Source organism: Dryobates pubescens, chromosome 2, assembly GCF_014839835.1.
Source record: "Dryobates pubescens isolate bDryPub1 chromosome 2, bDryPub1.pri, whole genome shotgun sequence".
Taxonomy (NCBI): domain Eukaryota; kingdom Metazoa; phylum Chordata; class Aves; order Piciformes; family Picidae; genus Dryobates; species Dryobates pubescens.
This window is the reverse complement of record NC_071613.1, coordinates 42,097,007-42,169,095: the sequence shown is the minus strand read 5'-3', so window position 1 is coordinate 42,169,095 and position 72,089 is coordinate 42,097,007. Positions and strand designations below refer to the sequence as shown.

Genomic DNA, 72,089 nt, shown 5'->3' with positions numbered 1-72,089 from the left:
GGCACTTGGACTTGTTAAATGCCACCATACTGGACTCTGCCCATCTGTCCAGCCTGTCAAGGTCCCTCTGGAGAGCCATTCTACCCTCTAACAGAACAACACTTGCTCCCAACTTGGTGTCATCTACAAACTTACTAATGGTGGACTCAATCCCCTCATCTAGATCATCAATTTGCTTTTATCCATTTACTTTTACATCAATTTACTTTTATCCAGAGGTTGGAATAATATTGCCACCAGTCTGTGAGTGGTGCAGTTGGCACATGGCTCAGAGGTGGATGTGTTCTCCCTCTGGGCAATGCTATCCATGGCAAGAAATCCCACCTCTCTGAAAGTTTTTGCTTCTTTTGTGACTACAGCTTCATTGCCTTTAAAATGGGGGCCATCCTTTGCATAAATAGTGCTCTTAAAGTAGGTTTAGGGTTTTCAAGGTGCTGGCTGTTCTCTTATTCTTAAAATACTTAGTGAGCTGCAGTCAGATGGGTAATCACTGATGCTTCATTTAAGGCATTGTTGCATGTAGCAATTCATTAAAAAGCCCCAGGGAATGAGAATGAGGTTTTTATTTTAACAGTTATAATCTCTAGGACACAAGCAATGTTCTCTCCCAACCCAGATTTGTCACAGCCTGCTGCTCTAAAGGCCATTCTCTGCTGTAAGCTGTCTTCAAAGCATTGTCATTGTAATTGACAACAGATTTTTATTTTTTCAAGTGACACTTGAAGAGGATTGGAGGATAACAGCACATGACTGAGTAAAATTATAGTTAGGGAAATGCAGGAAGAGATGACTCTTCCCAGAGCTTGTGGCTGTCAGGCAGGGTTTTCTTTTTTGTGCCTGAAATGGGATTAAGCCACAAGGCTCATGGATTTACTGCCATTTGTGCTCTAGTCCTTTAGGAGAGAGAGGAAAAAAAGTAAACCAGTGTCTATTTTGAATACACTGGATTAAGATCTGGCCTCATATTTTGCATGGTTTGGGCATTAGAGTGTGGCAGGACCTGGTGTGCATGGGTGGGTCTGGGAGGCTGGGGTGAGCTGCCCATGGCACTGCCCTGGGCTTTCCAGTGCAGTCATGAATGGGCCCCTTTGGCTTACTGGGATTTCGCTGACTTGCAGGATGCTGCATGATATGCACTGGGAGGTCTTCCAATTTTGGGCTTTGGGTTTTAAACAATCTGTCTGCCCTGCTCACATTTCAGACGACCACCATTAAGCTCTTTGTCTAGTTTACTGCCTCTCCTCTACCTATAAGGTCCCTCTACTGTTCCGACTGACCCAAACTCCTCTTAGTTCAGATGAAACCCCAGCTCTGGTGCCACTTTACAGGCATAGTCCAGAGCAGCATTTTAGATCTTATATTCAAAAAGGCTTCAGCAAAGAAAAAACATTAAATGCCAGGAAGTCTTAAACAGATGGAAAGTCAGTGGCAAAAACTACGACAGAGAATGCTCCCAAAAGGTGACACAATGAAGAAAGACTCCAGCTGTGGTGGATAATATAGAGGGAAGATGGAGAGGTAATGAAGGAGGAGTAAATGCAACAGCTAAGACAATGAAAGGCGATTAAGGAGAAGGAAAATAATAAAAGGAAAATTGATCTGTGCCATTTTTTTTGACATCTGGTTTACTCCTGTAAGCTGCAAAGTAGTCTGTTTGAAAGTACCATATGTCAGCAATGCAAGCCATTTTCTCTCTAATGCATGTGTTTAGTGAGCTCTCTGGATTATGGTTTAAGTCTTTCAAGCATAACTGAGTATATATTAAACTGCAATGGGTGTTTTTGTGGGTTGCAGGTCAGATGAACTATAGCCCCTCTGCAAACCAAGCCTCCTACTGTACCCTGCAGACATTATTTGTCCTAGGTCTTAGAGATTAAATACACCTCTGTTCAGTTTAGCATGACAAAAATGCAGAAAAGTTCTTGTTGATAGGCTACCTCTGTGTGTCACTATCATTTTCTGTTGGCTTGTATGCTAGCCACAGTAAAAAGGTGCTCCTTGACTGAGTAGGGCACTGTGCAAAGCAAACAGAAAGGTGAGTTGTGAAGCATGAGAACCAGCAAGGCTCAGAGTGGAGGTAAGTAAAAAAGAACCTATGTTTGTAAAAACTGCATACCTGCAAACTGACAAGTGATAGATTTACATGCATAAGCATCTTTCTGCCTTTTAGAAAGATGGAGACAGGAATGAATTACACAGCAGAACTGAACGTTTTAGGGAGAGGTCTTTTCTTAATTGAAATTGTCCAGTAAGAAGGATGGCTAGGAATTAAGGTATAATTGCAGAGCTGCATGCCTTTTGTATGACTAAAGAAGCTTGTCACAGCTTTTCTGTCAAAATGATTACTGAATTGAAAATTATTGGTGAAGCTGGATTTTTTGTGGAGTCTGTCTCCTTTCACAAAAGCACTCTCCAGTTCTGCTGCTAGAAGCCTAAACAGTGCAAAGTTGCAGCCACTGCCTCACCTCCCAGTGTCTAACTGAATAAAACTTGATTTATATTTTGGATTGCTTGATGAAAAGTCAACATTTTCTCTGATTTCACTCCATTGCTCTCCCCTGTCCACTGCCTAAGAAGGGAAAAACAGAGTAATAAAGCAGCTACAGAATACAGCCTCCCAGTACCTCTGAATGGACAATGTGCTTTAGCAGTGACTGAGGGCTCCTTTGAAACCAACAATAAAAGCATCTTTTCTGTGGAGGAGCACAAGGCTCACAGGGGCAAGAGACTTTAATGACACCATTGTCTTTTAGGCAATTAGGACTCGCTGGCACAATCCAGCATTGGTACAGACACCGTTTTGATTGCACTGCAATGGCTTAGAGAAATGTAGACTGCTGAGACTCAGGAGCACCATAAATTGCTTTTAATCTTAAACCACCATAGATAAAAACGTACTAACACAGGCATAATCAGAATTCACAGGCGTATTTTCTCTTTTAAAAACATATGCCCAGGAACAGAGGTCTCCCTTCCACCCCTCCTCTCCCTGTGTACACATGCTGTGTAACGCTTATTCTCCTGCTTCTCTCCTAACATGCTTGCAAAAACGGGTCTGAGCCTGCCAGCTGTGTGTATGTTTGTTGTACATTGTGGATTATATTTTAATGACATACCCTAAGCCTCTTACACTCAAACGAATGTGCATTTAACTGTCTATATGTGTTCGTGCTGGTTTATAAGGTAGAGGGGTCAGCCAGCTAATCCCCCAGCTTCTCGGCGAGGGCACTGTCCAAGAATTTTAACAGAGCTTTTGAAAGCCTCCCATTACACAAGGTGCCCTTAATGGAGACTTCTCCTGCCTCTGAAAGTTCCCTCTTGTTGCTAGACACAATGAAAGGCAAGCCATAATCTTTGTGGAGAGCGCCTGGATTTTTTCATGTCGCAGCACGTAGCTGGGATGCAGAGCACAGCTCCCTCCGCTCTCCTGCCACAACCAGGGGGATTAATTTCATTAGTTCGGAAAGCTATTTCAGAGGGAAGGGAGGTTATGTAGGTCACCGATTCATCCCTGCTGCCTTGCAAAAAAAAAAAGAATTCATTATGAAATTTCACTTTAATTAATGCAATGCACCAGCTTTTAATAGTATTTCATCAGGACAGCTGGTAAAAGCACATTAGCTACAGTTTAATGTTAAGACATAATTGAACAGAACTCCTATTGGAGCTTGGCTTTTGCAATATGTTTCACTTCTGCTTCTCTTGCAAGCTGGCAGTTAAAGGGATTGTGGGACTCCCTCATCAGAAGATGATGGAGGCTGATCCAAAGCCTGTTCAATTTAACAGAAAGGCTCCAGCTAGCATGGGTCTCTGAGGAACAAACCCAGCATCCATCCTGTATTTACATACAGGTATTAACCAGTACTGCTGCTGATCTATAAGCCTGAGTATAAAGTAACAACTCTGGTGTTTTGTTCCAGTTGCATCTGAAAAGCCATGGTCAAATGGTCTTTATAAACCATTGTCTTTTGGCTTAACTTAGAGCTTTCTCGAATTTTATCTCTGCATAATTGATTATCTGCCCAAATCAATGTCAGCGCAGCAGCTTTCCGAACAGCCGTATTAAATGTTCACATCCAAATGGTGTTTTTTCAGCCCTTTGTTTTACAGTGATCTCCTGGAGTATAAATGTGAACTCTCAAAAGATTTTAGTTAGTAAGTACTTGGTCATGATTACTGAAGTCTAATTAACAGGCTGAAGAGTCTTTGGAAGATTAATATATTTAGAAAAAGTTTGTGAACTGTTTGAAATCTGTTTGATTTGAGGCTGCCACCTCCACTTCTCTCTGTAATTTCTTTGGGTGAGTGTTTGAATAGTCAGTAACAGTATTAATAGAAAACATCCACTACTAATGCAAGTGCAGATTGCTTAGTTTCCTTTTCACTCTCCCCCATCAGCATTTTTTTCACCATGTTTTTGGGGCAGTTTTACTCCCAACCTTCACTTTGAAGGGACACAAACTACTAAGGTTTTAGATGTTTCAGGTGCTTAGTTATTTTCTGCACAAATAGGTAAGAAAAGGGAACAGGAGGGAAAAGAATAGTATGTCCTCACCAAAAACCCCACTGGGCTCCCAGTAGTGCCCAGCATCTGACAGTCCAGCTGGCAGTACCCAACCTTGCACACACAAGGAGGGGTCCTGAAGGTGTGTTAACCTCCCCAATCATATAAGATGCTGTACAGCTGGCTATGTCAGAAGGACTCTGTGACACCCACCCTCTCTGCATTTGCTGCTGGACATTGTCACAAAGGGCAGGTGGGGCTGATGGAGCCACTTGGGACAAGGCCAGTCTACATGGCAGGTAAGGCCATCTCTCCTCACAGATGCTCTCCTTGGGTCTAATCTCTTTAGAAACCAGCTAATCCTGATACCACATGGAAACACAGACAAATTATTCTTGTCCTCTGCTGGTCAGTGCAGGGGATTCATTTCTGGGAACCAGCAAAATTGCCCCAAAGAGATGCTAAGACCCCCTTAGTGATACAGCTTGACAATGAATTTGACCCTGTCCTTGAAGATGCTCTGTGCAGTAGACAAATCCAAGCACACATCATCAAATTCAAGGCACCGGTCTCTCTCCAGGGAGGAGCACCAATTCTGACCCACCTTTACAGAGCCTGTGATAAAAGGCTGTTGCAGAGAAGAGACAGCAGGGCAGTAAAAGATGCTGTGCTTTAGCCAAACTGACTCTCTAATGATTTTTCAATGCTGCAAGCTATATACTGGTCACAGTAAGAGGAAACCCAACTGAGACAATTGCTAGGGCTGAATAAGCCTGCAGTTTGATGTTAGTTGGCAATAAACATATAGGCAACCTTCCTTCATGTGGAATAGAATAGAATAGAATAGACCAGACCAGGTTGGAAGAGATCTTCAAGATCATTGCATCCAACCCATCATCCAACACCATCTAATCAACTCAACCATGGCACCAAGCACCCCATCAAATCTCCTCCTAAACACCTCCAGTGATGGCAACTCCACCACCTCCCCGGGCAGCACATTCCAATGGGCAATCACTCTCTCTATGAAGAATTTCTTCCTAACATCCAGTCTAAACCTCCCCTGGTGCAGCTTGAGACTCTGTCCTCTTGTTCTGGTGCTGGTTGCCTGGGAGAAGAGACCAGCCCCCAACTTGGCTACAACCTGCCTTCAGGTAGTTCTAGAGAGCAATAAGGTCTCCCCTGAGCCTCCTCCTCTCCAGGCTAAGCAACCCCAGCTCCCTCAGAGCACTGGTCAGGCTGATACTAACTGTGGCCTGGGAAGCAGAGGCAGTTTATTCAGCACAGGCATCAGTAACACAATTTTATATGACCAGTTCTGAAGCTCCTCTGGATGCTACAAGGAACAACTACATTGGTATTAGATAGCATTATTTCTTTGTTGCTGCCTTAAGGACAACATTTAAAATGACAAGTCCTTTGGCAAAATATGCATTAGCTTCTGCCTCTTGGAAACTTGAACAGCAACCTAGCTGTGGGCTCATAGAGCTTACACTTGGTGCTCACAGGTTTGTTCCTTCAGGGCAGCCCACTGCTGATGTACTCACCAGTATCGGGGACTCCATGGTACAAGCAGGATTCAAGCTTTTGTTCTGTACAGAAAACAAAAGTGGTTGTGTAAATAAGCCCAAAGTCATTTTACAAAGGGTAAGCATCTTCTTCCTAAATGAAGCAGAACTGGTGACCTTTTCATTTTTTATTTTCTCTCTATAATGTGATAAGCTGAATCCCAAATTAGGATGGATTGTTTAGGGAAAAAAAATCAATTGAAAATATGGGGAATTACGCCACTTCTGGAAGCAGCCTATATTAGTAGGTATTTACAGTTTTTATCAGAGACTGAACCTCTGAAGATAACTCTTCTTTCAGCATTTAATATTTATCTTCATTTAAGTCTATGCTAATTGTAGTTTCACAACTTGGAGCAAATTGAGCACGTCTCAGCAGTGCTAAGTGTTTGGGCATCTCACCAACTTCAGCTCTTCCTGCAGGCTTCAGATTCCTGTGCTATCATTTCTGCAGCCGACAGAACAAGATCTGCCACTTCTGAGTGTCCTGACTGTAAAGTGACTGGATTGATTCATGAATGCTTTAAGATCCTGAAATGAAAAGCCATTAGTGCTGCTTCTCTATTCTTATGGCAGCAAGTATCATGTAAGTTTTCCCAGAATAATTGTTATGTGCTAGAGTAAAGCCAACAAAAAGCTAGCAGAATGCCACCTCTGACTATTTTATACTGCTGGTGTGACTGCTTTACTTTCTTCATCTCCTCCTGTACCTACTCTTCTCCACAAGGCACCTTCTGCCAAGGGCTGCTCAAATACCCACCCCCATCAGTGAGCTAACCCTTCTGGCCAAAGAGTGCTGGAGGAGACAAAGAGAGTTCACCAAGCCTAGTGAAAAAACATGGGAATGAAACACTGTGACCAGCTCTGTGTGAAACTCAATGCCAGAAAATGGCTTAAGGTCTTGTGAAGGTTTGGAAACAGGAATGAGGGCAAGGCAAGGCAGGAAGCTCCCTGGGGGAGAGTGAGCAGCACCCTGTCCCTAGCTCACATGACTGTGGTTTGTTCAACCTTTACAATCGTGTGAGCAGAGCCCGGTGCATCAGACTTTGCTTTGAATTTCCTGCTTTTTATGGGCTCAGATCCCAGAGTCTGAAGCATTACTCTTACTTCAGAGCTTGTAAAAAAAGAAACCTCTGTGCCCAGGTCAGTCAAAAGATTCCCAGAACCAGGGCTCCTGCTTTAAGGGGATGTGGGCTATTGAGATGCAAAGAGGTATGCCAGATACATCACTGAGTCCTGAGCTGGTTAGGTCTGACTACTGTAGTGGAGAAGAGCTGCTGTCACAGAAGCCACATGATAACCACCTCTGCATGTGGCAGTTCAAGGACTAGCTTGTGACTTGTTCAGCTAGGCTGATTTCTCAGCAGAGATTGTCTTAATCATAGACTGTACAGTGTCTCTTACTCAGATTTGCAGAGGATTTGTCTTTATATAACAGGCTCCCAATTCACAAAGCTCCTTCCTCCTCCGCTTGCTCCTGCTCTCTTATTGAGCAAATCCAGGATTTTGTCTGAGTCCCTCCTCTTTGGCTTCTGGACCCAATCACATGCCCAGTCTGAGCTCTTAGACTATGTTGTACATGCCCTGGTCTGTAAGATAGAAGCCTGGGAGGAGGGATGGAAACCAAAGAAGCAGTAACAGCTGGGGCAAATCAGACTGTCAGGTTTGGCATGATCACAGTATCACAGTATCACAGTAACTAAGGTTGGAAGAGACCCCAAGGATCATCAAGTCCAACCTGTTCCAACAGACCTCACAACTAGATCATAGCACCAAGCGCCACGTCCAATCTCCCCTTGAACACCTCCAGGGACGGCGACTCCACCACCTCCCTGGGCAGCCCATTCCAATGACGAATGACTCGCTCAGTGAAGAACTTTTTCCTCACCTCGAGTCTAAACCTCCCCTGACACAACTTGAGACTGTGTCCCCTTGTTCTGGTGCTGGTTGCCTGGGAGAAGAGACCAACCCCCACCTGGCTACAACCACCCTTCAGGTAGTTGTAGAGGGCAATGAGGTCGCCTCTGATCCTTCTCTTCTCCAGGCTAAACAATCCCAGCTCCCTCAGCCTCTCCTCATAGGGCTTGTGCTCAAGGCCTCTCACCAGCCTTGTTGCCCTTCTCTGGACACGTTCAAGTGTCTCGATGTCCTTCCTAAACTGAGGGGCCCAGAACTGGACACAGTACTCAAGGTGTGGCCTAACCAATGCAGAGTACAGGGGCACAATGACCTCCCTGCTCCTGCTGGCCACACTATTCCTAATACAGGCCAGGATGCCATTGGCCTTCTTGGCCACCTGGGCACACTGCTGGCTCATGTTTAGGCGGGTGTCAATCAGCACCCCCAGGTCCCTCTCCGTTTGGCAGCTCTCCAGCCACTCTGACCCCAGCCTGTAGCTCTGCATGGGGTTGCCGTGGCCAAAGTGCAGCACCCGGCACTTAGACTTATTAAATGCCATCCCATTGGACTCTGCCCATCTGTCCAGTCGGTCAAGGTCCCTCTGCAGAGCCTTTCTACCCTCTAACTGACTAACATCTGTTCCCAACTTGGTGTCATCTGCAAACTTGCTGATGACTGACTCAACCCCCTCATCCAGATCATCAATGAAGATGTTAAAGAGGATGGGGCCCAGCACTGATCCCTGGGGGACGCCACTGGTGACTGGCCGCCAGCCGGATGTGGCACCATTCACCACCACTCTCTGGGCTCGGCCCTCCAGCCAGTTCCTAACCCAGCACAGAGTGTTGTGGTCCAAACCACGAGCTGACAGCTTAGCCAGCAGTTTACTGTGGGGGACGGTGTCAAAGGCCTTGCTGAAGTCCAGATAGACTACATCCACAGGCCTCCCCACATCCACCAGACGGGTCACCTGATCATAGAAGGAGATCAGGTTGGAGAGGCAGGACCTGCCCTTCCTAAATCCATGTTGGCTGGACCTGAGCCCTTGGCCATCCTTCAGGTGCGCAGTTATTGCCGCCAGGATAATCTGCTCCATCACTTTCCCTGGCACTGAGGTCAGGCTGACTGGTCTGTAGTTTCCAGGTTCCTCCATCCGTCCCTTCTTGTGGATGGGGACCACATTGGCCAGTTTCCAGTCACCTGGGATATTCCTGGTCTCCCAGGATTCCCCAGGACAAAGGAAACCCTCAGTTCAAAAGAAGTAAAAAAGCTTCCATAAGCTGTCGGGACTGTGGGCTTTTGCCCATCTCTGATCTACACTGAGCAGTGCTGGATATCACCATCACTGTCATGAGCACTAACCTCTGTGCTTACCGACCTGGCTGGTCTCACCTGCTGAGCATGAGACTTCCTCCCTTGCCCCTCCTCCCTCTGGACCTACACACAGCAGCAACTAGTGACCACACTTTTCTCCTGCCTCAGCAAGTCTTGGCCCGCCTGACCTGCTGGCCATTTACACATGACTTCTTGGAGCTGAAGAGAAGCAGCAGTGATTTTCCACAGCTGTGGAAAAAAACCCCAACAACCTAAACCAGAGCATACCTCTGTGCTGCTGCTCCTTCTCTCTCCCCGTCATGGGATCCAGCACAAGCAAAGTCATCCCCCTGCTGTGTTCTGCTGCAAGCAAGTCCCATGCCATCCCAGAAACTATGTCTGTGAGATCATCTATGAAATATTTATTCCCTTTGTATGCTAGAGGAAAAGAATAAAAACGCCTGCATAATATTGATGGAATCTGTGATAGCCAAATATTGAATTATTTACAGCCTAATTGTGCAAGGGATACTCATGAGATCACTTAGGCTGCAAGATGCAATTAATACATTTCACAAAATTGGTGACTTCTGCTTCAGACTTTGTTTTGATGCCTCAGTGAGGCCCTACAAACCAGGTGAGACCACTTTGCAGGAGAAGAGCTAGAATACCCACAGACACTTGAAATACCCACAGATTTTTCTCAGAGTGCTGCTGCGAAATAAGAAAGAGCTTTTGAACCACCTGCTGCTCAACTATCTGCTTAAACATACACATCTGGAGCCATTTCAGATGCTCAGGTGAATCTCACCTGGCTGTTATCTCTTGATCCAGAAGGGAACAGATCTCCCACACTTCTTGTGTTATGTCTGATGCTCCCATACAAATACCCTGTATACCTCAAGTCATCTGAAATGGCATTAAAATACATATAGAATTGAGCCTTTGTCACTGCTGGCCCCAGCAGACCTCCCAGAACAGGGAGCAGTGACCAAGAACAGCACCATTCCCTGTGATGCAGTTTCCTTTGTCTCGTTTTTACTGTAACATTTATTGTGTAGTTGTAATGTGGTGTTTCATATGTGCACCAAAGGTCCTCCTTTCTGCCCAACCTAGAGTAGACAGGCCACTGAACTCCAGCTCACAGAACTTTTCTTTCTAATCCCAGGTGCACAGGTGGAAGTGGCAGTTGTCACAGGGGTGTGGCTATTTCTTCAGTGCCAAACTTGTCTCACAGTCTCTCATTAACAAATATATATCTAAGGTAATCACAGAATCACCAAGGATGGAAGAGACCTCAAAGATCAAGTCCAGCCTGTTACCACAGACCTCATGACTAAACCATAGCACCAAGTGCCATGTCCAATCCCCTCTTGAACACCTCCAGGGATGGTGACTCCACCACCTCCCTGGGCAGCCCATTCCAATGGCAAATCACTTTTTCTGTGAAGAACTTTCTCCTCACCTCAAGCCTAAACTTCCCCTGGTGCAGCTTGAGACTGTGTCCTCTTGTTCTGGTGCTGGTTGCGTGGGAGAAGAGACCGACCCCCACCTGTCTACACCTCCTTTCAGGTAGTTGTAGAGAGCAATAAGGTCTCCCCTAAGTCTCCTCTTCTCCAGGCTAAACAATCCCAGCTCCCTCAGCCTCTCTTCGCAGGGCTTGTGCTCAAGGCCTCTCACCAGCCTAGCTGTCCTTCTCTGGACGCATTCAAGTTACGTCTCAAAACACTCTTATATTCTGCATTCTTCATTGTATTCTACTCTTAGCAAAGCTCCTCCCCAAGCACTTCAGCAGCATTTTGTAATTATCCCTTGAAACTACTGCAGCTAGGCTCTAGGCAGTCTATTTTGGCCTTAGAATGGCAGCACACAATGCTGTCTTCTCTGTGCCTAATAATGTTCACTTCCTCTTGAGACGAGGCACAGCACGTATGTCTAAAACCCTCAGCCTACCCCAATTTACAAATTCTAGTACAGCTGTAGGTTTAAAAAGACAGCCAAAACTCATGGCAGATTAAGGGGCAGAGAAACATACTGCAATGGCCTCTTGGTAAAATGAAACATGTGATCCAAACCAAGCAATTTCAGCCTCTCACTAAGCTCTTGCTTGTCTTGGTCACCATCTCTAGCATTTTTCTACTGAGCACTATCACCTAAACGTGGTTTACTCAGATGCACCCAGACTATCACTGAGCAGCTTTGCCAGCAATACCACTAGCCTTGGCTGAGACAGCCAAGAAAGCAGGTTTGTAGGTAGCCCATCACCTGCAGGCCTGCACAGGCTGGGTTTTTTAAAATGTATTTGTATTTTATGTTATTGGGGTTTGGGTCCATTTAGAGCTGGAAGGCAGAGAGGAACCATTAAAACCTCTGCTCACACCAGAGGAAAAATGTATTTATTTCAGTCGGGTACTTATCCTTCTTGTCCTTCGTACCCTGCCTTTTCCTTAAATGAGAGACAAAGGTAGACAGACAGATGACTTGGCTTGTACAATAAATGCCATACATCTCAAAAGCCACACAAAAAAAAAGCCAGTGTCTGCTTTACAGGCAGAAGGATGTGAGAGAGGAAGAAGTAATATGATTTACCTGAAGGCAGTGGTAAAAAAAGCAAGGTTAAGGCTATGGCCTACTGTACCTTCTAAATTGCTGTTTAGTAGAAGAGGAACTGGATTGTTCTGCGACAGGTTGCTCGGGGAGGTGGTTGAGGACCCCATCCCTGGCGATATTCAAGTTCAGGCTCAACAGGGCTTTTGGCAGCCTGACCTAGTTGAGGTTGTCCCTGCTTACTGCAGAAGGGGCTGGACTAGATGACCTTTCGAGGTCCCTTCCAACCCAAACCATTCTACGAGTCTATGATTCTAAGAGAATGCAGATACCCAAGGGGCTGAAGATCATGTTAGGTCACTCAGAACATCAGGAAAAGAAGTCCCAATACACCCTTACAGAATAGAATACATAGAATACATAGAATAAACAAGGTTGGAAGAGACCTTCAAGATCACCGCGTCCAACCCATCAACCAATCAAACACCGCCCAAACAACTAACCCACTGCACCAAGCACCCCATCAAGTCTCCTCCTGAAAACCTCCAGTGATGGCGACTCCACCACCTCCCCAGGCAGCCCATTCCAATGTGCAATCACTCTTTCTGTATAGAACTTTTTCCTAACATCTAGCCTGAACCTCCCCTGGCGCAGCCTGAGACTGTGTCCTTCTACAGACTGAATCCTTCTACAGACTGTCCCTGACCAAATCAAAAAACTCTCTATCCACTGCATGCTCCATAAAAACAACCAAGAAAAAAAACCTCAAACAAACAAACAAAGTCACCTACCTTCACGGTTGGTATTTTCTGCATCAACCTGTGTCTCACAACCCAGGTCTCTAAGTGCTGTGTATAGCAGGAAAGGCGCTGCCAGTTTCTTTAGAGCTCTGAATATGAAAGGGTGAGTTAGAATTAGTCTTTGTATAGCTCACTATTTTGAGTACCCTACACTTCTTAGAGATGTGATCCTTGAAACACTCTTTGCTATCAACAGGTTGATGAACATAGACAAAAATGGGCATGCTCTCCCCATTTTCCACTCTCCATATTCAGCTGCAATCTGCTCCTTTCCCCTCCTTCCTGTTATTCTGCAATAGCTGTTAGTTGCTAAAGAAGCTGAAAAACCAATTATGATGTTTCAGAAAAAGCAGATAACTTCTCACATGCAGTGCTGAGTACCCAGCAGATGTGACTCAAGATACACACATGCTGTTTTCAGCCAAATACTCCCAAGGGTTTAGATAAAAATAATAAAGATGAGGGGTTTCAGCAGAAATCAGGTTATTTTTAAGTAAAAGCACTCTAGAGGGTATTAACAGGGCTCCTTGAAAATGCCATCATGCTCTTGTGTGGGATCCCATAGCATTAGTTGTGTGTAATTAAAAAAATATTAAACCAGTAGTCAGAGTAGACAGATTCTGGCAGGAAAGTGGAAATGGGGTTTCTAGCGAATTGGGTTGGTTTCATGTCATATACCTTCTGATTTATTAGGAGTTTTGAAGGCAGAACGAATGAGATGCCTACAGGGAGCTCTTGACCCCCAGAAGACAGCAGCAAGTCTCAGGAGTCAGGATTTGACCCGAATGGTTTGGGTCAGCACAGTTCAGCCAGCAAGGAAATGATAGAGTGGGATAAATGCTGCAATACTCTGGAGCCAGATCTCAGTTGACACAGGGTGCTGCAACTTTGCTGAAGCCTATGGCCCTCATCCAATGTTAAAAGTCCATGAAGGGTACTTCTTTCCAGTATCCCTCTCCCCTTCTTGGCCACAACAACCCCATGCAGTGCTACAGGCTGGGGTCAGAGTGGCTGGAGAGTGGCCAGGCAGAAAGAGACCTGGGGGGTACCGGTTGATAGTAGGCTGAACAGGAGCCAGCAGTGTGCCCAGGTGGCCAAGAAGGCCAGTGGCATACTGGCCTGTATCAGGAATAGTGTGGCCAGCAGGAGCAGGGAGGTCATTCTCCCACTGTACTCAGCACTGGTTAGGCCACACCTTAAGTGCTGTGTCCAGTTCTGGGCCCCTCAGTTTAGGAAAGATGTTGAATTGCTGGAATGTGTCCGGAGAAGGGCAACAAAGCTGGGGAGGGGTATGGAGCACAAGCCCTATGAGGAGAGGCTGAGGAAGCTGGGGTTGCTTAGCCTGGAGAGGAGGTGGCTCAGGGGAGACCTTATTGCTCTCTACAACTCCCTGAAGGGAGGTTGTAGCCAGGTGGGGGTTGGTCTCTTCTCCCAGGCAACCAGCACCAGAACAAGAGGACACAGTCTCAAGCTGCACCAGGGGAGGTTTAGGCTGGATGTTAGGAAGAAGTTCCTAGTAGAAAGAGTGATTGCCCATTGGAATGGGCTGCCCAGGGAGGTGGTAGAGTCACCATCTCTGGAGGTGTTTAAGAAGAGACTGGATGAGGCACTTGATGCCATGGCTTAGTTGATTAGATGGTGTTGGTTGATAGGTTGGACTTGATGATCTCAAAGGTCTTTTCCAACCTGGTTTATTCTATTCTACTCTACTCTACTCTAATGTATCCCCACAATCTGTCACCAGACACAAGGGGATGGAAGCAGTGGAATCAGCATCACAGTAAGCAGCTTGCTGAGCAAGCTGCAGCCATTTGCTGTCTTCTGGCTGTGATGAAGACTGACTAAGTTATGAAAATGTTTTCATTAGCCTCACTCACCTGGAAATAATCAGCAGCCATGTCCCATTTTACAAGGTGGCTTGGCAAAGAATCAAGAAATGAAATCTGGTGGCAAATAGATTGCAAAGACAAACATAAACAACTAAGTCTGTGATGATCCACCATCTTGAGCAGATCTTCAGTGTTCAATACCAGGATTTTCTGGGCTCAGACACATAAATCTCAGGAATTCACACTCTGCCAACATTTTAAGTCATACCCATAAAGTATATTTGAATAGGATTCAAGCTGGTGAAATACAAGTTGTTACTTTTAAATGGGTTTGGTGACCCTGTGAATGGAGCTGGTGGATTCAGTCCAGAAGATTACAATCTATTAATTAAAGCAAAAATTGCCACCACAATTCTTGATGCCAGGAAAGGTGTGAAGAAAAATGGAGCCTCTCCAGGATGTGCTTGACCATATTTCTGGTGCCACAGATGACAGCTTGAATAGCTGCAGGTCTTTTGCCTATAGATGTTTGGTCTTTGCTGATTTCAGGGAGCCATTTTAGATATAGTAAGCTTATGAAAAGACATGTCCTACTTGAATCATTTTCAAAACACCTCTTCCTTTCAAATCACCAGCTCTCAGCAAAGAAGGGAGAATAAGAAATGAAGAAACAGTGAGCCAAAGCCCATAAACGGTTTTTCTTCTCTGTATGTGTGAGATGAGCCTGGGAAAAGTAAAACAATTAATCTACTCAAGAGGAGCTTTGCAGGGAAAGGTTAAGGAATAATAAAGAGGGATTTAGATCGCACCACTTTACGCACATTTATGAGGGAGAAATTCAACACCCAGATAACAAATTCAGTTCAGGTTTTACTTCCTCTCTCCCTTCTCTCGCCCCTTAAAGATGACATACCCTTCCATTTGTAAAACACTTTAATTTAAATACTTCCAGGTTAACAAAATGCCTTAACTTCAACATGCCCCAAATTACAAAACAGAAACAGAACCTCTGGACAAAGGGTAAGGAAAAAAACAACTATAATCCAAGTCCAAACCTCCTTTCCTATGCTGGAGTTTATGGTCTGTGAGCTGGCTGCCCTCCAGAGTCTGACACAATGTCTGGAGCACCCAGAGCAGCTGGAATTCATTTTCTTCCTCCAAATCTATGCACTTTCATATGAAGTCGTGTTTTGGCACTGCTGCCTAAGAGAGAGTTCAGTGCAAAAAACCTAACCTCAGCCGTGTTTCTTTGCAACCCAACACTCACTGAGCAAACACCGAAAAAGGACAAGAGGGGAGGAAAAACAAATTAGAGAAAGAAAAGCCTTTTCCCTTCCCCCACACATACACAGACAACTGTACCAAACAGGAGGGGCTATTCGAGGCTGTTCAGAAATGGGTCACAAGGAGAAATGTTTGCAGATAAAACCAACACTTTTTCTTTTTCTCCACCCCTCCCACCCCCCACCAAATAAACATCATGGAGGCCCCTGGAAGGCACTGGGGATGTCCAAGAGTCAAGGTCCTGCTTTTCCCTTCTGTCTCCCATCCATGTGGCTCCCACACAGGCTCCTGACGTGCCATCCCCCTCTGTGAGGGTCTGGACCCCCATGAGCCGCCTCCTCCGAGCCCCAGCCACCATGGGGAGCCTGGAGGGGCGGCAGGGCTGCCCGGGCATTGCGCTGCTGCTGCTCCTCGCCTGGGTCAGCAGTGGGTCAAGGGGGAAAAAAAGAGGCATCCAAGGCACTCCCACACAGTCCTGTCACAAAATCACACACTGGAGTTTGTGGGAGCCTGTGGCTCTGTCCCCTCGCCATTTGGTCTTTTTCTTCTTCTTCTGGCTTTTCTCTGGGATCTGTTGCCTGTTTTGCAAGACAAGAGAGGAAAAAATAAGTACATGAGACAGAAGGCTGGGTCAGACATCAGCATCCAGAGCCCTAGACAACCAGCACAATGGCATTTTGGCATGCATATGTACATTTGCATATATATCTCCATATACCCTTCCATCACCATGTTTTTCATGTCACACAGCTAACAAGAGAACTGCCTGCATTCATAAGGAAGGAGGAACGAAGCCATAAGCAAATGTTAAGGCTATCAGCAGGGATGTCCTGCCAAGTTACTATGCCTATGGTTGCCCTGGGTGAACAGCTGCGTCCTCCCCTGCCATGGGGGCGGCTCTAGGAAAAAGGGATGCTCTAAGCAATGCAACATCATCCATCACACTGCTGCTAATGCTCATTAGGGAAGAGGATGAAAGAGATATGGAGTGCACAGAGAAATAAACCCTCCTGGAAAGATCTGCTTGCAGCTGGCACTGCCCTTAGTTGCACTGCTGTCAACTTGGCTATGGAGGGGGATGATGATAATAATGAAGAAAAAACAGTCTGCTGCTGCTGGAGCTCTGGCCTCTTTTGGAAGCTGTGAGCATGGAAAGAGACGCCCCTGGCTGTCTGAAGTCACAGCCACCAGAACCATGCAGCTGAGAGCACTCCTGGCACCATGTTGCAGCAGTTCCCATCAGTCATGTTGGTTGTGAGCAACTTCTAAAATGTTGTGTTGAAGGCTACATCTTTTTCATAAAGATGAGGCATTGCCCAAATATCTAATTGCAACTGTACCTGTTTGCAGCAGCCACTTAGCTAGCCCAGCCACGCAAATTCAGGGGCTTTAAGGTTCAAACATCTGACAGGCAGCCCTTAGACTTAGATTTCATTGCAAGATAAATGATGCAAACAGTTTCATCTTCCATAGATTCAGTGTCTAAATAACCAACCCAAGAATGAGAATAGTTCAAAATCAGCCTCTTTGCTGTGTAATATACCAAGAACTAAACTGAGACCAAGTTATCCAGACTAGGATGAGACATAGCTGGGGGACAAATCACTAAGGCTTTAGCTGGTGTTTTTCTTACAGCCTCAGCTCCCAAATGTTTGCAACCACCTAAAGAACTCAGCTTTGACTAATAAGATTTATTTTTTTTCAGTGAGTATGAAGGCTGGAGGCATGAAAAGCATAAAACTTCAAAGCTAGGAAGCTGAAATTTAAAAAAATACTTTGAAGTTAATTTGGATAAACACTAAGCGACCACAAGCTGTTCACAGTGTTCTGGAACTGTTTTAGAGATCCAGAAAACCATGTCCTGTGCCCACTCAAGACTTCTGCTGCAACAGTCCTTGAGTACACATTGCTGCAGCATAAAAGGGGTATCATGAAATGTAAAATGTCTATTGGACAGACTCAATCACTCCACTCCTTTCTGCATATTTCTAGAAATGAATATCAGCCAAGTGCTGGAAGCACAAACAGTGACGACCCTGAACAAGCCTCCTCACCCTGCAAACTCATGTGGGCTCTGAGGACCCTCTACATTTGTAAAGGAATGGCAGAGTTACTAGGGAGCTGCAAATTTATATTTTGTTTGAGAAAGCTCACTTAATGAAAGTAATACTTGGTGGGTGATGCATCCTATGGCTGTGGGCTTGTTTGCGATGTCCAACGGGCAAGCAAAGCTGCATTGAGGCAAATGACTATCTAGATCACACAGCATTTCTTTGCTCCCTGACTTAACCTGAGTTCCAGATGTTGTGAACATCTCTGGTGCTTCTGGTATCATGGAGGGTTTCACCTCACTGGCAATGACTTTTACAGTGACTGCTCAGGAAACTGAGGTGCATCACCTGCTTGTGAGCTTATGGAGTACATTTTCAGGGCTTGAATTTAGTGATGTCTCATTTTACAACATTCCTCCCAGCCTGTCTGGAGTCATATTATGTAGAGACAGCAAACAGAACCTCACCATCTCATTTTGGGGATTTTTTAATTTTATTTTTTTTTTCTTTTTAGCCCAGAGTAGACTAGCTGGTGGTAAAAGCTTGCTGTGACAGAGTATCTACCCAGCTAATGATGAGTTACAGAACAGTTGGAAAATAGCTTGGGACATTTCCAACTCAGCTCTGTATTTCTCCAAAGACTCTGTGCCCTCTGCTTTTGAGACATGTGGAAAGAGTGGGCAGTACCATCTGCTTTTCATGGAGGCTGACTCAAGGCTGTGCTAAGATATTCACAAGTACAGATACTCAGTGAATAAATGCCTCATGGTTTAGTTGCTGAACGAGGCACTTTGACTGCGTGGTGGGGAGGAGTACGATTTCAGCTCAGCACCCTCCCAAAGCATGAAAAATGAGGGCCCGGGATAATGTGGCAGACAACTGGTGCCAGAAAAACAAATATTGGAGAGATGTGAGGTTATCAGCTGAGATACTGAGATGTACATGCAACTCTTTCCCTGTAGGGCAGCTGGGATTTTGGAAGGCAGACCCTTCCTGCTAGTATGAGGAGAAGGGGTTTGCCCAGAGAGCAGGTGTTTGCCAAAGTGAGCAAAGGCAGCTCATGCCAAAAGTAGGAACAAGCCTCAGCAGTCTGAGGAGGAAACCTGTGGCTTATCCATTAGCTCATGCTGGTTTTCACACAGAGCAGCTTATTTTTTTCCATTTAATGCACAGAAATTGTTAGAAGTCACCTACATTAGAGTTCTGTAGAATTTTTTGCCAGTCCTTTTTAACCCCTGGCAAGAAGAGATCCTGAGGGGACAAAGCTATGACAACCCAAATTACTGGTCCAGAGCTTTTAATGCCATCCTTTTAAAGCTGATCATTATAGTCAGCCTTGCACTGTCCATTGGATAATGTATTTTCATTATGGTCACAGCTACTTCTCAACCTGCCTAGCACTGATGTCCTGCAAGGGCATGAAGTGCTACTAAGATCCCTTTGCAGAAAAAGGTAAAGAAAGTTATAAACCCCAGAAATCACACCTGCAACCAAACCATCAGACTCCTGCTCCCCAGAAGCTGACTCCTGACTCTCTGGACTAGCATTCCTGAAAACCTCATCCACAGCCAGTGAGCAAGCGAGGAGGTTGCAGCTTACCTTATTACCCTCACGAGATCATGGAAGGCCTTGTCAACATTCAGAGGTGGGTCCTTGGCACTAGTTTCTATATAGGGAATCTGCAGAAATGTGGCATGAGAGATTAGTAACAGCCAAAATGTTGGTAGCAAACCAATTTCAAAATGAAAAACTCTGATGAGTTTTGAATGAAAAAGGCTGGAGAAATTTTGTGTCTAAGAGACCAGGGCAACACAGGTAAACAAAGTGTTGGCATGACACTGCTATCAACACCTTCACTCTCACAGTAACTTCAGCAAGCACTTACAAAAGGTCTGGAGTAAGCACCAGACAAACCAGCTGCTATCAGAGCTCTGGGTTTAGGGAAGAATAATCATAGACTTCATGTTGTCAGATGTTCTCCCCCCCTAAGCTGTGCTTGCATACGTGAAAATAGCCAAAGGTTGTTGAAAGATGAGCACGTGCCAAAAACTCTTGCTTGCCACATTTTATTAGGACTACTGCATGAATATTTCATGACTACAATTCCCCTTCAGTGTAAAATGATCTTCTCCTTCAAAGTCTGACAGCCAGATGGGACCTGCTAGAGTGCTTGTCCAGCACGCTGGCAGATTTATAAAACTGTCTCTGATAAGGTATTTTTGTACACAGCCTTTTCCACATACAGACGGGTGTAACATGTTGTGTTGCAGCTTAGGTGTCCTGGCTCCTACAAAAATTATATTCCTTGGGGAAGGAATGAACCTGCCCTGACAAACTGCCATTGCGGCTTGTTTAGAGACACCACACAGGTTGCCATTTAGACACAGCAGGCTGCCAAGAGGTCTCAGCCTTGTTTTGTTTTTTCAACATTATTTACCTTCCTTATTTATCTTCCCTTCCCATTCCATTCCTCATGCCTCCCTTTGGGTACTCAGGGTTGCTGGTATTAGAGGTGATCAGTGGAACAGCATGTGATCTATACCCCTCCAAGACCAATTTCCTAGGCTAAACTATGTCATGAATAATGCAGAGCTAAGATGGTGGGCCATATGTATGTAGGCTTAACAACCCAATAACTTCATCATCTTTCACAAGCTCACTTCTTATGGACACCTGGATACTCTTCCTAATGCCTGACTTCACCTTTTCACTCCAGGTGAGTGCATCTTTTCCCCTCATTTTGAGCATTTCTCGCCATGTGCCCACACCTTGTACACACAGTTTCATGATGGCTACAGGCTTCCTACATCCCTGTGTGCAGCAGAGATTCTAGTTTTAATGATGAACTGGCCCTTCTGAAAGTCAACTGCATAGCTACTACTTGGTAGTAGTCAAAAATGTGATAGCAAATGTTCAATTGTGAGAGAAATGCTATAATTCAGCTCCAGATGAGCAGAGAATTTAATTCTGAATGCCTGTAATGGGGCTTACAACAACCAATTAAACAACTCCACAAACTTACATTATGTTTTGTTGCCATTTCTCTTCCCTGTTCTCTTGTAATTTTCCGTAAATGCATTAGATCAACTTTGTTCGCCACCAGAATCATTGGAAAGGACTCTCTGAAAAAACCCAAAACCACCACCCAGTTATTAGTGGACTACAATAAAAGATGCTGAGCATGAATTTCACTTTTGGATGCTGACATCATCTAACATTTTCTGCTACAGACATGCCACATACATGTAAAGACATCCAAAGAAAGACCCAATGAACACACTTCAGCTCCCCTACACATACATCCGTACTGTAAAAACGCACACATTCATTCTTATTTGCAGGCACTTCAGGGATTTAGTGGCATTGTTTTTGCAATGCCTGATAATAGCTAAGCCTCAAGATCCAGTCAGGTGAAGAAAGAACTACAGAGGTAGTCAGGAAATAACTGAGAGTCGGATCTTGAGCAGGAGATCGGGGCAGTTTGTACAATTGAGGCATCTCAGTAACTGCATATTGTGGGAGCTGCTCATCACTGCAAGGTAACGATGTATGGTGGAGAAATTGGTGTCAGTTCATGTCCTGGTCATCCACTGAAAGCGACTGTGGGAGAAGGAAAAATGGACTTCATAAGCTGGTGCTGGAGGGGCATCAAATAGGGGATAAAATGAGTGGGAGCAAAGATCCTCATGAGTGTTACCCCAAGACAAATTGAAAGGCAGGTAGTGGTATCTAGAAGGAGGCTGGAGGTAATCAAAGACTTTTGCTAAGCTTCCAGGTGCTATTACTTACCATATCCTGCTTCTAATCCTAGAGCAAAAATCTGATGAGCAACCACCCTTTTGTACCAAACCCATGTGTAATAATACTCAGATATTTCTCTAATTTTAGTGATTGTAAATGATTGTCTTCAGCCACTGCCTGAGAAAAGACACATCTACCCACACTATGTCCAGGGCAGGGCTCTCTTCACAAGGTGTGTAGGTCAGGCTCTCCTCAGTAGAAAATCCTCATAGCTACAGTGATTAAACAGAACTAGAGCAGCTCATGCCACAGGAGGTCCTGGCAGTGCAGCCACTGCCCACCCCAAACCACCTTCCATACAGGCACCTTTCCTCTAGCTGCATAACAGAGAGAGCAAAGTCTTGCTGCAGGGCCTTTATCTACTGCTAGGAGGGAGGAGGTCCCTTCTGATAACTGGCAGTTATGGTAGTATTACTTTCTTATATTTACCTTTAAACCCTCCTAACAAGATTCCAGTGTTCTTTGCTGTCAGAGCTGGTTTTATTGGGGTGAGGAGCAGCTGGCTGCACTAATTTCTGCACAGAACACTTTCCTACGTAACCCTGAATTTTCAAACAGCATTTTTATGTCATTTTTCGTCACGATGATAAGGGCTCCATCTTCTCTCTGGCACACTGCCTCCTTGCTCTTGCTGGAAAAGTACTGCACTGTGCACTCTGCATTTTAAATGAGTCTTGCAGTTATTCATTCTGATAATGTGGCTTTGATTTAATTTTAATACCTGACCATCGATATATCTTGACTCTGATCATTCTAGAGCAAAACACTCGCTTGACTGGATTATTTGATTTCTTTTTGGCTGGCAGCACATTGCTAAGAAAGGGATTACATTTGGATGGTATCTCGTTTGCCTTGTTTACTTCAGGCATAAAAGTCTGTGGGGACTTTGTTCCCTGTTGTAAGCTGTGTGATTGCTAGTTGGACAAAGCTACTATAGTTGGAAGTTTCACTGTAATGAAGATTATGGAAAGAAAGAGGGGGAAGGCTTTGAAGAGCTCTGCTAACACAGCAGCCTGCAATTCCTTGGGATTTTAAGTTGCCAAAACAGGCTGCTAGCTTGAAAAGCAGGACAATGCTCTGCTCCCAGATACCCTCCCAGCTGGTCTGGGAGGATAGTTTCTTTACTTGTGCTGCTTCTACTGCTGCAATTTGCTGAAGGAGCCCAGGTTTTGGATGAAGTGTTAAGCTCCTCACGCTCTGTGCTTCGGTGGTGTTGAGCAGGGAAACAAAAACAACCTCACCAGCCTGTTTCACTTCCTGCTTCTCACACGCCGGCCAGTGTTTGCACAGCATACAGGGTTTCAGTACAGAGCAAAAAAAGGAATACTGCATCTTATTTTCACAAAGTCAAAGTAGATAAAACTGATATCAGTTTGGGGCAGGCTATAGGAAATGCTGTTCCATCTTTTTCAGCTTTCAGAAACAGATTTAATTTGCCCCAAGCTGAGTTGGCAGTGAAGAAAAGACTGTTGTGATCTGGGAGACAGACTGACTGACATTTTTCTTCATTGAGATGAAATCAAAGGGTGGGTTTTCCTTTACTTTTTACTCTTGTGGCCTCCACTTTGGATGCTTTACTGGAAGAGCTGTCAGCTGTGAACCTCACATGATATGAGTCCACCCTTCCTGTGAGGAAGTTATTCAGAGCTGTGAAAGGAAGCCAGCAATGAGGCCCGAACCCTCTGGTGGCTTTTCTTGATGACTTCCATAATTAAACCCCATTATGAACGGAAAAACTAAGTATTTCATAGCTGCAGACATATAACGGCTTATTTCACACCCCACCCAGGATTCATCACCTCTTGAACTGGGATGTGAAAAGGGAGCTATCTCTCAGATAAACTGGCAGCTTCCCCTTGTTCTGTCAGGACTCTTCCTTCCAACATGAGGCCTTTTCCCTTTCAAGACACTTGTTCAAAGCCTAAAATCACGCAGAACCTTCTAAGGTTTGTTTGGCAGAAACTGAAACTGAAGCCAGGGGTAGGCAAATGCTGCCAGGACACACAAAACAATTAGGTCCAAATGAACGCTTGTGGACTCCCTGCTGGTGCTCCCAAAGTCTCTGCCCTGTGTACAGAGCATCATTCCTCCCTCCATGCTAGTTACCTTCAAAAGTGTCTCATCTGCCTTTCTCAGAATGCTTTGCCAGACAGTTCCATCAGAAGTTTCTCCTTTCCAGATCCGTTTCACTCCATCATAACACTGCTTACCTTTATCATGTTTGAAAGCACTACATGCATATCAGAAGGGGGTGAAACACTTCCTCATATGTAGGCCCACAAACCCACACACAAGGACTTTCCCTGGGGCACCCAGGAAGTGAAAGACAGACAAAGACATGCAACTGCCCCATGGCACAGTCTCCAGAGTGGTGGAAGGGGAGTCAGGCAGCACCTGGCTCCACAGCACCCACCTGTCCTTGACTCTGAGGATCAGCTGGTGGAACCGGTCCACATGCTCAAAGCTGGCCTTGTCTGTCACCGAGTACACTATAAGAAAACCATCTCCAGTCCTCATGTACTGCTCCCGCATTGCGCTGAACTCCTCTTGGCCTGCGGTATCCAGAACTAGGACAAAAGAGATGAAGGATTTAGTTACTGTAAAGACCCACAGCTGTTGACACCAATGTGTCCTACATGGTCTTTCTTCCTCCACTGGGCTTAGTCCTCTCAAAAGCTGCAAAAGACTTGACAAAAGCAAGCTGGATGGCCATGATGGTTTGTTTTCATAAACCAAAAATTACTCCCAGACCCTAGTCACCACCATGTGTCTACACTGGAAGTATCTGCAAGCTGATTGAAGCTGGTGGAAAAGCTTTAGGTGACTTGCACAGCCTACATAGCAATGGTGTTTCTATGCATTGACAATACCTAAACCTATTCTCAAATTCCCTAAAACACCTCAGATGCTGCTCCCCACTAAATTAAGCTCCCCTTTGTTATGACCATTACTCACTGGTTCTGCATCAGTCTGCTTTGCAGGGTGTCATCAGCTACACCATGGACCACATGTGGAGCAAGCTAAACTAGCTTCCTGGGAAAGCAGTACATACTGGTGCACACATCAGTGCCAATTACTGGGCCCTAGCTTTCTATACTGCTAGGACTTTGAACAACAGGAGAAGGGTACCAGAAGACTTAATTGGTTTAGGTTATACCAGTGCAAATGTGGTGTGAGCTCAAAGTGCATCTGCTGCTCAGAAGCAATAGTCCTTATTAGTATGTATTCATCATTATATCCTAGAGGAAAACACCTTCAGGACAACTGGGAATGCATCTCAGTCAACTGGGGATGGGAAAACTGTTTCTGCCTTTGCTGAACAGCCACAGCATAAGCACCAGCCCACAAGTTATGGGGAAAGCCCAGGGCACGGGTGGAAGGAGGCTGTGGCAGGAGTGTACTGCTGACAGAGCAGGAGGGTTTGATAGGCATTTTTCTAGTCTGAGCAGGCCCACAATCCTAGCAAGATGCCTCCTCTAGGGGTAAGTATTCAGGCTGCCCCGATTTCCAGATGGACCCAGGATAAAGCCCACTTTGCTGCTGGTATTACTTGCTGAATCAGCACAGGTAGCCACAGGCAGACATGCTGTGCGTCACAGTGCACCCCATGAGCCAGCCCACGCAGCTTCACCATGTGTCTGGAGGAAAGACAGCTACCCTGGAATGCCTGGAGACCTTACTTGGTGATGGCAGGCCCTCTAAAGCCTTCAGCTTCACTCATTTGTCTACCTTATCTGGTCTTGTTTCATGTTTCCATGAGCCCTTAAGGTGAAAAGAGCTTATACACTGCTGCAGAGACCCTGAGATTTAGGCTACTTTGCCAAGTAGCTGGAGCTTGCTGAAAAGTCACAAGTGTCTCTTTATAGTCTTTTATCCTGTTTCTTCCCTCTAAATCTAGGAAACAAGGGTCTCATCTCAAATGCATCCAGGCTGTTCCTTAAGGACTGTACAAAAAAAATGAAAAGGAAAAAAAAGAAAAATGAAAGAGAGAAAAAAAGACACTGCATATGCTGGCAAATTTCTGTCCCCTGGGCAGAACTGCTACCATGGAATAAGGCCAGAACCTCGTGGCTAGGATGAAAGAGGAAATTAATCCTTCCTACCCACCCAACCTGTAAGGAGAGGCTGGGCTGCCCTCATCTGACTTCTGCACCAGCTGGACACAATGGCAGGGCAGGGCTGAGAGCTGGTAAGTAACACACATTCCCTTCCCCTCTCCAGCACACATACTCAACTTGTGATGATGTGGGATAGCTTCTTGCAGGGGGCCAGGCTCTCTTGCCCTCACTCAACCTTGAGACAGGGCAGGTGCCTGAGGATAAGCTGTGGGCAGGAAACTGGAGATGGATGTGCCTGCATGGTAATTTACTTAGGGACTTCCCCTTGTTCTGGCACATTTGCAAACCTTCCGTGAAACATGAGGAACACCCAGCTCTGCCTTGCACCCATCAACCCATCCCCAGCTGCTACTCCTCCAAAGCTTTGCATCCACTACAATAAGGCGGGGGACTAGCCCTGGGTGGAGGGCTGTTGGGACACCCAGTTAACAGCATGGGTCTGCGCTGTCACTTCTACCTCATGCCTGGGTCTTGGACATGGCATCACACTAAACACAGGCAGGGCTGCTGAGTCAGCAGCTGCTATTTAAAAGGAATTCACTTGCAGCATTCCTAGAAAGGTGAGCAAGTCCAGGCAGCATTTAAAACAGCACTTTGAAAATGCAAGTAAAAGATGTGCAGTAGTGAAAGCTATGCTTAATCTCAGATGGGTTACTAATGCAAAGCTAAGTGTTATGTGGATGGCCAGATAGAGTCCTTGTTTTAACTTTAAATATGCTCTTCATGAAGACTACCTCCCCATTCTATCACTTCTGCACTAATTTAATTGCAAAGAATCAGAAGGAAGAGAGCAATCTGAATCCCTCATAGGCAGGATAAGACCACATCCTGGAAAGCATCAACACCAAAAACAGGGCCTTATGGAAGTAGCTTTGCTTCTGGTGTAATCTTGGGGCACAGAAGTTGCCAGACAACTCTTACATTGAGAAATGTGAAAGCAGCAAAAAGAAATCTTGCAAAGGTGAAACTGGGAAGGTGATTTCACTGGCTTCCCAAGCAGGTGAGATTTAAGCTGTTAGCCATCATTCACCTTCTTTTAAAATTCCTGATGAGAAACCAGAAGCTATAGAATAGTCATGAGCAGAAAAGAACTGAACTCTCTTATCACCGGCACACTTTAAAACAGCAATTGTCTCTTACTGGAAGTTGTCCCACTGGCAGCGCATAAAAGCCAACGTGGAGACAAGGCTGGTCTAAAGCACAGTTGGTTTCCCCTGCCTCATTCTTCCAGGAGCTGAACTCAAGATTCATAGGCTGTACAGCACATGGCCAGGAACTTCCAACAGCAAACTTGAAGTTCCTACAAGCTTGGCTGAAGAAGCAGCAAGGAGGAGCATCAACAAATGTGTTTGGGTAAAGACTGAGGAGAGAAAAGCCAAGGACTATATCTGACTAGGAACAGACATCCAAAGAGGGAAAAGCCATTTACAGAGCTATCACACAAATCAGCTGGAGACTAAGCTAAGAGCAATTAGGCTGTAAGAGCCCAGTAGGAAGTTCTCCCGCTTTGCCAGTAAGAGATTGCTGAGGGAAGATGGTCTTTTCTGCTTTCCAGTGGATGTGACCCCAACTGTTGTGAACTCCTTTCTAATTGAATCCTGCTCCCACAGAGCTCTCCACTCCATTTTCCTGTGAATCTTGATGGGTTAGGCAAGAGTGTGGCTGCTTAGAGAGCACTTCTGAGCAGCCACAGGAGCCCACGAATACACAGGAATTTGTGGTCCAAAATAGAAGCACTCAGTGTTTTCAAGTATTTTATGTGGCAATATCTCTGCAACAGACAGTGCTGAAGAGGTATGAGGTGGCCATGCTGTGCACAAGGCAAGGCAGATGCTTGGTCAGTGTGATGCTTTTGCTCTTTCCAGATAAAGCCACACTGTCCCCAACATAAGAGCTTTCCTTGGGGAAAAGCATGTGATGGTGAAACACTGGGGCTTTTATGAGCCCTTCTTCTGTACTCTAAATATACAGATATTATAACACAGAAAACCTGAGTACTCAAATTCTTGCCCTCTTTTCAAGGACAGGGGCCTTCACATCAATAAACAGAATAAAGATGTAAGCTCTTAAAGGAGTTCTTTCTCTGACAAAGGGCAAGTATTCAATGCCTTGTGTTTTCCATGTTGCAATACCAAAGTTTTCCTAGCAGGAAAAAAAAATCCCCACATCTCAAAACAACAAAAAACCCTCTTTCAAGGTTGCAAAATTCCAGTAATTAAGGGATGGAAAATACTGTACACACAAATGAAAGAATGACAGTACAAACTTCATTTGAATATTAATTATTTCAATGACACTACCTAAAGTTTAAATAAAATTTAAAAAAAAACAAACAGAAAGTGTGACAAATGATTCATTTTTCCTCCAAGTCTGAAGTGACCTTTGATCTCCCTCTGGCCTCCTGGCTGAACTGTTCCCAGGCTTCCTGAGGAGAAAAGCAGACAGCCTGTCCTGAGATGACTAGCAGCGAAAACCCTACCCAAAAAAGGATGCATTGGAGACATGAGTGGAAAGGGCAGAGAGGGAGCCCAGGGAAAGGAATGGTTCTTGGTGTTACTCCGCTGGGGTGGACACCTCCTCTGCAGGTCTAGGCCAATGCAAGGGCACCCAGGAACTGAAAAGGGCACTTGGATGGAAGAGAAATGAAATAGAAAACTGAAGTTCAGGACTAGGAAGACAACTTCCAGGCAATGATACTCATCTAAATCATACCAGAGCAACAGAGCACTGCTTCCTTTCACCCACCCCACAGACACAACTCCTTGCTTTGCTGGTACCAATTGAGACAGTGCTAGTGACAGCTAAGAGGTTAGCCCAATTCATCAACATGCCCAAGCCATGCACTTGTGGCCATCTCTTCCTCTCCTCTCCTCTTTTTTGTAATCTGTGTGGTTTATGAGCCATAAGGAATTTTGAAACACTGGGAATTTTTGCCATATTAAGGAATTTCCCTTCTGGCTTCATGACCAGATTAATAATTCCAGACTGGCATTTTGCAGCCACACCAAGAGAAATCTTTTGCCAATTACTAAGTTAGCCTGCACACATGAAGAAACATTCAAAATTAATGACAGCAAATCAGTTGGAGCAACAGTTAATCAGAGTGGATTAACCCTAGCCTCCACTTAATTCTGACCTGATGTGTCTACACAGCACCTGCATGTGCATGCATTTAACCAAGCACATCAACAATGTTGATTTCAGCATGAACAGCAGGGAACAAATGAAGATAAAATATGCAGAGAAAATTGGAAGCTGATCGTAAAGCGTCTTAAGGGTGGCAGCACCTGAAAAAATGGGCTAACCACAAATTGTCTCTGCATCCTTGATGCAGGTTAAGTGCCCTGTTCCACTCTATGACACCTGTCCTCCAAACACTGCTTAGAAGTTGGAGGAAAGCTAACAATAAAGTGTTTTTGTGTAGTGTTGGACTTGAACACACCAAGCACAGATTCCATAGCCTTCTAGGAGGCAGGGAACTATCATAGACTCTTCTTTGATGAGACATGCTCAAGCCAGACAGCAAATATATACAAAGAGAGTTTGAACATGGCTTTGGCTCCAAGGCTTAAAATCTGAAATAAAAATCTGTTCCATTTAAGTCTACTTTCAGCGAAAGATGTCAGCAAAGGGAGAAAATGCAAGTCAAACATTTCACCACGCTGCCAGTTAGTGCTATTGAATAAATGTGGGTGGAGGTCTTCATGGAGGGAAGCCAAATTCTTTATGCAAGCTGGCTAGCTCAAAGGCTTTTTACAACATAATACTGGTACAAATACCAAATTCTAGAGATGCTTTGTACAGAACTGCTCAGGCAACAGCCTGGAAGAGAATTAATGTATTGGATGCCAAAGGATGTGGCTTTAAAAAAAACAAACCAACAAAACAATAAAAAACCCACCAAAACTTAAAATTGTTTCTGCAAACTCAGAAGCTTATAGAGTCCCTCACACTAAATCTCCACTTGGTAGTCTCATCATCTAAAACTAGACTCTATTTTCGGGGCAGGGACCTTCTTCTTCCCATGAAGCACTGCATGAAACATCAACTTGTAAAGGATTTGGCCAACAAACAGCTGGAAATTCTGGAATTTATTGTGATGCATCTTTACCCTTCCTATCATGTTTGTCCCTAATTTTATACCAGAAATGATTCGTGCAACCATGTGCAACCACAACAAGAGCAGCTGCCCCAAGTATATGGCGAGCTCCAGGAACGGCCTAGATCCTAACTAATTCTGTGACAGAAAGCTGTGGTAGAAGCCACATGCGATAGTCTTCATGCCCTGTTTTTACCAGGTCGATGGTAAAGGCTCACATGCTTTTCCAAGCAAGAATATTGCTTTTCTCCCAGAATTCCAATTGTTCAAAATCTCATGTGGTAGGAAGAGCAGAAGCTACAGTTTCACTTCCATGGCTGAAATTTATCTGCGGGCACATGAACGCTGAAAATCAGGAGTTCCCAACATGCCATTCAAAGCCACAGCTGAATTCAATTCAGCTTGAAGAGAGTCACTAAACTCCATCTGAGCAAAAGAAAAGTTTTGGTATTTTTTCAGTAAAACAAAGGGTTAAGTTTCTGCTTCTTGGAAAACATTCTTTTTCCCCCAACTCCCATCTAGGTCAGGGTTGTTTTGTTTGGGTGGTGGCTTTTTTTTCTTTGTACTAAACAAAAATTCCAACTATTCAGCAAAAGATACCTTTTCTACTTTCCAATAATTTACAAAACCAGGCTGTTTCAGCCAACATCAATGTGTGCAGCAGCTGGTACTGTTCTATCAGAACATGAGGCATACCAGGGAAGATAAAGGTTGCTTGTTTTAGAGGGCTGGATTCTGGACTGAAAAAGAAAGCTTGAATGTCATTACAGCACAGATGGATTTTTCCTTAACACTGGCATTTTAAAAATAAGGGTGCATAGTCACATTATGTGGTGGTTAATTGAGAGCAGGTTATCTCTGATGCAGATGGCAAGAAAGAGACATGCTGGGCATCAGTTTCACAACTATTCCCCTGTATTAGTTACTAGATACTATCATATTTAAATGAGCAAATGTTAGCCAGATTAAGTTATTTTGGTTTGTTTTGTTTTAAAATACTGAGTAAAGGCTGTTTTTGAAGGACCTTGGGGCCATTTGTACTCACTCAGTTGTACCTGATAAATCCTTAAGTGTACAACTAAGATCTCAATTTTCCAGACCAAACTTACAGTCTTCGCAGCAAACCCCAGTTGTGTGACCTGGTATAGGTGATCCTGCTTTGGCAGGGGGGTTGGACTAGATGATCTCTCGAGGTCCCTTCCAGCCCCTGACATTCTGTGATTCTGTAAATGAAACAAAATACTTGCCTATTTTGCTGCATTACCTAATTATTGTCTAAACCCAAACAAAACTTAGAACATTTAACACTAAGGTTCCCATTATGGCTGTGGTCAGTCTGTCTCTTGCAGCACAAACTAATAAGTTGCAGCGTTAGGGGCTTTTTCCTCACCTACAGAATCAAGTGCTTTGGTGTGTGTTTGCTTGTTTAATTTGTGTGTTTAGTGGGGTTGTTTGTTGGTTTTTTTATAATGTGTGGTGGGGGTTTTTGATTGGTTGGTTTGGGGCTTGTTAGTTTGTTTGGGGGTTTTGTGTGTGTGTGTTTGTGGGGTTTTTTTTAGTTTTGTTTTCTGGGGGGGTTTTGGTGGGGGTTTTTTTGTTTTGTTTTTTAGGTTTTTTTGGGGGGTTGGGGACTTGTTTTGGGCTTTTGTTTGCTTTGTGTCTTTGTTTGCTTGTTTGTTTTTTAAAAGCATTTTTTCTTCAAAGAACTAAAATACCTTGTTTACACCAGCTCTCCAGGCCGGTACTCTACCCATATTTAAATGAAACAGGTAACTAGATATGCCAATATCATGCCTGAATGATGGGAATTAAGAAGTGTTACAATCCTTCACTATCAGTGGATGACAGCTTTGATTAAATGTTCTTTCTGGTTATAACCCTCATTCAGTTACCCACTCGCTGCTATTTCCCAGGGGATATGCCTAACCACAATGAAGTATGATTAGCAATAGCCACATCACAGTGCTATAATTCACCTCTTGTAGAAGCCTCCTCCAAATGTCTGTGATGATGTATAGTTTTTTTTACTCTCCTGCAGAACTGGAACAAATGCAACTGGAAGCAGAAGCTTTGCTGAGATCAGCTGCAGACCACATGCCTCAGCTCACAAGCCAGTCTGCACAAAAATTCCTGGCAGCCCACAGTGGAGTAGGAGGGACATAAGGGGACAACATCTTGTGGGAGGCACTGAGGTCTATTTGCACTTATGCTCAGCTAGAAGTGACAGCAGACCACCTGAGTAGCTTGCTTACCATCAAGAATTGCCCATTGCCCATCTATTTCTGTGTGCTTCAGATAGGAGTCTTCAATAGTTGGGTCATAGTCTGGCACAAAAATCTTCTGGAAAAACTGAATGGTGAGAGCACTCTTCCCCACACCGCCATCTCCAACCACCACCAGCTTGTATGTAGGGAGGTTTTCACTGGGAACAGCACTTGTAGCCATGCTTCCAGTGTGATAAACCTATTGGAGAAAGAGATCATCTCTGATTACTCATCAGCAATGAAAAGAGGGCAGCATTGCACAAGGCAGTTTTTACCTGATGCTAGGAAGTGAGGACGAAGTCAGTACCAACGACCAAATTCCTTTTGGACAGGAGCAGCTGTGTCTACCCTCCCCAACAACTCCACCGCAACCTAGACTCATCACTTAGAAGTGCAGACAGCCTCACCACTGTGGCTTGTTTACTCCTGCCTCATCTACAAGGATCACCAATTGTCACCAAACATGTGCACAAAATTTTATCATCTAAGTACCTTTTCTATAGCAGCTGGGCCCACACAGCCATGACAAAAATCACCCTGACTCAGCATAGCTGTCAAACTCCAGATTTCTAGTCACTAGTGATCAAATCCCATCAATAAGCCAGGGCTGTGTTATTCTGCCCTGCTTAGTCCAAGGTACAGCAAATATTAAGTAGTGTGCTACATCTGGGGGCCAGAATCAGCAGTGACAGATGAAGCTGGAGTTAAAGGTCCAGTCCTGGCTTTGCTGACAGACAAAAATGCACTTAGCTGCTTTCTTCCCCCACATTGTGAAGTTTGAGAAACAAAAACAAGAAGGCAGCGGGCCAGGAACAACAGGTGGTTTTCATTTTGTAGTTTAAAAAACCCCCAACAAACAAACAAACAACAACCAAAACCAAACCCTAGCTCTGCTGTGGCAGGAAGGCTGGTTTCTGCGGCTATGACACAGCCCAGAGAGCCAGGAGAGCAGCTTCCCCTGCAGTGTGGTCACACCACTCCCCTCATCTTGGGTGAGTTGTGAAGGAACTGACTCTTCAAAGAAATAAGGAAATAAATCACTGTCTGCAACTGGGAAATGGCACATTTGTGTGGAGAAAGGCCAGTCAGCAATGGCTGCCTCTTACTCTATTTCAATACTCAACAGCAGCAATCACTTCATTAAGAAGCAGCCAGGTGAGAAGTTATGTGCATATGCTGCAGAAGGCAGTGCCCTCCACCCTCCTGCTGCACATGGGTGACAGTGCTGCTCACTCAGATCATAAGGGTAATGGGTGGGAATGATCACTGCATTTTTTGAGAGTTTTTTTTTGGACAGAAAAAAATTAAATTTAAAAAACCCAAACATTGTAATAATAAGGCTCAAGAAAGGGCAGTTGGCTTCCTTAGTACTGGTTTTCTTGACACAAGCCATGCAGTGTGGGAGCAGCTGTGGTGGCACTTTCTGCAGACACCTGCTCCCATCCATTTTGGTGTTGCTCATGACCTTCAGGCTGCAGGCTCTGGCTGGAATCAGTGCTGGGGGGTGGGGAACGAAGACCCAGTTTTGGAATGCTTGCTTTGCAGGAACTATTGACAACCCAATCTGTATCCCTACTCCCCCCCAAGTTTTTAGAGGCTTTCCCAGTAACCGCAGGGATCTTCCTTCATTAAGAAGACAACTTCAAATTTTTCATTCCTAGAAATCACTGATCAAAGCTGATGTGATCAGGACTACAGCTGGCCCAGATAATGCTTAGGAGCTGAGACTGCAGGGCTGCTGTGTGCAAAGTGCAAGTTGAGCCACCAACTAAGATAATCTTATTTCAGCCTATAGTATAGATTTGGTGTGTCCCCCCCCTCCCCCCCCCCCCAATTATTTCATTTTTATATTTTCCAAACAAAACACTTTGACTCTTTATTTCCAAGAGGTCCAAAGCCAACTTGGACCATTTTTCAAAACAGACAAGAGCATAACCCCTTAACAGTCTGACTTCATACTGAAGAATATATCAGACTTTGTAGTTTATGTTCAAGTTTCTCTAGCTCCTTTCTCCTAAACCACTGTTTCACTTTAAGCCAAATCATTGAACCATAAAGGCACTGGCTTGCAGGTCTCACAGTCACTTCACAGCTTTGCTAACCAGCTTTTGCCCCCCACTACACATACACCTTCCCACACATGTAGGCAAGTGCACAAAAAGAAACAAAATAAACCCAGTTGTGAGTATTCACATTTGAGTTTTCCCTATGGAAAAAAAAAATCCTCAGGCCAAAACAGCCTGTAGAGTTTGAGCCATGATCTAAAATACAACCTCCCAAACCATAAGGCACGCTGTAAGACCACCACTGAAGTCACAGAAATGCCCAAAGACAATGTCAAAATGAAGACAGAAAAAGCATACAGTGAATCACTCAAGTTTCATCAAGGATGAGAACATGGCTTCCTTGCTACTTTTCACCTCTCATCACTGTACTGGTGCCATCAAGATCATAACCAGGAGTTAACATTCCCACCTACAGTCACAACTCAAAGCCAAAAGAGAAAAACCTTCAGTTTTTTTAAAATTGAATGTCCTCTACTCTATCCTCCCCAGCACCACATATGTATGATAAGGTACAGGTTGCAACTGAGGAACGTCTGCAAATCCAGGCATAACCTGCCGTATGCATAATTACATGGTGTACAGGTTAAATGCCTTGACCACTAATTAAGATCATGCATCTGATTATTTCTCCTTGAACTAAATGAATAGGAACTGTTTTAGTTTCTCCTCAAAAATTAAAACCCCGGAATAGGGACAAAGGGTCATCACAGAGGGGAACTCGCTGGGGCTGCTAAGAACTGTAAAGGCCTTTGGTACAAGTTGAGACAACCCAAAATTTTCAGAACAAGAAGAAACATGATCAAGTCTGCTTGTTTCTGAACTATCTTTGGAGAAACTCTTTCCACTACAAGCAACAGCTGTTGGATGGGGAGGAGACCAAGCACCAGATGAGCTCTCAAGCAGACTTACTGCAGTTCCTCACCACAATTCCATGGAAAAGTTTCTTACCCCCATTTTTGGGAGATTAATCAACTTTCTTGTATTACAGTAACACACATCAACAAGCAGCATTCTTGACTGCAGAGAAACTTACACACTGCAACTAAATTTCTCATTTTTGCTTGGAAACCCAGATTTTCTTTCAGCATAATCCTGCTCAGGTCAGATCATTCTCACAGGCTCTCTAGATACAGACTCTGGCTAAACCCCTGCCCCTCTCAACACATATGATGACAATTTTTTGCTTTGCCTGTGGCCAAGATTTCACCCCATCCTTCTTTACACAGAGGAGCAGCTCCAGCCGGACGATATGAAAGACTGATTGTTACTGACATGGTGGGGGACAGGCTGCGGATGTGAAAACCATACTACAATTGTGCACAAGTTTTGACCTCATCACAAAACCACAAGCTACTGCTTGGCAGACAAGCATTATATTTCACAGACATTTTGTATGAGCCCCTTTAACTCAGTCCTAAGAAGCCTCCAGCTTATCTTGCATGAAACACTCCCCAAAGTACTAGGCTAACATTTAGCCCATTGTACAAACTGTGACGCTGCCCAACACGCTTATGGGTTGAATCGGGGCATTTGCTTCCCATCATTTCCAGATGTTTGGTCATACTGTACTTCTAAGATACCAGACTGAGTATGGGAGAACAGCAAGAACTGAAACAAACATTGATTTAAAAGTTAAAAAAAAACACCAAAAACCAGAAGTCCAGAACTGTAGACTGATTTGTTGAGCATGAGGCCTCCATAGTTTAGGTGGCGCTAACATGAACAAATGAAAATTCCTATTGAATGTCCAAAGGCAGCAAGTTTAGATGTTTCTGCAGAGGTGTTTCTACTGCCCATGGAAACACTCCTCCTACTGAGATAGAATCATAGAATCGGTCAGGGTTGGAAGGACAACAAGGATCATATAGTTCTAACCCCCCCTGCCATGGTGGGGGAGCTGGCAGGTCTCATGCTCCCAACACACAGGTACATCATGCAAACCTTTTGAAAGCCAAGTGTCTGCATTTCCACCCGCCCTGATAACCAAACCAAGAAGACATCTCATGCCTCGACGAGATTATAATCTAAATCAGTTAATAAATCAACCCTAAAACCAACACATGTTACCTTCTGAAAAACATTAAACCCCCACAAAGGTGTGCTGAGCTTCTACGCTGGCTTGCTACATCACTACAGGCAAGTGCACAGGACTTGGGCTGATTTTCATGTGTTTTTGGCAAGAATACTAACACAGTCCTCCTCATATTGGAGCAAGAATAAGTGTGTTTGTTGTAGATCTGACTGAGAAAAATGAAGCATAGTCATTTGTCTGCATACAAAGGAGTATGTGGTAATACACTAATAAACTCTGATGATAATCATCTTACAATTTATATAGTTGTTTATTTTGGAAGAGCCAAGAGAAGGATCCATACCCTATGTGGAGAAATGTAATCAGGGCTCTGGTTAAGTCACTGGAAGGAGGATGATTATTACCATCATCTTCTTGCACACTGGCAAGATCTGTGTCCTGACAGCACAAGCCAATAATGCTGAGACAGTCAGAAATGCAGCTACTTCTAGAGTAGATGGCAAGGAAAAAGAGAAATGCTGACATAAGAATATCAGGCTGAGCCTCTTCTGCATTTTTTTACGGAGGCAGAATAAACTGCACAAACCCCCATTTACCTGTCTGGACATGAGGACAGAGTACAACAGCTGAACTATGCCCTCGGAGTAGCCAAGCAATACAAAAACCAGCAGAGATGGAGAAATTCAGCTTGCTTAGTGCAACTGGACCACCAAGCCCCAACAGGTCAGCACAACATGTAGGTAGTGCATCTAAACCACATCCCTGCTGCAAAACTTGTAATGAATGAGAGTGGAACAGATCTCAGCTTGTGTAAATCATCATAATTTTTGTTCATCTCAGCAGAGGTGTGGCCCCATATGACAATAATAAAACGGACATTTGATGTGCAATCACCCCTATCCCTGCTTCCAGCTCCGCTCTCCTCGAGGCAAAGCTCCCCTGGCAAAGCCATTACAGCAGGTAAACGAGCTCAGAACCAAGCCCTGGATTTGCAGAGGAGGTTAAGTGCAATTAAAAACACTGGCTCCCTGACAGAGAAGCCCAGCATGGCAGTGATTTACTGTCTCCATGGCAACACGTGACATAAATTGCTTAATTGTGTTATGAAACCACAAGAAAAAGCTGCAGTAGGGTCTCTGTGGGAACCACCAGCTCCCTCCTCCTTTTCTGCAGCTCTCCAAAACGGACAGCTCTAGGGAGCTTACAGCTGCTATAGAAATAGGCTAAGATTTAGCATGCACTCAGGTACGTATGCATGCATGCTGACAAATTCCATCAGCCCATAACCAAGGCGAATTTTTCTATCACTGGCTTGTGTTGGTCCATAGATAGCTCTTCACATATGCCCTTCCAGAGCCCTGCATACCTGAAGACACCAACCTCACCTGAGGCTGAGGAAGACTATCAGTCACTGAGGCTGCCAACTACTCCTACAGTCGCAATTAATAACTCTTCCTCTAGCCACAGCTCACTTGATGACGCCCTTTTACCCAAGCACTTTGCAAGCATTAGAAGTTCCATGCAATGCCTCCAGGGTTGAAACTCTGCAAGGTCTGAACACTTCCCTCTCTGTTCCTCTTGCAGACTGCTGGCTGCAGCCACACAACCACCATGACACACCCAGCGAAGCTCGCCAGGTACCAAAATAGTTCAGCTTTACGTGTTGCAGGCAATCCCTTGGACTGGGAACTAATGAGAATCCTTGAAATACGGCACATGCCCGTTTAGGAGGCGGATACCTCCCTTGAGTCATGCTGATCATGAATGAATGAATGTCAAGAATTTATCCCTCAAGCAGCCATGACCATGTCCCAAACTCCTGAGAGCCAAAGGACCCATAAGTATATGAACAGCCATTACCATTTTTCATTAAAGATTATTAACTCTTAGCCCTGCTTCCTCCAGCCTACCAGATTCCCTGCCCAGTCAATGCCTCAAAAAGGACACACTGAGGAAAAGCTGGACTGCATGCAAGTTTTCAGTGGTAAGTCAGCACAGAATAGGTCTGTCATGTGAAAAGCCTGATGCCCTTTGTAGTTCTGGCATTAAGTTATACAAATTCCAAGTGAAATACCAGTTTTCTGAGATTTTCTAATGAGAATTCTGCCAGGTGAGTGTTCTCAAGTCCTACCAGCTTCTAGGAGATCTGATGGAAGCCAGCACCTGACAAGGCCTGCACAAGAAATTACAGACATTTCCATTTAGAGCAGTGATCAAAGCACTATCAGACTGTTACTAAATAGGAGAGAAAAGAATAAACTAACTGTTGTTTAAAAAGAAAATCCTCAACCCAGCAATAAAGAGCTGCAATTGGCTGGGTTTTGATCTTGGGAATGTAGTGTGGGTCCTGGAATTGGCTTTGTAAATTCTCCATCAAAGCAAAAAGATGCTCTACTCTGAGGTATGCACTCACTGAACTACTCACTGGCTTCCTGTACCCATCAGACCTTTTCTCCTTTTCAACCCAAAATTGTATTGCCTCCCCCACCACACAGATGCTCCTCAGATTTACTGTAAGAGAAAGAAAACACACCAGGGGATTAATGAAGCACTTGAGATTCACACAAAAGGCAGCTCAAGGCAGTAGCTGACTGATGAACACTTGGTAGTTATTTTAGGAAACATGGAATTATAGTCTGAACAAATAATAGAAATAGCTTAGGTGGTAGGTGGCCTCTTGTCTCCACCCGCTGCGAATCCTTGAGCACTAAGAAGCCCTTTCTGTAGCACTCAGCAGCAGCTTTCCCATGGCCAGGCTGGGCTGGGGGCTTGCTCCTACCTACTTGGAAGCATGTACGTGTTTGTGTCCTGATCTGTATGTAAATGCAGCACAGCATAAGTCAATCATATTGACAGATGCCATCTGAAACAAATTCTGCTTCCCTCCTCCTCCAACTCCTCTTCTACCTTCCACAACAACTCCATTAATCTTCAGTCTGCTTCTCTTGGTGATGCAGTGTACTTTTCAGAATAGGTAAGATTCCTGTCCCTCTGACAAGCCAACAGTCAGAGGCAGAAGCTAGGTTATTCTTATTTTTTTTTAACAACACTTAAGTCAGATTTAGGCCATTACCAGTTTTGTAGGAGAATCTAGATATGTGATGAGAAAGCAGCTCATGAGATCCATTCCTGCATCTTTCAGATTTTGATTAAAATTGTGTGGCTGTCAATTTAGGGGTGTCCACTGGAGATTGATCCAAGCCTTTTGCCAAGACATGAAATGAAGGCATCCCTTCACAGAACTGAGGCCTGAGGAAGCAGATGGCTCAGCTACTTTTACTCCCATAATTTCTTGTGTGTTTAAATCCACTATCCCTTTCCCTACTCATTTATTTCCAAAGCTCTTGGGAGACATCAGGGGATGATGGATTCCTGTACTACTCGCAAAAATTCTTTGCTTGTGTGGCCAAGAATGCCTCTCCTGTGTTATCATGGAACCAATGAAGCTGACCTAAACATACTGTAGCAAAAAAAATCAGATAGCCAAGATGTTCCCCCTGCCCTGCCCAGCCAGAGATAACACAGCAAGAACAAATTTACAATGGAGGAAGCAGCTTCGAATTCCAATAGCTGCCCTTCCTGCTCACACAATCCCTGGAAATGGGCAGCTTCCCTCCTACACATCCCAGCCTGCTGACACACCAATGAAAAGACCCCAAATCCACTGCCCCCAGTGATTTTGCTGCTCTTAATACTCCTCAGCAAGGTTTCTGAAGCAATAGCCCAGTGCTGTGGCCACTCAGCAGCCAGATGCTCTGCTGCCTGCATGTGGCCCTGCTGCTGATGGCACAGACAAATGTGCATGGCACAGCCCTCCTGGCCTTGGCCAGCATTGCCTTGGGCAGGCAAAAGTGGTCCACTGCAGCACGGAACAGTGCTGAGAGCTGCCCAACACAGACTATCCTCACAGCTCCATCCTGCCTTCCCCTTAGGATGCTCATTAGCATCCTAACTGCACTGAGCACCCACCCCTCCACCTATCTCCTTGATGGCTCATTGGGCTCTAGCCTTATGGACATCAAACCATGCACAGGGCAGGCTGGCAGAGACTTCATGGCACCTATGGATGCTTTGGAGATAGTTTATGGACAGAATGGCCATGGACAGTTTATGGCCATCTCATTCCAGTCACCCTCCTGCAAATCAGTCAGTCAGTATTTGGCTCTGAATTTGTCTTCTAGTCAGGCTCAATTTGGTATTTAATGATTTTTATATCTCCAGTGCTGCCACTTGAAGTCTTTCAGGATGTAAACAGCTTTTTAAAGACTCCCTTCCCTTTGGCAAACACACTTTGCACCCCTTCAGACTGAAGTAAGGAGCTGAAGGCTTTGCAGGTCTCTGGTAAGAGCATTTTCACAGGGGTGAATCCTATCAAGCTCAAGGCTGATACTCTGTCTTTTGAGGCAAAGAAAGATGAGAAGTGTGAGGATCTCCAGGTTATTTCCAAACTTTGCGCCTTAACTGCAGACTTTCTCCAAAACTTGACTCAGGACTATATCTTCTCTAAGCAAAAAGACCGTTGTTGTTCATATTCTATGGAAAAATACAGCGATCACTCCTTCCCTGTCTTTATCTCAGTGTTCCCTGGAATTACCTGTGTGCTATGGGGCAACACAGATGTTTCTGCAACACTTTTATCCTCCAGGGCAGGTCAAGCTCCTAGGTCAAGGACAGTCCTCCTAGCTCCTTAAAACACATTTAATACTAATTATTCAGAAAAGCACAATACATGCCAGACTGTGACACTAGAACTTTATTAGATCTTCACCAGCATGGAGTTCAGAAGACGAAGGAACAGCCCTCTCCCAGGTCCACATAAACACCATCTCTCAGGTTTACCCAAATAGGCACTTGGTAGATTTTCAGTAGAATTTAATGACTGTAACTCCCAGAACCTCATAAAAGGCTATTTTCCAGGCATTTCCTGGGTCCATGTCATTACTCTGTCACTTGGAAGACTCCAAGATCTCATCACTGGCCCAGGACCCATAACAGTAATTTTTTCCAGGATTGTTACAGTGCCTGCCAAAAACATGAGTGTCTTATTTACGTACAATGTGCTGAGGAGGTGACTTATGCTTGGCACATCCAGTGGGCTTGTCTGAAAGAGGAGGGTGGGCAGAACTTAGGCCTGGGTACTGGAGTGAGGAGCAGGAGCCAGGGGGAGGGCTGCATGGCCTCCTCCTCTGCCCTACACATGGTGATGCACAGCTTCCCAAAGCCACGGTGGGTAATGCTGCCAGTGTCCCAGTCACATACCAAACCTGCACCAGTGCCTCTTCCCAGCCCTTCTCTCTGACAATCTCCTCAGCTCTTGGTTCCCTCCCTGCTGTCCTCCTCCTGCTCCCTGTCAACCTGGGCGAGCCTTGCCAGTAGATGGCACATACTTTGACACTCAGACCAGCGGCAAATGGCCAAACCACTCTTGAGGAACAGAATTTACCCATGTATGAGAAGTCCTTCCTCCTATTATTTATGCTGTCAGTATTGGAGAGAAGCATCCCATGAGGATATCCCTTTGGAAAAATAAGTACCAGCTTCCTACCCAGTACTGCTCAGTATCTGTACTTGCTGTTGAATGCTCAAGTTTATTCTCAGGTGTCACAAGCCAATGATAATATATACCAGAGAGCAGCAGCTGAAAACCAACGCACCTTTGAAAGCACACTTTGGGTCAGTTGACCCAACTTTAGACCCTTGTAGCCACCTTTCATTTCCTAGTTTCAGCACAGACCTGCATCAAGATACCCTGAGCCTGATTCCTTCTATGTTCTGTCTAAGCCCTCTGCCTTAACTTTTAAGCCATTCAACTTGCAGCTGTGTAGGAGGGTATATATGTACATTCATTAACACTTGCATTATGCCCTGTGGTTTGGCAGGTGGTGCTGCATTATGGATCTAAACAGCGCCAGCAAGTGAGTCTACAGCACTTCACTGGATTAGCATGCTATGGGAAATCAGACCTCAAAAGTGTTTTGTGCTTTTCTGAAGCACCTCTGATGAACAAGGCAACAGCAGGGCTCCAACTACCACTACTTCTGTGCAATCAGATCAGAAATCTACTCACAACTTCAGGAAAAGATAACCCCCATCAAGAATAAAGTGGGAAAAAGGGAGGGAAGAAAAGAAAAGAAAATTTCTCTCTGCTGAAGGGAAAAGGGATAAGCATACCCTCTGCTGCCATTGCCAAAAAGCATCTTTCACACACACCAAACAGAAACATTTTCTGCTTTTACATTATAAACTGGTTCCAGATTCACATGGAAGTTTTACTAATTTCAGAAGTCAGCCTTCAAGGTACTCAGCCTCCCAGTTTCCTACAAAGATGATGCCTTCTGTCTAACCATTGGGCTGGCACTAACAGATTTCCAGAAACTGTGCAAGTCAAATTCCCCAAGGGAATGCTGTCCAAGAAAGATGAGGACGTGTGTTGGACTACAGCTGACCCACCCAAGACCCCTTTCCCTGCACAGACAAATGCACCACTCAGTCTTGGCAAAGGGGCAGATAAGGACTTTTGTAAGGAAAAGAGGACAAAACATTGGTTAAACACTGACATCACCACATTGCTCATCTCTTACTGGGGCTGGACACACTCTTTTACTTAAATGTGAGTGGTACTATGTGCAGTTATACCTACAGTGGTACACAGCAATGGCTACCACAAGTGTACAGGACTTCTATGGGTACTGGGAAGAATAGTTCCACAGGTAGGACCACGCACAAACTGAACAAAGAAAAGTAACTAAACAAAGTTTCTTGCATCTAGACTACTGAGGTTAGGTTAAGTCAAGTCAAGACCTACTTTAAAAGAAGGATCCTTGGCCCTTCATTAGCTCTTCCAGAGCAGTGCTTTGGTTCAATTACTGTAGTCTCCCATTTGAAGAGGTTTCCTAGTTCAGATTCTCCTGAATTTCACTCCCCTACAGAGCTTGGCTGAGAAGTTTAGCAGAAATGTTTAGACTCTGCCATTTGAGCCCAAGAGGATCCATTCTGAATGTCCATTGACCCCACAGCTGTGAAGCACAGTTATCCTGCTGCAAAGTCACAACACAGTTAAGACATCAAGCTCTTTTCTCAAAAATAGTGCGATGCAGTGGTGTGTTGCTCTGACATTACAGCAGAACTCACACACCATTCCTATGCCTGTATAGTGCCATTATCTTTAAACATCAAGCACAGATGCTAGCCCTACTCTTGACAGCTCAGGTAAATATTTCATTTGCATCACATTTTATGTACCAGATTCACAGAAAGAGCAAGAAATTTGGATATGGCCCTTCTTTGAGGTGCTGGGTTCTCCTTAAGGGACATTCACTCCTTCGAAGGGTCTTTCACACATGTTTCAATACATTTACAGAGATCACAAAAAGTAAAATTTGAATGGATGGCAACTGTAGATATCCTGGTTTTATCATGAGCTGTAACACAGCATGAGAGGTTTTACCCTGATGGTGTCTTGACATGTTTCTGCATATAAAATTCTCTCTGTTAAAAACACAGATATAGACAGTATGGATTGAAGTGACTTGGAAGAAAAAAAAACAACAAACAAAGCACTAAGGGCTGTTAAGGGACAAGATTACTTTCATCTTGCCACAGCATGTTTCAATTTAACCACTGCATCTCTCAGCACTTTTGGTTCATATTCTTTTACCACAGAGAGACACAAGTTTGGTATACGCCCAACCTTAGGAAGGGGAAATGATATTTTGGGTCATCAGCTCCACCCACCATGTCCACCCACCCCTCTGCTCAACAAGGCTTTTGAAGTGCATCAGACTCAAACAGGAGTGAGAGCACATTAGCCTGGGGTCAGGAGGGTTTGGGGAGCTGGAGCACTCCTGAGGTTGGGAGGCTTTTCAGGAGCTTATGGGTCCAAGCAGCTTTGTCAGCAAGTCACTCACCTCCTGCTACCCATGAGGACACCTTGCCCACATCTGCCTGCATGTCTTGCCCCACCATGTACACTAGCAGGCACTTCCTCACCTCCTTCCCCAGCTCCTCATTCACTACCTTGAAGGTGGCAGACCTCTGTCCAACTCCTGAGTTCAAAAACTCTTCATTACTTTGGCTTAAGACAACCTCTCTTTGTTCTTTCATACCTCCCAGCTAGACCCATCCACCTGTTTGCAAGCCCATGAAACTGCAACTGCTGTTATTTCTCTCCATTATTTTTTTACCCAAAAACTTCCACAGCAGAGAACTGCTCCCAGTGTTCTGTGCAGCAAAAGGATTTATTCTTACACTGCACAAAACCAAACAGATGCTTCAACACAGGATACGCCTGATAACACAATTTTCTGCTTTGCTCCGACAACCTAACATTTATTTCCATATTCTTCTGAGGCTGGTATGTAAACAACAGGGAGTGACTTGCTGTGCTCAGGAGACCTTAGAATAAGAGTTGTATTTCTCTGTCCATCTGGATCCAGCAAGTCATTCTCCCGAGGTTCCAAGAGTTTATGTAGCTCATAATTGAAAAATTCAAGGAATAAAAATAGGTTACTGGAGATCTTTACTAACAGAAAAGTAGATTGAATCTGCTCTGTTATTTAATAATTCAAATCCCAGATGCTTAATTAAACAGACCACTACACTGCAAAAAGAATAAGAAATATGTCCCCTTAGCCAACTTTGCTGATTAGCTGAAAAGAGAAACTTCTCATGTTCCAAATCAAACTTTTGAAGATGGATTTAACACTCCACAGGTAAATCTCACGTAACAAGGCACTTGCTGCTCACAGGACAGGGGTGCGATGCAGCATCTTACCAGCAGCTCTGTGCTGCATAGAGCCCTTTTACAGAATGAACAGAGGAAACAGGGCTTGATAGAGCATTTTAAGGGTATTTAGTATCTCCTCAGACCAGATCAAACCTCTAGAAAAGCAAATGGTCCAGTCAGCTCCTCGTGTGTGGTATTTGGCCTGTTTGCAGGTTAAATCTGAAAGCATCCCAAACACGTCTGAAGGAATACCTGCAAGCACTCATTCAGGTGCAACTCATTGCAACTACAGCTCAGTGCAACCTTCGCACTTTTAATGCAGTTACAATCCTTCACTGGCTACCACCAAGGTCTCCTCAGACAAAAGAGCAGCAGGGTGCACACAGGATGGGCTCATGTCATACCCGCTTCTTCTTTAAGGATGGCTATGTCAAATGTAGACTGGTGGCTACACAGCTACCTTGCAGTAAGATCACACGCTCCTCTGAAAGCTACAATGGCAGTACTTTGTACTGTTGTCTCACAAGAACAATTCACAACAGCTCAGGGTTTTCCTAGAACTCTAGGGCATATTTCCTGCTTGTCCTCTGAAGTTAGCTGGGGACTTTTGTCCCCACCAAATGCCAGCAGCCACCAAACCAATGTCCAGTCTGCAACTCCACCTCAGCAGTGAACACTACTGAGACAAAGGGAGATTCTCTCTGTTATCTTCCCTTTCCCAGCCCTTCACCTTACAGCATAAGTTCTGTGAATGTCCTTCATGACTCTTTCTGGGACTGAGAGCTAGGTACCAAATAACTCCTTCCCAAAGAGTCCTACATTATAGATAGATGTTCCCCACCTAGCAAGTCTTATACTTAGACCGGTGGCTCTGATACTTCCACACCAAGTATTGCACAAGACATCAACTACATATTTTCCAAAGATCACAATCTCTACTAAATTGCCAGCTGCCTATGCAGACCACTCAGGAGCTATCTGGGTATGTTAAATTCAGATGACAGACCTGATAACAGTGTCTGGATGTGCCTGGAAGATTAAATTGCATCTGCATCTTACCTTCTGTCATTTCACGGTGTTTTGGGAGTCTTTCCCTGCCACAACAATCAACTGGTAAAGAATTTGTATCACAGGTTCACAAGCTTGTAGAAGAAAATTCTCAATGCTTTTTTTGTGACCAGGTACCTGGAGACATGCTACAGTGGCTGTTTTACTAGCCTTATACAGTAGAAGGCTAGTCAATTAAAAGAAAAAAAGAACAGTATGCCCACTACAACAATGTTCATTAACACCCTTTTAACTTGGCTTGGGAGGGTCTTTGATCCAGATGTTGTATATCAGACCCATTAGGCTTTGTGCTTCCAGCAATGCACAACTGACAGATCCTCATTCAAATGTCTTTAAACCTCTCTTACATTTACAAGATGAACAAATATGTTTCTACAAACCAGAATCAACCTTACACTCTTACAACCTTTTCTGGTTTTCAGTATACCCCTCAAAAACATACACTTAATTTTCATAACTCATTTTCATACTGGTTTAACCAATTCTTAAAAGCCCATAACCAAACAACAAAACAAAAAGCCCACTAAACCTGAAGATTTCACTTCAATAATTTTCTTCTCACTTTGAAAACTCCTTGTCTCAAATAAATGGGCAAAATGGAGGAGCTGCAGAGCACCTTGGCTGTTAGCAAATCTGCATTTTCCAGGCACATTGTGCTATCTGGGTGATCTTGCCCACCCAGCAGTGGAATCCCAGTTCCAGTCTTCTCTGCCTGTAATCTGAGCTGGGCTGTGCCGGCAAGCAGACACTTGAAAAGTGATGCCACAAGCAAAAGTATCCAAGCCCTGTCATCCCTGTGTCCCCTAGCAGGTCCAACAGTTTGTACCACAGGAGACCTCAACCTGATTTCTCTTTGGGACTACAGCTCTTGTAGAGGAGCAAGCAGAAACCAAGACTTGCCCAGGCTCTACCTGCTCTCAGGGTGGAGGTATCTGCTCCTGTGGTGCTGTAGTCATGGCCTGAGGTACAAGGACATCCCTCCCCTAGCTCTGACCCAGGTGTGACTTTCCCACAGAGGAGCAGTAACCCCTGGGAGGGTAAGATCTCTGCTGCAGCCTACGGCTTGGTGAGGTCCCACCCAAGCCCAGGGAATTTGACAGCACTGAGCACTCCGAGGTTTTTTAACTGTAACCAGCAAAAGGCAGGCAATATGGGGCCCAAGCAGGGCACAGCATGACTTACAGTGGACTTCAGTTTGATATGTAAATCCCCTAGACACTCCACAAGAGTATTGCTCAACTCCTGCTGCATTCAGCCTCACAAAAGGTAGACATAAATACTTAGCATTAGCATGGCTCCCCATGACTCATTTTTTCTCCTTTTTAAATATAGCATCCTATAAATGTGGATACATTCTGAGCAATAAAACTCATATTGTTACTGTTCACCATGCAATCAAACCAAAAAATTCCTCCTGCTGGCTTTGTGACAACTTCTGCCCCCAAACCAAAACACTGGTGCCACTCACAAGGCCAGGAATGAGCAAAGGCGGCTCTCCTCCGTCAGGGTGCCCAAACAGCACAAGGACACAGCACAGTGGCAGCAGCTGTGGAGTCAGCAGCTGGGCAGAAGGCTTCTTCATCCACCCAGCCACTCATATCAACTTCACCAAAAAGAACAGAACTGCTTCTGGGTACAGGGAGAACAGAGATTTACTGAAAGGAATGGAGTTTTGATAGCTGTGAACCAGCCTGTGCCAGCACTGGGGAAGCTGGGACCCACTAAAAAGTGGTGGCATATTTAGCTGTGGGATGCTCCCCAACTCCCATCTTCCTCCAGACATACATCGAATTCCTCCCTCCATTACAAGGCCTGAGCTTTCCTTCTTAGAAACGCCAAACTCCCACCTTGTCTAGCCAAGGATATGCCCCAGGCTGCCTCAGAATCATTGAGGAACCTAATGGGAAAAGCATGGACCAGAGCTTGGTAGTTTTCATGGAACTGAAACCCAGCTTCAGCACCCTCCTGCCTGTCCTGCTGCAGACTTTGCTGTGTGAGACTGTGTGCTGTGCTTAGCCTTAATAAATACTTCAGTTCTCCAGCTATAAGGGGAGATAGTGAGATAAATTGTATGTCCCTATCTCATAGATATATTGTAAAATAAATATTTCATTACAGATGTTACAGGAATGTTTTTAAAATAGCACAAGTACCATGACTAATCCATCACTGCTCAAAGAAAAACCTTAAGACTGGTGGCAAATTAAAGTCCTACCTACACAAACTTACGAGTATGCAAAACTGTTTTCTTAGTTTATCTGTTTCTTCTGATAACTATGTTTGCCCTGGTGACTTGAACTCTTCTAGTCACAAGTTGTTTGAATTCAGTACACCAAATCACATTTGCAGAAAAGTATGTTTTGCTCTCTGCAGTGACAGACAAGACATCAATCATCCTACCAGCTGCCCTAAAGACACAGCTGAAAAATACATGCTCACATCCATCCTGCTGTCAGGTGACTGAAGAGTAGGCATTTTTACATCTTGGACCTCTCTAGTAAGATTACCCATGAGAAGCTATTTTCCACTGTATTTTTCTATTGTTTCTTCAGGCTCCTTATTTAATGTCTGAAATAAGTGGCAGAGCTGCCTCGAATCTGTCATTTTAAAGACATGATAACAGAAGCCTTCTCTTAAAATTGCAAGAGTATGTGTGGCTTAAAAAGCCAATTCCTGTTTAAAACAATGACTAAGACTCTTAGGAGTCTAACTCCCAAAGTCACACAGGTAGTTTTGAATATGTTACCCTTTTAGAGTAATTATGCCATCAAAGTTCCAGTCAAAAGCTGATGAGCGTTACTAATATATGCTGATGAGTGAGCCTCTAAGCAAAAGGCCTTCTTGCTTTATTTACACTCCAGTAAATCAGAAACACACCAAGACTTATTTTCACCTACAAGAATAACAAACCTGACCCCAGGAGACACTTAGTGAGGTTAACCTACAGCCCAGGGAGCTGTAAAGTGGCTGCAAGCTGATGCAGTTGTAGTCATTTTCATTGGAGATGATGAGCAGGTGACCCACCTGGTGGATGTGGGGCAGGCTGTGGATGTAGTCTACCTGGACTTCAGCAAGGCCTTTAACACCATCCCCCACAGCAAACTCCTGGCCAAGCTATCAGCCCGTGGCTTGGACAGCAGCACTCCACACTGGGTTAGGAGGCGGCTGGAGGGCCAAGCCCAGAGAGTGGTGATGAATGGTGCCACATCCAACTGGCAGCCAGTCACTAGTGGAGTCCCCCAGGGATCAGTGTCAGGCCCAATCGTACTCAGTATCTTTACTGATGATCTAGATGAGGGGATTGAGTCCACCATTAGTAAGTTTGCAAATGACACCAAGTTGGGAGCAGGTGTTGATCTGTTAAGAGGCTAGAAGGGCTCTGCAGAGGGACCTTGACAGGCTGGACAGATGGGCAGAGTCCAACAGGATGGCATTCAACAAGTCCAAGTGCCGGATGCTGCACTTTGGTCACAACAACCCCATGAAGCACTACAGGCTGGAGTTGGAGTGGCTGAAGAGCTGCCAAACAGAAAGGGACCTGGGGGTACTGAATGACAGCTGGCTGAACACAAGCCAGCAGTGTGCCCAGGTGGCCAAGAAGGCCAATGGCATCCTCACCTGCATCAAGAACAGTGTGGCCAGCAGGAGAAGGGGAGTCATTGTGCCCCTGTACTCAGCACTGGTTAGGCCACACCTTGACTACTGTGTCCAGTTCTGGCCCCATCAATTTACAAAGACTATTGAGACACTTGAACGTGTCCAGAGAAGGGCAACGATGCTGGTGAGAGGCCTTGAGCACAAGCCCTATGAGAGGCTGAGGGAGCTGGGATTGTTTAGCCTGGAGAAGAGGAGGCTCAGGGGAGACCTTATTGCTGTCTACAACTACCTGAAGGGAGGTTGTAGACAGGTGGGGGTCGGTCTGTGCTCCCAGGTAACCAGCACCAGAACAAGAGGACGCAGTCTCAAGCTGCACCAGGGAAGCTTTAAGCTCAAGGTGAGGAGAATGTTCTTCACAGAAAGAGTGATTTGCTATTGGAATGGGCTGCCCAGGGAGGTGGTGGAGTCACCGTCCCTGGAGGTGTTCAAAAAAGGACTGGATGTGGCACTTGAAGCCATGATTTAGTCATGAGGTGTTGGGTGATAGATTGGACTTGATGATCTCAGAGGTCTTTTCCAACCTTGTTGATTCTCTGAAACTTGTGGCAGCTGTTTGGTCTTAAGTGGACTAGCACCAGCCACTACATAAACCAGTGGCTCACCATGTTTGACCATTACAAGTCACCAGTGAGATGTGAAAATGCCCCCAGGAAGTCCCTAGTGATGCTCATCTCTAGACCTAAAACTATAAGTTGACAATAACCAGAGAGATCAGTAAGCCATTTAGAAGCATCTCCCCCACCCTTGGGAAAATTCACAGATTTTCCCCTCAATGAAATTAAATGCTCAACACTTAAGGTAAGTTTAGCAAGCTAATAAGGGATAAAGAACTGTTTTACATTCAAAAGAAAAACAACATGGAATCTGCAGAAACAAAGAAGGCTTATATAGTGGAAGGCTGAGGGGCATGAAGAAAGTATCAACCATTTCTAATACACTGCAGGAAGGTACATACTTGGTACAACATTCTTTCCAGAAGCAGATCTGAAAGAGAAGGCAAAACAGGCATTACCTAGGAGAATATAAAGTGGGGTTAGAACGCTTCTTAGCTGCTCTCTAGTAGAAGAAGAAAGTAATACAAGATTTTAATCTCAAACCCATCAATGGCAAACAACTTCTGAGGCAACCAAGATTTAGTCAAAAATCAATGAAAAACCTCAGTGTAAGAGCACTGAGCAGGTCAATCTTGTCCAGAAGAGAAGCAGCAGAAAAAGGGATCCAATACCAGTATCTCAGATACTTTGATGCCTTCTGAAGTGTCTCAGCATTTGTTATATTTATGCTCCTAACACACTTCACGCAGAAGAAACTTCTACTACATGTTAGAAAAAAGAAATGTGGGCTCAATGAGAGGCAAATTCACAGTTAATAGGTGTCTGTAAGTGTTGCTGACCTTAGCCTAGCTATCTTTGAGTAGTCTGTGACAGAGATGGTACCTGGGGACAGGGTTCCCATCTCCTCAGCTAGCTCCAGCCGTTGGACTACTTTCTCTGATGAAACCTCTGTGCCTGTACAGCATTAACCACCACATATTGAAGAGGTAGTGTCTGAAGCAGTAAAATTAGCAGGGCAGCCAGTAAAAAGTACTATAAGTACAACAAAATGCTTAAAAATATTGTTAGCTTCCCCCAACTCTGCCCTCACCTCTTCCCTCAATCATTATTTCAGGAGACATTTTTGTACAATTATTTCATCATCTCAAAGCAGTTTGCCATATCTCTGTGCAATACTTCCATACATATTACTCCTCCACTGACGTTTTGTCACACATACATGCATGCATGGATCAGCAACTGAGCCGCTCCGTTCTCAAACGGAGAATGGAAGTGTCATAAATCTCAAAAAATGAATAGACCAAAAAATGCAACATCTGAAGTTACAGCTGTTCATTTCTCCTCTCTGTTCAGAAAGAGCCAGTCATGGCTTATTGCAGATGTTATTGAAGTTGATGGACATGCTCTAGACTTACATTGGATACAAACATAGTGACTCACTGGAGCGCTGGACCTTTGTTTCTCCATGAAGAAAAATACAGCCAGCGCCATTCAAGCAGATCAGGAGGGCTGTACTCTTCTCCCCACTAAAGTATTTTCTGCCAAGTTTTTCTTGTAGGCAAGAACAGGAGAAAGAAGTAATGACTCCACCAAGGAGTGGGCTAACGTTCCTCCCATCTGGCAGTCCCACGCTCATTCTGTTTTCACTTGGACCAAATTCTCCCAACCCCTTCTGCTTTATACTTAGTTAAAGTTAGGTACATCAGACACTAAGAATAATACTGTTGATCTTTGAAAGGTCACTTTCAAGAGACATTTACATATCTTTTAACACCACCTCTCTTCCTTAGCCCTGTCTGTAGTACTCTTGGAAGCCTGAAAAACGAATTCTACATTTTCCGTATCAAATCTGTCCCCTCAGCCCCAATCTACTGATACATAAATAAGTAAAATGATCAGTAAAAGCTTATGCAAAGCACTGTCACAATGCAAAAACACTCCCCTCCTCATTCCTGTGGATTCATGTTAATATTCTCCTTCTCCAGAGTCTGGAGCACCCTCTGCATTGAAGGCTTGCATATTTCCATGCTGAGGTACAGTCCCTCTTTGCTGCCTCCTCTGCAGATGTAAGAGGTAAAGGGATGAGTGGTTATTGAAAAGTTACAACACAAAGGCAGATCTCAAGCATAGGGGCACCACACTGCATCAGATCCCCCAGGAAGGCTGCAAAGGTTGAGCAAGGCTGGAGTGAGGAGTTACCATGAGAGACAGCATGTCTGGAGCAGTGCATGGCAACCATCCAGGCAAAAACAAATGAAGACTGGTCAAGATGAACTCCGGAGCCTAAAACTTTCACAGGGCAGGCTGATTCATCTTAATGAATTGACTCAACTGTACCCAGATGGTCAGTGGGAATGCCCAGCCTGGCAACTGCAGGAAGCAAGTAGAGGCTCTTAGCTTGAGTCCTGCCACAGAAAAACATTTCATACCCAAAGAAGGAAAATAAAAAGAGAAGGAGAAAAATTAATGAAGCCAAACACCATTCCTCAAGGTGCTCTCCAGAACTAAAAGCAAAAGGGAGGAGAGTTTCTGCCTTGATGGTCTCAACACAGAAACACCACTGGCAGCACATGGTGTGAGCTAAAGGGCCATGCAGGTCTTGGGTACAGGACATTTTTTTCTGTCCACAGTTAAATAAGACCTCTAATGAACCTCAGCACGAAGTCAATGATAATGATTCACTACATTCATTTCCCCTGTGTTCACCTGTCCTTATGCTCCCCTTGTGTACTACTTTGCCAGTGACAACACCAGGGTACAGAGCTCATCCTCCTCCTTACAGTCCCTAAATACCATGTCTCCCCAAGTACCAAAAAATGCTTAAGGAAAATATTCCTCTTTAAGCACTAGATGATGCAGTTCTATTTCTCCATTTTGTTAGCCTCAGTCTCAGTTTAAGAAGAAAACAACCAATGCAACATGTCAAAAACTCCCCCCATGAAGAAGGCAAACTCTTTCTATAATCCTTAGTTCCTCTAAAAAAATAATTATTGAGCTTGTGCAAACATCTACCAAAGACTTAAAAAAATAGAAACTACCATTCATATCATCTGAAAACAAGAGGCTGAGCCAGCTCTGACCCTGGGGCAGCTGCTCTGGTTTGGAAGTCATGCTGGTCGGGTGTTTGGCCCTTTAATCTGGGCTACGCACTGTTGTATGGGGTATCTCCTGGAATGGAGGAGAAAAATCAAAGGAAGTCAAACAAATCGATACAGAACTATAACATGAAGAACATCTATTTTTTAAAGAGATGCTGCCAGCTTTGTATTTTCAGACTCAAGTACACGGAAACAAATCCTATTAGTCCAAAGCTGTGTTTACCGAGTTTGGGGTTTTTTTAAGCTATTACTTCTATAATTTCCTTACCACACCCTTGTTCTCTCTCTTATCTATTTTTTTTTGTTTCAATTAATAGACCCCTTTTTCTGCAATGCCCCTAACAGGTTCAGAGCAGCAGACAACCAGTCTTCACAAAGAAAAACAACATCTGACCTTTGCAGTCTTAAGACTTTGAAATGCATCTCTCTTGTGTTGAAAGTTGACCAGATAATTTCATAGTGACATTTCAGAAAGCACATCTATATCCAGGTATGACCATAAAATTGAGGTGCTTGTTCTTAGTCCCAGCTACTGTATGAGCAACAGTTTTGAGACAAGACATAAATAGAACATTTTCAGTCAACAGCATCCCTTCAAGCTTGCCACCAAAATTCAGACTTAGGTTGTTTGAGCTACCTAAGGAGTTAGTGGCTTAGATTTTCACACTTTCATAACATTAGGCAGCAAACATTGTGAAGTGCCAACTAGTGGGATGCAGAAGGGCTGCAGCTACCTGTGCTGGGGAAAAAACTCACACAGAGTCAGGATTCCACTGTGCACTTTGCTCTTCTTACAACACCACAGACTCTACTCCAAACTGCCATAGTGTAAAGTCTATGTTCCTCGACAGGAATTGTTACTAGTGCAACCAAGCGCAGGATGCTGAAACTGGTCCATCCAAAGTCTGTCAACTTGCTCCTCAACTTGCAGCCAGAATGCCTTTGTTTTTCTCTCTGGGAAGCAGGGATTTATAACCACTATTTCTTGGGCTCTTGAACCACTTAAAAAACAAGATTTAAAAAGTTAGCGAGTTTTCTTTCTAATCCCCACAAATCTCAAGCACCCGAGCCAAAAAATCCTTGTTCTTCAGCTGTGGTCCAGTTAATTTTCTTAAAGCAGAAAAAAAATCAAATCGGAAAAGAAAGTATCTCCTCCTCTCCTTGTTTCGTTGTAATTAAAGATAGCATCGATATCTTTCTTCTAAAAGACTAGTCAATAACTCTATTACATGAATCTGGAAGCTTTCACAAAGTACCCAGCAGTCCAAGAGCAGTTTTAATGCAAGATAAGAAATCTTGCAATACACAGAACACACAAGAGGTAGGAAAGTAAAAGATTGGCGTGGCTCTGAATCTGGTGGGTGGAAAAAAACGCAGGCACAACAAAAATCCAGTAATCCCTTCAGAAATACTTTTCATCACATAGCGTAATTCTAGGTGACCCCCCCCGACCCGCCCCATCACGCGCCCAGGAGAAGACATGAAAACCACAGAGGTCCAACTATTGCTCTATATACTCAATTTCCCAAGCGTTCGACAGAGACAGAAAGAAACCCCCCAAGACACCGAAAACCCCGACCGCCGTCGCGCAGCAAGATCCGCGGCACAGAGCGACCGTACCGTCCCGAGCCCGGCGGCTGACGTTGCTGAGAGCGGCGGCTTCGCGGCGACAGCTCTTTCTTTCCAACACCGATCTCCGGCCAGGGAAAGTGGCGGTGCCTGGGCAGTGCTCCTCCTGATGGGGGTGGGTGGGGCTCATGCCAGAGTGGGGCACCGCATTTCAGCAGGAATTACTGGGGGAAGAGGAGCTGGGAAAGCCCTGCCACGGTTACTATGGGGTGTCACGGCAGTCCACCCTCCCGCCGGATTCCCAGGCGTGAAGCGCCCTAGCTCCTCCCGGCGCTGCGCTGCACCCCTCTGCTTCGCTGGAGAAAAAGCGAAACAAACTGCGATTATTGGGTTTGCTGCTTGGGTTTTGCCTCCTTGCTCAAAGCACCACCCAACTCCAAGCCCTCCAACCCCCCGTCCTCCAAGTCACGCTCACCCGGGCTGCCGGGGCCGGGACTGCACCCTCAACGCCCGCCCAGAGCTGCCCGCGGCCGGGCAGCGCCGCCGGCCGCTGGCCCCCGCCCGCTCCCAACCCGGCAGCCACGGCAGGGAGCACGCACCCGACCATCCCTTATATCGCCGCGGCGACTGCTATAAATAGCCCGGCCCCGCCGGCGGGGGCCGGGCCGTGAGCCGCCGGCGGGGGTTGTTCAGCGGCAGCCGGGACCAACCATCACCCGGGGCTCGCTAACGGCGACGTATTTATCACTTTCGACTCATTTTTCTGCCGCTCTCCGGCGGGCGCGGGGCGGCGGCACGGCTCCCGGGGGACCCAGGGCCCACCGACCCCCGGCGCGGCAATGGGACCGTCCGCCGCCGCAGCCCGCCGCCGCGTTAAGGTGGACCGCCGGAGCGGACGGCGGCACCTTAAGCCGCTCGGGCGGTCGGTCGGTGCCTCGCCTTGTCCCTCCCGGCACATCGGCCCTGGGGCAAATCGTGATTGAAAGGGAGCGGACCAAACCTCCGGGCCAAAGGGGTCCGTGCAGCTGCCAGGGAGCGATGTGGAAGAGGAGGAGAGCGAACCACCGCTTCTTTGCGGGAGCACAATTCGTATTTAAGGATCCATGGCTCATCCTCGATGGGACTTCAGGGAACATATGAACAGTGGTTACTTTTCCCACCTCTTCTTTGTGCCCTTGGCACTGGGAGGCAAACCCAAAGCAGTCTTCCCTCACCTGCAATCTCCTTTGTCACCTCACACCTTCCCCTTGCAGCTGACAGAAGTAGAAGTCCTACTCTGTGCCTACACTCGTTTATTGGCACACAGTGCTCTCTCAGAGGATACTGGCAATAGCTAGGTGGGAATGATCTGTATCAGCAGAGATGGTTTTATCTGCCTGTGCCCTTGTGGTTTTTTTTTTTTTTTTTCCCCACAGATATTTGACGAAAAGTAGTAAAATGTAAACAAATCACTATTGGGCATAAAAAGGAAAATAATGATGGTTCTAAACAATCCCATTGGAGAGATAAGGAACTTAACTAGTTGCTCCAAAACAATCTCTCCTTGCTTCCTCTGGCTGGGAGATACTAACATGCTTCTGATTGACCTTGGCTGCACTGTTTTTGTTGTGACAGGTATTAACTTCTCTGCTTCTTGTCCCTTTTGTACAGGGGGGTAAGAGGAAGGCAGTGAGGGAGAAGCTAGTAGCTTCCCCTTGGCCAAGGGGAGGTGTTCCTTGTGCTGTTTATTAATTGTAAATACCTGTAAATACTGTATATTTTGTACTTACTCATTGCATCCCACTGTAGATTGTAGTTTTGCTTGTAAACACAGCTTTTCATTTGCTTCTAACTGAGCTGGTCTAGCAAATTTAGCGTTAGGGGAATTTTCAACCCACCACAGCCCTGAGTCGTACCATGGGAGCATCTTGGCCACAATCCTGCAGGGTGCACAGGCAAATGCCAAGCACCCAGAGCCTCTCGAGGGGCAACATTTAGGCACCTGCTAGTTTTCCTTGCTGGTTCATGGCCATCCCTGCGCTCATTGCAAAATGGATGTATGTGACTCAAATTGGTTCTTACAGGCAAGTGAACAGCCCCAGCTCCCCTCCTGTGACAAATCAGCATTATGTATGCCCCAGTATTCCCTGAAAATATCTACCCAAGGCATCCTGTCACTTCACTGTGGCATGCAAAAAAACAAGAGCCTACATAATGTCTTTACCACGTAAGTGGCAGAAGAGCACACTGCCATTTTACAAACAACATACCATAGTGTCTCAAAATCATTGGTCCAGCACTGTGGAGGAGGTGAGAGGGAGCAGACCCACAGCAAGCAACCACAGCACACCTGGCTGTGATGTCTGTGCTGAATCACCCTGCAAATTCTTCTCTAACCCCCGCCCCCCCACCCCCGCCCCCCCCCCCCCCATCTTAAGGTATGGGAAACATACAGGAAAAGCCCTATAGGCTTTCCCAGCCTAACTGCAGGACTGAGGTGTTTTGTTCACATAGATCAACAACTGGGCTTGTAAGACATGCATTTGTCAACAGAAGTAACAGAATTTGCCACAAAATTCAGCTCCTTTGTCGGCTGCAAATTTTCCTTCTGGGCCTAAATAGTCTCCTTAGATTCCTGCGAGTGGACTTTGTTAGCAGCTTTATGCAATACAGCAATGGAGGTGGTTGTGAGGAATATTTTTTTTGCTATCAGTATGTCTTACCACAAGCAAGGGCAACAGTGGAAAAGCTGCTGGTAAGCAATACTCATTAATGAGTGTCAAAACACAGCATATTGTTAATATACACTCAAAGGTGTGGAAATGCGGTCATTGAATGCTGGGGACACAGCTGGCCTGGGACTGGTAGGACAAAGACTTCACGTTCAGATCTTTAACCTTACAGCTTTGTGCTTGGACGTCTTAAAGAGGGTCAGAGCAGTCATGTTTCTGCTTCTGTGGAGAAAACTGTATTTCAAAGCCAAGCCAAATATTCAGACACCCAATCCTGAAAACCTCTGATGCTTTTCATACCAAAGTCTGTAACATTTGAGAAGAAAAGCTCATGGCCTGGCTCCTGCATATGGGGTCTCCAGAGCATTCCTCAGTTCTCAGTAGCCTTCCTGCCCATAAGAAAGGAGGAAAGCCAAAAAATCCTTTCAATTCCAGCCAATATCTGGAGCATCATTACGTTTCTTGTGGTACATATTAGTTGACAACATTGCTAAAGGGGAATTGCTGCTGTGGTTGAGCACTTACAGATTACAAGTCCTATTTAAGTACCTTTTTGTATCCTGTTGAGTCACCCCAAGGAGCCCACAAACAAAACACTACATTCAGTTTGACAGCAGGGGCGGTGTCACAAAGAACCCCCACTTTACCAGCCCTCCCCAGGGTAATGTGAGTGCAGGATGGGCAACGTTTCAAACTCTGGAACTCAATACAAAGCTAAAAGAAAAAAAGTGCCTTAAAATTTCAGCCAACATTTCCCTCCCTACAGCTTTAAGCACATGAGATTTCCAGTCTGCTTCAGCTTCACTTAACAGATTAAAGTGACCATACAGTTTCTGAGCTGCTCAGGTCAGACTATACTCCAAGCAAACTGTCTCTAAATAAGAGGACACATTATTTATATAGCATAATATTTCAGTATTAGGGCTAGATGAATGTGACTGTTTATTATCCCATATTAAAGCTGAGTGGGTTAATGCAGCATGAGCCTCTTGGCTTGTTTTGCTGGCAGCTGCCTTTTGGTACTTCTCTTGCTGCCCCTGGCATGTTGCATGCAAGCCGAGCTCTGCAGTGGGCAGCTGCTAGCACAGGGGCTTGCACAGCATGGCAGCAAGGCAGGGGCTGTTTACACACAAAAAAAGTGCAACATTTTCTCTTCAGGAATAGGGCAATGGGTAAGATTTTTGTCTGTAGAAGTTCCTGCCAATGCCATATATCCCGGGATAAGGGGTTACTGCAGAGGAGGCAGAGGCTGGCACATGGTGTCCCTCCCATGAACTAACCCACGACGCTGCTGGCGTCACTGCCTGGAGGGCAGATGGGCTGTGCTGGAGCAGGGAGCTGTACCAGACTGCAACCTCCAGAGATGCATGAATGTATCATCCTGATGAGATCTTGCTGCAGGGGAGACACTACAGGCTTGATCTTTGGTGTAGAATTTGGAGAAGAGCACAAGGAGACCAAAGCCTGACCCCTGCATAATAGTTCAGTCTCAAATGAGCTGCAAAGGAAAAAGTTGAGGTGCTAGATGCTGCCAAATCTCACAAAATCAATACAATAGCTTTAAGTCCTAAGTCCAGTCAGAGGTATCAGATCACTTCCCCCCACCCCCCCCCTTTCAGGCTATGGGTGAAAAATATTGCTGTGCATCTATGGGCTAGAAACAATGAAGATATAAAAAGCCCCCAAATTACTTAAACATCTGAGATTAATTTCACAGAACTTCTGTGTGGTGCTCAGCACAGGCTATGTTCAATCTATTTAGCAGTAGAGGACACCTAGTGATATTCACATGCAACTACATGTTCAGTCTGCTGCAGAGTCAGCGTGGCTGAAGACAGGTTATCGTGTGGCTGGAACAGCTACGAGAGGGCTGGGACAGGCTGACCATGGAGCACCCGCTATAAACAGGTTATAAATAAAAAAAACTCCCCAAGAAAACATACAGTGAGGGCATAGACAGAAAGCTCAGTGCAGCTGGTGGTGCTGCATCTTTTAACAAGGAGACATCAGAAGGAAGCACAGCACTTTTATTTCTACAGCGAAGGCCCTGTAAGCAGGGGTACAGAGATTAAAATCAGTAGTTTTCTTGCAGGATCTGTGCTTATCTCAAATTGCCTTTCATGTGACTCACCCTGAGCACAGACTGTGAACATCAGTCTCAAGAGATTTTTTTTTTCCCCCCCTCTGCTAGTACAAGAGATCAGCCTGACACTCTTTGTTTCAGGAAAGATGCATAGAACACTTCCCCCCTCCAGGTTAGTCATAACAAAGGTTTTTCTAGAAATATTTTTCTGGACATATTCTAGGCCTAGGATGAGGAATTTGGCTGTGAAATAAAGAGACTGCCAATGTGGTTTCTAGAAAGATCATAAGAGCTTTATAAAAAAACACAATTCCCTAAGCAAACAGACTCATTTGAATCTCACACTTCCTTTGAATGGAATTATTCCCATTAAGATCACCATTAATTTAGCAACAAGGGTTTCAAATTTGAAGCCTCACCATCTTGCATGGATTTCCATGTCAGAGTTTACAAGTGTTGAGGGAAGGTGGGACTTCATTACTCTTATTAAAACATAAGGAAAGTTTCTGCTGGCCAGATTAGACCCTTGGGGATAGCTATGCAAACCCACAGTAGGCAAGTTTGCAGCTTTGTTGCCCAAGCTGGCTTCAGCTCAGCAAACAGGTCTCAGCAAACAGATCTGAGTGGCACCTGGTGATTCATCTATGGTAGCAGACCAGGGCTGGGAATTGTCTTCGACCAGTACAAGCAGAGAGAGACCACAGCACCTGTGAGTAGCCAACCAAGACTTTATCTCTTACAGAATCATTTCTCTAGGGTGAATTCAAGGCCTGATCCTGGACACACTTGCAATGACAACTGAGTATGAACTTGGTATGCAGAGATATCTACTCAAAATTCAAAGGATGATGTTGAAAGGCCACATGGGCAAAAAGAGCAGAGGAAAAAGGTGCATTATCTAAGTAAACTCTGTAACAACTGTTAGTTCTTGTGCCCTTCATGCATTTATGTTATTTATCAATGGACTCTATATTTAGCAATCATAAGACCAGAGTGTGGAGCAGCCCCAGCTCCTTGCTGGCAAAGGGCTCTCCAGAGGGCAACTGGTGGCTAGCAGAGGCTGGCACAGCTCTGACAGCTCTGTGGTAGCTGCTCGTACAAGACAGGAGTCATTTCTCCAGCACACTGAGTCATTGTAGGAAGGAGGATGAATCTTACTCAATTTCTGAAAGCAGAACAGCTCTAAGTTCTCTTATGATGAAACAAAAGCTTGCAGAGCACATGCTGTTATGTAGCAGGCAGGGAGGCCACTTGAGACACATTCAGGAGATCTTTGTAAGAGCAGCAGTAAAGGACACTTCAGAAAACTGCTGGTGTCAAGTAAGAAAGGTACAGTGCTGCTGCTTCAATACTAGAGAGCTGCAAATTAATATATGATGTGAGTTTTAAGGCAGGGGAGATGAGGAGATCAATGACCTAGGCAGAAGCAGAGATAGTGCCAGCTGAAGCCTGATGACGACATTTCCAGGCAATTTGTTCACACTGCTGGGTAAGCTGCTTGTGGAGAGATGGGAGCAGATTAAAGATGACTGTATATACTATGCCCAAGAGCAAGATTGTAAGATTCACAGTTGAAGGGCCTTGGTGGCTGTGCTGCCTCCATGCAGAAATATTGATAACCTATTCTCTTAACTACCAAAGCGTTAGCCCTGAGTTTACCATTTCTGCATGTAAAAGGGCAATGACTTTCCCTCTTTGGAATTTCATCCGAGGGATGTACAATGTTACAGTCAGTTACATGTTCACTCACAAATACAGTCTAGTGATAAAGGCAGGCCCTCAGGGGAATTCAAACCTGATGGAACATATGTCAATCAGGACAATAACAAAACTTAGCTATTAAAATTTTATTCTAAGAAATATTGCAATTGCTGTTTTAATGGAAGGAGAGTGATAAGGCCTTCTAGCATCATGCTGGCAGTCCAAAAGCACTAATGAGGCTCTAACCTGTATAAATGTGACACTGAACAGGAACCAAAAGTAGTTCATCTATCTAGGTAATGTATTTAGGTAGTGTATGCTCAGGTTTCTGGCTGGACACTCACCACTTATCAATGACTAAGGCAACAGAATTGAGCACAGGAGAAATACAAGGGGACCCTAATGGCTGCGTTCTGTGAGTCATGAAGGCAGGACATGGTAAGTGGAAAGCAAGGTAACTTCTAGCATTGTTCCATGCATACAAGAGAACTTATCTTCTTGGAGTGCTTGAGGTTTGAGCAGGTCAGTTCATCACCATGTCTGATATGAAGCACCATAGTGCCCTGGAGCACCTTGTATCTTAGCCTGTAACTCCAAATACAGAGCAGGGAACACACACTGAGAAATATTTTATTAGGAAAGCTGTAGCAGCTGCAGTTGCTTGTGGCTCTGTCCTGCTTTTCTCCAGCACCTCTCTACAAGTTATTATTCCCTAGGCTCATTTCAACCACCTTATCCGGTGACCTTACGCATTTTCCAGACTGCTTCATAGGACAGAAGATGCAAGACAGACTCATCATAGGGGTGAAGAAACTACAAAGCACATACCCAGGATTTCCTGGATATCTGTCCTTGCACCTGGACTTACTTCTGCTTCTGCTGCAGACAGGCTTCAGATATATGTGCAGCAAGTCCTGTGCATGGGCGACCCTGCCCACATGCTCTGGAATCAGCAGGGCTAGTCTGCCCTGCCATCTGCTGAGGGAAATACCTTAATAAAGCAGTTGAGCTTGTAGTGGCTGTCAGACTTACACCAGGGCAGAAACCCTGCTCTTTACATGGTTTTATTGGCTTGTATACAGAGTAGAATGCTGTAAACAGAGCTATAAATACTCCCGTGCCCACTGCATGCTCGAGGTCAGAGAGATCAGCATAGCAATTCCTTCTGGCTTTAAAAATAAGCTATGAATCAATGCTTTCATTACAAGCTGAGTATCTGTGGAATGAGGCTGATAGTGCTGCTTCAAAACATTAGCATTTTGGGCAAAAGTACTGAACAGAACAATGTACATGGTAGTGAAAACACAGAGGAGGGCACAAAGCAGCCTGATCCCTAAAACCCACCTCCCATAAGAAGTGACTCAGCAGGACAAGAAGATGCCAAACCTGGAAACACCCATTGGCTCAAGGAAATATTTATAACCCTCTGGATAGCACTGATCTGTCAGGTTACATTTCAGATCTTTCTGCTGTATCTCTTTCCCCATGTTCTCCATATGAAACTTGCTTTATCAGTTTGTAGCTGAGAAATAAGTACAGGGCAGGGCAATGGGAGCTGACCTCAAGTTAGAATGCCAAATGTCAGCCATAGGCAGGGCAGCATGACCTCACCACCAGCACATTATTTACCACCCTGCAAGCCCAGAGAGTACATATGCATCCTCCTCAACATTGCAAAGAGCAAAAGCTATTTTTTTTCCAATGATTTCAAACCCAAACTCCCCACACAGGGAAAAGGCTTTGGTTCCAGAATCCAGTTTTACATTAGTCCAGCCTTAGCCAAGCATGTAAATGGAGGTCCATCCTCCCTATATCCTTTATGGGAAAGCCCTGTAGTTACAGCTAGAAACAATGCATGCTACGAAACCACCTTGGATATCCCCTGCAGGGAGATTTCTGAGACAGTTTTATGTGGAAAGAACAATTACCTCCAGTAAATACCTGAAGCTACTGGCCCAAAAAGCTGTGGTAGCCAGTGAAACTGGTGAAGATTCTAGAGAACAAGCCTTGTGGGGAGTGGCTGAGGGAACTAGGGTTGTTTAGCTTGAAGAAAAGGAGGCTGAGTGGGAGACCTTGCCTCTCTACAATTACACAAAAGGTAGAAAGATGGATGTCAATGTCTTCTCCCGAGTAACAAGCAATGCAAAAAGAGGAAAAGGTCTCAGGTTGTGCCATGGAAGATTTAGGTTGAATATTATGAAATTTTCTTCACTGAAAGAAAGGTAAAGGTAAAGCATTGGACCAGGATGCCCAGGGAAGTGGTTGTGTCACTGTCCCTGGTGAAATTTTAAAGACCTGCAGATTTGGCACTTAAGGACATAGTTTAATGGTGGATTTAGCATTGTTAGGTTAACAGTTGCACTTAATGATCATAAGGGTCTTCTCCAACCTAAATGTTTCTCTGTTTGTTTGGGGTTTTTTTTTGGCAAAAAAGCATTTCAGAGAGTCTCTCTCCTGTATTCTCTTTCCAATTCATACTGCTCTTCTCTCTCTTCTTACCAACTTCACAAACATTTCTGTGTCTGAATAACATTTTTTGGTCCACTGCCTGTTGCAATCAAGGAAAACCTTTCTATCGACTTTTGTGACAGGCTCAGCTATTAGTGAAACATAAAAGCATTTGAACCCCACACTACTGGGACTGTGTGTGTAAATGGCATTACTTCCCTGCTCCTCTGGTTGCTCATGGGATCAGGCACAAAGGCAGCCTGTCATTCGGGAGCCTTCTTTCCTTTAGAAGCCTGTTTGCTTTTCTATCTCATAATGACAGTGAGAAATCCTTAAGGGTTTTCTAACTCCCATTCCCCAGCAGAGAGCCCCAGCAGGCAAAGGCTTTGTCAGGCAGCTTATTAATGAAACAGAAAACATGACCTGAATTTTTGTAGCTTGTACTTAGCAGGTCATTTACTTGTCATGAAAAGGGACATTTTGCATTGGTTCACAGGAACACAGGATGTTAGGGGTTGGAAGGGACCTCGGGAGATCATCAAGTCCAGCCCTCTGCCAGAACAAGACCATAGAATCTATCGTAGGTCACACAGGAATGCATCCAGATGGGTATTGAAAGACTCCAGAGAAGGAGACTCCACAACCTCTCTGGGGAGCCTGTAACACTGCTCTGTGACCCTCACAGTGGAGAAGTTCCTCCTCATGTAGAGGTGGAATCTCATGTGCTGTAATTTACATCAATTACCCCTTGGCCTATCACAGGGTGCAACTGAGAAGAGCCTGTGCCTTCCCTCTTGACACCCAGCCCTCAGGTACTTATAAACATTTATTAAATCCCTTCCCAGTCTTCTCTTTTCTAAGACTAAAAAGCCTCAGGTCTCTCAGCCTCCCCTCATACAGCACATGCTCCAGTCCCTTAATCATTCTTGTAGCCCTCTGTTGGACTCTACTGGGTAAATCCCTCTCCCTCTTGAACTAGGGAGCCCCAAACTGGACACAATATTCCAGGTGAGGTCTCACCAGGGCAGAGTAGAGGGGGAGGAGAACCTCCCTCAATCTGATGGACACACTCCTCTTAATGCACCCCAGGACCCCATTGGCTCTCTTGGCCACAAGGGCACATTGCTGTCCCATGGATAAGTTGTTATCCACCAGGACCTCGAGGTCCTTCTCCACAGGGCTGCTCTCCAGCAGATCGCCTCCTAACCTGTACTGGTGCAGTTTATTATTCCTTCCCAGATGAAGGACTCTGCACTTATCCTTGTTGAACCTCATTAGGTTCCTCTCTGCCCAGCTCTTCAGTCTGTCCAGGTCTCACTGAATGGCTGCACAGCCTTCAAGTGTATCAGCCAAACCTCCCAGTTTGGTATCACCAGTAAACTTGCTGAGCAGTACTCTGTCCCCTCATCATTGTCACTGATGAAGATGTTGAACAGGACCAGAACCAGCACTGATCCCTGGGGGACTCCACTAGTTACAGCTCTCCAGCTGGACTTGGCACCATTGACCCCTACTCTTTAGACTATTTTGTTATCAGTTCCTAATCCATCTCACTGTTCTTCTATCCCACGCTTCCCGAGCTTACTCACAAGGATGTTATGGGAGACAGTCTCAAAAGCCTTACTAAGGTCAAGGTAGACTACATGCACTGCTCTTCCTGCATCTACCCGTCCAGTTATGGCATCATAGAATGCTATCAGATTAATCAAGCACAATATCTCCTTGGTAAATCCATGCTGACTACTCCTGATCATCTTCTCTTGCAAGTGCCTAGAGATGACCTCCAGAATGAGCTGCTCCATCATTTTTCCAGGGATGGAGGTGAGACTCACTGGTCTGTAGTTTTCTGGAGCCTCTTTCTTGCCCTTTTGAAGACTGGAGTGACACTGACTTTTCTCCAGTCCTCAGGCACCTCTCCTGTTTGCCATGATTTTGCAAACGTGATGGAGAGTGGTAGAGCAACAACATCAGCCAGTTCTCTCAACACTCTTGGGTGCATCTCATCAGGGCCCATGGACTTGTGAATATTCAATTTGTGTAACCAGACACAGGCTAAAATTCTGCTATAAAAGGGCACTAGCTTTGGAATGATTTACACAAGCTGGATGGTCAGGCCTTCCTCTCTATGCAAGAGGAACAGTGAGGCATGCAAATGCCCTCCAGGATAAGAAAGATGTTCTTAAACAGTCTCTGCATCCAAACTAGCACATCCAGCCTCCTGTTCAGATTAGATGTTGTTGCCTACACTGGACCAGCCAGCTGTGGTTTTGAACTCAGACACAACTTTGTGTGTGAATTACTGCCTTCTGCACTCTCACGTATGTGAACTATGAGATTGTTGGTCAATGACAATAAAACTGAGTCATGATATTGTTCCATTAGTTCCTTGTGTTCTTACAGCTTACTTCTAAGTCTTGCTGTCATCTATGACAGGTGTCAAAAAGCTTCCTTCACCAAGAGGTAGAGCCTACCCTCAAGTAGGGTCTGAAACAGACCATGGACTGATAAGGACACATGACTGCATGAGGTAGGAGCTAGTACTGGTGATATGATGCTCCTCTAACTCATGCAGGTCTGCATGCTTCATTGCATGTTTACTCTCTGACAAATTCAGCATCTGTCAGATTGGTCTGTTCAATGCCTTACCCACAGGAGCCATCAAACTGCCAGACTTGCCCTTTTGCAGGGTCTTTAAGACCCTGGTATCCAACTCTGTTCACCAGGGCAGGATCATTGAATTACTGAGTGCAGTCAGTACAGGGTATTTTAAAAGGGCATGAAAAAGCTACTGAGAAACAGAGATCATGACCCTGCTTCTGCCAAACCAGTTTAATTTAGAAAACAAAACCAAAAACAAAACTCTACAGAAAAATTTGAAGTGATTTGTAAACATGGATAGCAATGGCTCATCAGATTAATTACAAGCCAGAGTGCATTTCAGGTATTGATTTGGGTCTGGAAAGGATTTAATAGGATTAATTAGGAGCTAGTAGCTTAAGATAGAGATATTAATTGAGTTCATAGATTTGCTCTAGTCAGGACAGTTTACACTAGACAGAAATGTAGCTCTTTCAAATCCTCAAGCAGGAACTACCGGGAGCTTTGCAGACATTAGTAAATCAAGCCTCAGAGGAACTGTTGCCTCGTTTCACATAAGGAAAATGGGAAAACAAAGGCTTTTTGTCCCACTGTTTTACAGGTAGTTGATGGAAAATTGTCAAACACAGAAAATTTTAGGAGGAGGCAACCTACTTGCAACTCAGTGAATCTGCCAGGCCTTAGATCAGGTTGCTAACTTACACTCTTTACTCAAAAAAATGTCTGTCTTGAAATGGAGAGGCACTAAAATCACCATCACAGTTGATACAAGTTTGCTCCTTTTTCTGTGCTTCCTAAAGGGAAGCTGAGCTTGAAACAGTTTCAAAGACAGACTAATGATCAGTCTGAGGATGGATCGCGCACCCAGCACTCACGCACCACCTGGAGACCTTACGGGGATGCTGCGTGGATTCTGCTACAGCCTTTTTTTCTGCTTACTGCCAAATTCCATTAGAAGTGAACTATTTCTTTTCAGAAAGAAATCAATGACATGTTGCCTGAGTGGGGAAGGACTCAGCCCTTCTCTCCCCATCCCCTTGCTCACCAGCCTGGGTGGTGTTTATGGCAAGCCATACATTTTTACAAATACCTCTTTGCAAGAAGTAAACCTGAGGGTCACAGGACTTCAGTGGAAGTTTCATGATGAAGGCTTCTAATAGTTTTAGACTCTCTGCTTGCATATAGTTGCATGGATAAATGTAAAGCTGCTTACAGTGTTGAGGCTTCACCTAGCTCGCAGCATATTGCCATTCTGAAATTTATTTGGATAAAAGATGTTGCTTGCACAGACCTCAATATCCAAGGAACTAGTCTTTTGAATTCTGCAACAGTTGGGGTTCCAAGGAATAACCCAAAAGGTTTGAGCACATGGGAATTTGTTGCACTGATAAGAAGTTAATTTGATCTAAAGAGATGCTTCAGCATGCTCCAGCAATTCAGATTGCATGGTAATTCAATCTCTGGTCTCTTCTGTGTTGGGAGTGTTTCACCAAAATTTTCAGTATTCCATATCAGACATGCCCCTGTAGAAAACAGAAGCTGCCAGTTCATTTAAAAAACAGATGCTGGGTAATGTCAGTTTTTACTCAGACCTGAATCAACATCAAATCAGAAAGACTAAAAATGCAAACAAAACACTCCGAAGCAGGTTACGAGATAGGACCTATCCATTCTCCCTCAGCTGTACATAGGATCCTGAGAATCATTTCCTAGGGAGATAAGCCATAGAAAACAGAATTCTAAGTGTCATGACTTGAGATAGTTGATTAAATACCAAAACAGAGTATGAGGAAAATTCAGTCACTTGCAGAAAGAAAATAAATTCTGAGTCACAAAGGCATGGAGAGCTAGTTCAAACTGTGGATTGTCAGGTGTGTTCTGTGCATTTGTGACAGATTTTCTTTCTTCTGCTACTGGAGGATGGCATAAACAATCAACTGCATTGCATCACTGCTTACAAGAAGAGAACCAACTACAGAACTGGGAAGTCTAAGGCTTAAGAGAAGATGTCCTTGATGTGTGAAGGTTTGCCAGTGTATAGTAGTAAAATGTTGCCATTAAAAGAAAAAAAATTCTGAGGAAAGCAGAAAGTGACATAGCAGACAAGATAAAAAACTTGGAAGGGGGCAAACTCACACACAGAATGAAACAATTTAGGGAGCTGACACATCATGTACACTTCAGTGATCAGGAAAAAACTACAAATAAAAGTAAGCATTCCTTTGTAACTTGCAGTCCTTTCTTTGGGAATAAAGAAAAAAAACCCCAACAACTGATTCTTAGTTATCTTGTGGGAAAACCATCTGATTGTGTTCCCCCCTTAAGCAATTAGACTAACAAGGGATTTAGATTTGAAAGGAATAAAGATGATCCTCTTTGCTTTCACATTAAATACCTAACAATGGCACTTCTCCCTGGAGTGCTTAAAAAGTGTGGAAGTGCTAACATGTATACTAAAACCACAAGAGTTAGATCTCAGAGGCTGAGATCACACAGGCTGGGTGAACACTAGCAATCAGCTTCTTCCTCCTCCTCAAAATCTCCTCTCTCCTCCTCCACTCACTTTATGAGCTTTGATGCAAAATCACCATTTCCAAGATGTGTTCTTGGAAGCTCATGATCTGATTTGGGGGAAATTGTCCATCCATGATAAACTGTTTCCATGGGGATTAAATATTTTGGTTTCATTTTTGTGCTGAGAGCTTCTATAGATTTATTTGCCAGTTTCATACCATACCATAAAGAAAATAACAGACTCCAGCCTGAATTCTGCAGCTATGCTAGGTTCCCAAGGAAGACACCAAGATTTTACTGGGACAGGGAGGAGGGAAGCCTCTCAGCTGTATCTTTGATATCTGGAATCACTTCACCTGTGCCTGGAAAAGCTAAAGCATCTTGGCCACATCTTTTTACGCTGACCAAAAAGCTCCTATGCAATTTAGCGGTGTCACTTCACTGTCAGAAAATAAATCTTTGATACAGTTTCCTCTCTGCTTACTAGGTTACAAAAACACTTACAAAAGCAGTGTGTCCCATTTCAGTATAGACTATTTATTCATATCTCCTAAGGGCAAAGCAGATATTTGTGTGGCTTGACAGGACTCTAGTCTTGTTCCATACCTGCCTATTTGCACAAATCTGAATGGAGACTAGGTTCTCACAGCTTGGGCATCCCATTCACATGTTCCCAAACTTGGTTACTGAACAACTTGTGGATTGAAACTGATAAACAGCAGAACCAGAGCAGGAAGGCCAGCACAGCAAGAGAGTGAGCTATGCAATCTGAAGCTGAATACTTCTTTGCACTGGTGATGGCCAAATGGGTACTTCTTCAAGGCAACTCTGCAATGCAAATGCTATTGCTTGTGCCATTCATAACTGGATGGACCCACTTAAAAGTGGTGACATGAAACACCATCAGACTATAATCATAACCTGAAGGATTTGTTATAGTCCTGGAGTTGATCAAAAAAGTGGGGTTTCTTTCTTCCAGATGTACTGGTTGATTTCAAAATCTGTGGGTGCTTGTCTGTGTTTTGGCAGGACCCCCCTCAACACAAATTCATCAAGAATACTCATGCTTTTATCAGATACCTGTAACACTTTCAAACCTAACATTTTCCGGGAGGAATAACAACATCTAAAGAGATCCTCCTGGCTGTCTTAATCCCCTCTTTCACATTAAGAGTAGGAAAATAATGAAAAGTGCAAAAAAGAGTAAACTGCAAGGGATATTGGATTTTGAGAACCCAGAAAAGACTTACTTTACCCCTTTCTCTATACCTAACTGTTTTGGAAGCCACCTGAAGCATCTTTCTACCTTTTTGTTGTCAAATAGCAGCATCCTTTAAGGTACTCAGTAAGATACTGGGTTTGGATACCAAACAGTAAGCAAGCACTGCATGAGCTAATTTGAGCAGAGAGAAGAATGGAAGGGGAGATGCTTGCTTCCAGCTGTTTTGTTGTGTGCTGGCTCATTCACTTAGTGATTTATAATTTGTTGCTGGTGAAGTGAACCAGAGCTCCTGCCCACTGATGCCACATAAAGAACAACGGCAAAAAGCTGCTGTATAGACTTCCTGTGATGCAGGACTTCCTTTTGCTGCTTCTAGGAACAGAGCGTATTTGCAACACTCCTTAAAGGCTGAATTTGACATAATCTCTCTCTTTAAAGAAGCTTTAAAGCTGCTACTCTCTGTTTAGCAAGTATCATTACTTTGAAGAAATTCAGTTCTCAAATTCAGCTTGTAAAATTAATCTCACAGTTTCCCCCAAGCCCTGTTACCAGCTGGAGTAAAATGTCCAAGCTGTTTTCTTGATTAAAAGATTGTTGCAATCAGCAACGAATGAACAATTGTTCATGAGGGTAAAATTGAAGTGATCCCTGATGTGAGCACATGGGTGGTTACAAATTTTTCCACACTGAGCTTTCAAAATAATTGCAGTAATCCTGTATAATTTGACTTTGGTTTTATTGTATTCCACATCAAATCAAAACCAATAACAGTTATTTCTAAACCAGCAATATTCCTTCAGTACAACTCACCCAAACAGAATCAGTTCTCTCAGCAGGTTTTCCCATTGATGAAGAAATGCAGTGTGATTTATGCTACACAGAAAATTGTCCCACTTATAAGTGCTATTGCTGGTACTGTGAATAACAAGCTCTGCTGTCAGAGATTCACCTAGTTAGAGACACCAGATATTTCACACCTTGACAGCTAAGCCTTCCAGCTGGTCTCATACTACACCCTGAAGAAATAAATGTTCCTGACTCTTAACTCTGGTCCTGGTCTTGCATCTGTGTTAACTGACTCCCAACAGCCACAAGATGGATCCCAACAATGCATAAGAAAAAAGATCAGGTTAGAGTGAAGAAAACTACTCAGGAATTATATAGCGAAGGAAGAAGATCAGATTAACATGGATTTAAATAGACTTAAAATATTGACAGGTACAATTGTAGAAGTTAATGCTCAACTGGACAAAGGTTAAAAGCCCTAGAAAATAGTTAAAAGACTTTGGACTGATGAGTATTGCACTTGGAAAACAAGAATAGGAACTGAAGGAGGCAATCCTTTTATTACACTACTAAACTGTTGGTGGAATTACTAGATGAAAGTCCCACTCATGAGCTCGTGTGTTCAAATATTTCCCACTAACAGGAAACTTTCCTCTGGAGTTTACCCTAACAGGGTACTTGAACAACTTACTACAAACTTAGTATACAAAAATTTCCCAAAAGAAATGAGGCAAAAGTAGTCTAAAGTCTGTGTTCTTCACTGGAACAAATCCCTGCTGGAAGGGCTGGATTTTCTCCCAGTTCTGCTTTTGTGTGGAAACAAGAGGTCTTTGTATAAAACATGAAAAAACCCAGAGTTTTTGACCTTAAAATAGGGGAACTTGGTAAAATTAATATAATCTGAAATACAATGTTGTTCCTTCATAAAAGACTTCAGTTTTCAAATAGGTTTTTGTCTTCTTCCAGCTATAGAAGTAAAGATTCCAGGACTCCGCAGTCCCAAGGACGGAAAAGAAAGATTTAGCAAACAGTGTGCTGAAGTCCTAGGCTGATCCCCCAAGATGGATCAGCCCTTTTCTGTCCAAATTGGTGAAAATTTTTGCAGTCCTTGTTTGCATATGCTGCAAAGACATTTCTTCAAGCTGAGTAATAGTTTAGTTACCAAATCACTAATTTCAT

The 72,089-nt window shown here is 44.5% G+C and overlaps 1 protein-coding gene across 4 annotated transcripts; it reads right to left on the bottom strand.

Annotated features, from left to right (window-relative positions):
* Positions 1–15,376: 15,376 nt before the first annotated feature.
* MRAS (muscle RAS oncogene homolog) lies at positions 15,377–55,581 on the bottom strand. Of its 4 annotated transcripts, none has more exons than XM_054176034.1 (7): positions 55,447–55,581; positions 54,899–55,203; positions 32,067–32,277; positions 24,011–24,164; positions 20,819–20,918; positions 19,396–19,475; positions 15,377–16,323 (listed from the first exon to the last, which is right to left on the bottom strand). In XM_054176034.1, exons 3-7 carry the CDS (start codon positions 32,257–32,259, stop codon positions 16,224–16,226), a joined length of 627 nt encoding a protein of 208 aa, XP_054032009.1. In that variant the 5' UTR covers positions 32,260–32,277; positions 54,899–55,203; positions 55,447–55,581; the 3' UTR covers positions 15,377–16,223. The 4 variants fall into 4 exon arrangements, with proteins under 4 accessions (XP_054032009.1, XP_054032016.1, XP_054032023.1 ...); XM_054176041.1 differs by having other exon boundaries at positions 54,899–55,071; XM_054176048.1 differs by lacking the exon at positions 55,447–55,581 and adding an exon at positions 55,323–55,402 and having other exon boundaries at positions 54,899–55,071.
* Positions 55,582–72,089: the final 16,508 nt, after the last annotated feature.

Bases quoted from the DNA above. Each gene is read 5' to 3' on its own strand.
- MRAS (XM_054176034.1), bottom strand. From the start codon at position 32,259: ATGGCTACAAGTGCTGTTCCCAGTGAAAACCTCCCTACATACAAGCTG. The intron at 20,919-24,010 runs GTGGGTGCTGTG...GGGTTTTTTCAG, and splicing joins ATCCTCAGAGTCAAGGACAG to AGAGTCCTTTCCAATGATTC. The intron at 19,476-20,818 runs GTAAGTTTGTGG...ACATTTCTGCAG, and splicing joins AAATGGCAACAAAACATAAT to ATTCCCTATATAGAAACTAG.